General features: G+C 39.1%; 1 protein-coding gene across 2 annotated transcripts; it reads left to right on the top strand.

Moving 5' to 3' along the window:
• The first annotated feature begins 10,102 nt into the window (after positions 1-10,102).
• Positions 10,103-46,300, top strand: nat16 (N-acetyltransferase 16). Of its 2 annotated transcripts, XM_044020956.1 has the most exons (6): positions 10,103-10,301; positions 30,055-30,244; positions 40,083-40,308; positions 41,432-41,656; positions 41,747-42,090; positions 43,586-46,300. In XM_044020956.1, exons 3-6 carry the CDS (start codon positions 40,093-40,095, stop codon positions 43,812-43,814), a joined length of 1,014 nt encoding a protein of 337 aa, XP_043876891.1. In that variant the 5' UTR covers positions 10,103-10,301; positions 30,055-30,244; positions 40,083-40,092; the 3' UTR covers positions 43,815-46,300. The 2 variants fall into 2 exon arrangements, with proteins under 2 accessions (XP_043876891.1, XP_043876890.1); XM_044020955.1 differs by lacking the exon at positions 30,055-30,244.
• Positions 46,301-67,730: the final 21,430 nt, after the last annotated feature.

A 67,730-nucleotide genomic window follows, 5' to 3' on the forward strand; every position in this document is an offset into this window, starting at 1 on the left:
TTTCACTCCATTATAAATAGAATGAGATGGACCAAACGATGTCTGTATTATTATTGGTATACTATTAAAATGTTGTCATTTGAAAACTTCATTTAAACCAAGACTTTTGACATGGGCGCTAGAAATCCCACTATTTCTGGTAGGACGTTCAGGCGACTCAAAAATATAGCATAATAGTGGGATGATAATGGTCTATGGTCCATTATGTCCTGGAGGAACAGCATAATAACACCTGTGTGCTTGAAGAATCACTGTTGGATATGTTAAGAATAACCTAAGTTGGCAAAATGTGAAACACAAGTCCTGTAAACTCTATATCATTCCATATCAAAACAAAAATGTTTTGTTGGAATTCTGAGAAATATCATCACAATTGTCATTATTTTATTGCAAGCTCAAAGTGCACACCCCCACTCCTCCTGACCAGACTGGACACTCACTGGCCCCCAGGTCATTTGAGCTTAACCCTTATGTGGTGTTCACATTTGTATTACTCAGCCAGTGTATTTTTGGATTTTTAATTCAACACGATCAAACAATTTTGTTAAAATGTTAAAAATACCAAACAGAGGTTTAATTCATCCCAAATACAAGCAAAATAAACAGAATACATGGTTAATATTGGCCCTTTACCTTTGTTAGATCACATTTATGATTTTTTTTTTATTATTGTAATGTCATAAAAATCAAGATATGAGTTGGGGGAATCAACACATTTACAAGTTAAGCAAGGTTTTTCACAACTATTGATTTTTAATTCAGATCAGTTTACACAGCATGAGCTGACACAGTCCAGACAACATGAGGGGCAGAGATGTGTGTTGCTTCTTGTATATTGTTTTTCTGTCCATCTTGGGTCCACACCTGCTTCTTTTGCTGCTGCTTGGGTGGATAGAGCACTAGCATTCACCACCTGAATTCTCCTCATAATGGATGCAGAGGTCTTTGGAACATGTCTTCTCTGGATTTGAGGTTGGTCCAGTGCCTCTCCCACTTCCTTGAGAAAGAGACATCTCATCTGGAGCTCTATTCCACTCTGGGTTCAGTTCCCTCCAGATGACAAATTTGTTGTATGCCGAGATGTCCAATATGTCATAGAACGAGGACAGTGGCTCCACCGTCAGGCTGGGGCTGGCTGCTGATGGGCCGTAGAATCTTGTGGCCATCTTGATCAGTTGTGATAAATGTGTAGGGGGGTGCTCAGATATATGTTCTTCACAGAAAATGAGCCAAGGCCAATGAGTCTGAGTTTGAAAAAATTAAAATGGGTTCCACAGACCCGAACACCATACAAGGGTTAAGACCCCTGCCTCAAACCCAGGGGACAGACTCAATACATGAGTGAGGAAAGGATAATCAAACACAGGTGAATCACATTAGGGCGGGGCAGACAATCAAGAGGGAAGACAAAAGGAAGTAAAAATGAACAATGTACAGACAAGACAAAACAACTACACAAACAGGAAACAAGGAACATAAAACCTGACACACAACTAAAAACCCAAAGTTAAAGAAAACAGAAATAAAAACAGAATATTGTCCAATAAAAAAACACAAAATCACTCCCAATAAAGAAAAATGGGAAATTTCCACTTTTACTCAAGTGAGAGAACGAAAATTTGAATTTCTTCTTCTTCTGTGGGGTTTAACCAGCTTGCATCCATGATGTAGCATCACTGCCATCTACTGGAGTTAGAAGACTCAACCCATTCCATCATAACTCTAGAGCAGTGTTTCCCTAACTTTTTAAAAATGGCAAACAATCATGAATCACAACACAAATTGGGACAAAATGAATTTGGGACAAGAGCAAATCAGTGCATAATGTAGAGACACATATAGCAAACACTTGATATCATTTAGAATTTTGAACAAAGCTTCATTGAAACTTAATTAATGTTTGGGAATCACTTTTCAGGAGTGACATTTATAGAGGCATTTTTCACATACAATAGTGAGGTCCTTTTGATGACCTTTTAAAGTTATTAAAGTAATCAATCATGCCATTATCAGCAAAAGTAAAATCAATAATACTTGAACTACAAATGAAATAAAAGGTTAATAACACGTCAAACAACATTGCAGTTACTACTAAAATAATGACCAGACTGCTCTGACCCAATGAAAAGTCCTCACCACAGTCTTCAAATACTATAATGCATTCACTGTGGTTTCCAAACACTGGGTTGGGACCCACAGACATTTTGATTTGTACAACTCTCCCAATCTTTTTGATAAGATTTACTGTATGTGAATGTGTTTTAAGAAATTAAGTTTTCATTAATAAAAATTTATTGAATTAAATGAAATCATTTGCTTACCAATTCAAAGTGATATTTGATGTTACAGATTATCATTCCAGTCCCACCCTCCCAGTTTCTTCTGATTATAGGGCGCATTCACACCAACCCAACCAGAAACTCCGGTTCATTTGGGTAGGTGTGAGTGAACTCTGAGATGCACCAAAGAAGCGAACTCTGGTCCACCTTGAAAAGTAGGTCTCGGTTCGCTTCAAGTGAACTAAATGCAGGAAGCGGACTACAACGCAAGGTAAAACCAAATGATATGCATGTGTAGAAAAATAGCCGGTAGAAAATTGTGTGAGCCCATTGTTGCAGCGTATCCATCTACCCACAGCTAAGCTTCACTTTTGTTCCAGTTCACCCAAGCTGCAGATAGAATGTTAAAAGATTTTGTTCAATTAGTTAAAATGTCAACGTCCCTTTGTTTTTTAATTAAAACAATGACATAATCTGCATAACCAGATAAAACAATGTTTTCATTAAAACCAGGTAAAATCAGGCCATCAATGATTGTGTGAATTTTACATAGAACTGGTTCTGGGGAGAGTGCATCTATGCTCCCTGAAAGGAGCACACAGTCTACCATTGGACTTCAGCATACTCTCAATGTCACTGTACAACACCTGGACCTTGTCAATAAAACTAGTGCTGAACCCAAACTTCTCCATTGTTTTCCAGAGGAACACGGTCAAATGCCCTTTCCTGATCTAGCAAAATGTGACCAGTATCGACACCTAATGACCTGCTCCATAGCTTCCCTCAGCCTGGTAGGCAAAGCCTTGGACAGAATCTTGCAGGTTACCTTTTTTGGGGAGAAGGGCAACAACAGCCCTGTGGCAGGACAGTGGCAGAGAACCTGAGGCCAAACTTTCATTAAAAACATCTAAAAGGTCAGGTGCTAAAATATTCCAGAATGCTTTAACAAACTCAACACTTAGGCCATCAATGGCAGGAGACCTCTGGACTGATTAATTCAGCTACTTGATGTTTATATTGTGGTCATTAGGTTGCCCTAGTTAGAGCCACGTACGTCATATTTCACAATAACACCACATTGAGTTAATTTACTCAGCCTTAATAGAGGCGTCTAACGTGAGCTAGCTAAGTGAAGTTAACTTTTTCACCAGCTAGGTAGCCACATGCTATTCATTGTGAGATTGACGATTGTTAACCAAAAGTTAACGTACTGTTGCTGTTGGGGACAAAGTCCCTTCTGTTAATATTTTTGATCCACGTCGTGGCGAACATCGTGCTCCTCTGCACACCCAGGGAATCAATATAGAGTGTACGGCTGCAGACAGGGGCACTCTTCATGAGGTAAAGGTTTGAATTTCCCATCGCTGTTGGAGCAGCCAAGAATTGCACAGGTTCTTCCTGACTTCCTAGACATCGTTGTCAAAATGAATGCTAGATAAAAAGTACAGGTGAAAGTAGAAATGCACATTTCTTATGACAGCTCCCATTCAATTGCGCATAGACTGGAGAGAGACACCACCGCAGCTATGGCAGCTTATTTACTTCCATTTTTTGCCGGATTCATCTATAATTAAACTCTTATGTCTTGTTGTTGAGAATCATAAAGGGCAGTGGGGACTTACAGCCTGACAGTATTTTTTAATCGGCAACAGCACCTTTCCGTGTCTTGACAACTCTTTGATCAGAAAATCCTCACTGGCACATTTGAGAGAATCAGCGGCAGCAACTGCTCAAACAGCCCAGTCAGGCTGATGCCTGTCTCTACCATGTTCACCTGTTCTATTTTCTCCACAAACAGCAGACTTCACAGAGCTGTGGCCAATGATCTCCCCCACATCAAACGCCACCTCCTCCACGCTGCACGGAGTGAACAGTCTTCGATCTCCGATCTTAAAGCCGTGCTTCCGTGACAGTTTGGAGAAGCCACTGGAAGCCATGACGGCGACTGAGTGGGCGACCAACTACACAAAAGGCAAACCTCCAAACCCAAACAACTAACCCAACTATACAATCAGTTTGACAAAGAATAAGGGGCAGAAAAATGAAAGAAAATACAGAGAAAACTCTCGCTCCTGCCAGAAGAAGAAGGGGGCTGTCTAAGGCCAAGAGAAAGCAGCACAAATATTCTTCAGACATCAAAGACAAAGAAGATGAGCCCTTTGTTATGTGGTTTATATCTGTTGTTCTTGTGTCCCTGGCGGCAGCCATGTTTTCTCTAAGACTAAACATCTGTGTGTATCAAGCTAGTTCTCATAACCCTGGCCCTCTTACAAACCAGTCAGACATAATGCATTCCCTAGCCACTTACCCTAAATTTATCACATCTGAAGGCCTAACCCTTAACTTTTAACCTTTAACCTAACCCTGACCCAAACCACATTTTAACTCTAACCCTAATATCAAGACGTAACCCTCAAATAGCACTTTTAAGTTGTGAGGACCAGACAAAATGTACTCAATCAAAAATTACAGCCTACTAAACTTAACTCAGGCTTACTCTCATACTTAACCACAGCCAATGAATGCCTTCATTCACATCTTACCTCAACCAGAGCCTCAGTAATGAGGTTCTGCCTCATTACACTGCATATACTGATTTAGAAGAAAGTAAAATGAGTTTTAGGGAAAATTTCCCAAAACATTTTGCGATGGTAGCTCAGTGGTAGAGCGAGTCATCTTTCAACTCAAAGGTTGTGGGTTCGATTCCCAGCTTCACTACAGTAGTCTATATGCTGTTGTGTCCTTGGGCAAGATACTACCCCACGTTGCTCCTGTGTAAATGGGTATTAAAGATTGGTGATAGAAAATGTGCTGCACATACTGTAGATGCGCTGTGTGAAAGTGTGAGTGAATGGCAAAACTGTAGTGTACACCAGCGTTGAGTGGTCATCAAGACTAGAGAAGTACTATATCAATAACAGTGGGGAACCTTCAGGGCCTTCTATGCCTTATGTATATACATATGTATATATATACATATATATATATATATATATATATATATATATATATATATATATATATATATATATATATATATATATATATTTTAAAAAATCTATGTCATTTAATTTAATACAATACATTTAATACATTTTCTCTAATCTATGTTCTAAAGTTCAGTTTACTGTCAATTTCCCATCAGCAATGAAAGGGTTACTGTCCTGAAATATGTTATCCAATCAGAATCGTCTTTCTCTATTAGGCCCGGTTAGCTGGCTCATTCATTGGAGAAGGCCCTTTCTGACACTTAAAGAGCTGACTGAGAGCATGCCACAGCTGTATCCCCTCACCTGCCTGGTGCTGACCATCCCCATGTCCACCTCCCCCATTGAGTAGTCTTGCTCGGCTCTGTAGCTAATCAAGACACACGGCAGAACCAGTACTGGACAGGATCGCCTGGGATCTTTTGTACTGATGTCTATAGAGAAAGGACTTCTTTTGGAGCTCAAGTCAAACTTGGACAAACTTTACTACGCTGACATCGCCCACTTCATAAGGAAAGACCGACAAATGGATTTCATTTTCATGTAAGGTAGGCCTATGGTGTAAGCCACTTCAATGGTGTCACTTTGTTTATAAAAGTGCCAGGGACAATAACCATAACTTAAGTGTGGTTTGAAAAGTGCTGGGTACTTACAGTGTATTGAGTGGCTCTGACACTCCTATTAGAGAAAAGGAAAAATAACACATACACATACAAAAATCTGAGAATGTGCGGAAGGATCCCGTCGCGGGTCCTCTCCCCGGCCGCCGGTGGGAATGTATCTTGTTGCCGGGAATGTTATTGATGTTATGGTCTATTTGTTTACATCCTTGTCACTGTTAAGTAAAGAATTGCAGTTGTTTAACGCTTTCAATTCATATTACTGTTGCTTTTTTTCTGCGATTATTTATTTTCTCAGCAATGATGCCTGAGGTGAAGGCCCAGCTGTGCTCACTGTTCGCCACTGATAAATACAGACCATTTGCCATTTCAAGAAATTTTTTTTTTTTAAGTCTTTTTAACTGATCTACATTTTGGCATTGTACAGTTTGATATTTCCCTTTAAGAGTAGAATTACTGGTGCAAAATTATGATTTTATGTATGTCACTAATTTGTAATTGTAAAGGTCTGTGGATTCATGTGGATAGCCTAAACCAGGGGTCTCAAACTCAAATGGCCTGGGAGCCAATGACACCAAAACCTGGTCCTCATGAAACAGACCCTCATTTTTGAGGAATGGGTCAAGATGAGGGCTATGGTATTGTCAATGAAATGTTGCAAATGAATCACAGAGTGTAGCTCACAGCAATGAGAATGAAGGCTGTGTGTCTGGGGTGAGGTCCTGTCTCATTAGGACCAAGATTTTGGTCTCCATGAGCTACTGGTCCTCAGTGTTCATGTCAGAAAATGGTGGTAACAAAGCAAGCTGTAGTGAGCTGAGCCTATTCTAACTGTGACGTTGACAGACTGCCGACCACTGATTTCCAGTGTTGACACCGAACAATAGATCTTTTAAAAAAGCATTGACATACGTTAATCTCCAACATTTAGCAAGGAAGTCTCTAAAATGTCAACGTTTAACAGAGTATGGTGTATTTAGCGAAACCACTGCCGAAAGCTAGCGATCGCGAGTGGCAACGCATATTACAACCCATTCTACCTTATTTCATTTCAGTGACTGTGTCAGACAGAGTCTGTGCTGCGGTCATGCAGGAAGCCTGAACTAATCTATTTTATTAACTGAGTCATTAACAATATCCCTAATCTTGACCAGTTCCTCAAAAATTCAGTTCTGTTCCATGAGGACCAGATTTTGGTCTCCTTGAGGAAAACTGGTCCTGACAAGGTCAGTGTTTATGCCAGAAAAGGTCCTAAAGGGGTAACACACACACACACACACACACACTTTGCAGTTGTTCATTACAAGTGAACAGTAAATCTGCTCAGAGACACATTAGACACATCACCTCCACACCATCCCCTTGACCACCTCTTCTTAGCCTCCTTCTATTTTAATCCTAGGCCTTCTTCTTAATTTCCTTGTTCACCCTCATTCAACTCCCACAACCCTCCTCTTCCCAGCATCTACCATCCCCCTCCCTCCTGCTCTTCTCCTCCGCTCCTAAATCTGTCCCTCCCTCCCTCCTCCCTCCCTTTTGTCCTCCTCTCCTAGCCTCCGCTCTGCAATGCAGCACCTATACAGTCATTAATCTCCAAGGTCCATTTACTGCTACACACACTGTGTATGTGTGTGTGTGTGTGTGTGTGTGTAGGTGTACCACAATGTCACGCTGAATGCAACCCTCAAAAGTCACATGTCCTACTAAAGGTGGATTTATGCTTCACAGGTCACGTGTCTGCAGGATGTAAATGTTTGGTTCATGCAGTTAAAAATTCTCCAATCCGACAAATATGCAACATGCTTTCCAGTGTAGCGCTGCAACAATGAATGTATTATTAATCATATATTTAGGGGTCGGTCAAAAAATCCATTTGGTGATAATGTTGGTGTTCTTCCTCTTGCAATATGACACTTGATATGCCAAATATTATTATATTTTAATGAATAAATGAAGGCTCTTGCCAGTTTCACTCGCTGGGCGATCATCGGGTCATTCTGGTACTTGACACTTTGAAAGATGAGTCCATCGTGTCTTTCCAAACTAATGATGAATCATGAAATGCTCAAGACTGCTTTCAACTCCAGGTTGCTATTGAGACGTGGTACTACACTAACTATCTGAGCTCTGATCTGTGTTCAGCTCTAAGTATGACTCTTCACACCTGGCATATCAAATGTGTCCTGCATGGGCCTCACGTCTGCCTGACCACATGTGTCAGTATGCTGGTGCAAGTGACAGAGAGAAGAGTGTTGGGAGGACTGGAACCTGCTAAAACAAAGCAATATTCCAGTTTACATTTGAATGAACAGATGTCCTGGATTGTTTTCTCCAAGCCTGACCCGCACCCTCTTTATGTATTCTTTGTCAGAGCCAGAGAGATGGTGTTAGACTAAAGCCCTAATCGGACAGGATTAGTTTCACATGGAGAGGTGGGGTAAAGTAGATATTATCAGAGCTTCTCAGGGATTTTAGTTCCGTCTGAATGTGTCATGTTGGTGATTATTACCGGACGATGTCAGGAAAGATTACAACGACGTTTACCTTGGGTAAAAAGGACTGGAAAAATTACCCCAGGTAATACTAATCCTGTGCGAATCGACCAGCAGTAGATATGTGTGTAAATGTTCCATTATATCTTATTTAAAAGTAGTTTTTCTGCAGATTTTCAAGCATGAAGGCACTTGAAAAAAGCATTCTGCTTTGCACAGAAAAGAGAAGAGAACAGAAACCAAAATTAACACAACATTTCTTCTCTTGTCCAATTTTGTGGTCCACTTTTTGTCGATGCTATGTTGATGTATGTCAACTATTGTGATCTCAGGAAGCAGTGTAGTACGCACAGGAAGCAACGTCATGGGCACATGATGTCAGGAGGGGACAGCAGTGCTTGAAACGATTTCTTATCCCGAGTGAATTGACTATTAATATTATAGATGTCCTATGGTAAAATGACATTGATCCTACTCATGTAAAAATAATCCCGTCCCAACAGTGCTTAAGGTGAAGTCTACTCTGACTGTCACACATAGAGTAGTGATGTTCACGAAAGAACTGAGTCTATTGACCGGCTCTTTAACAAGTATGGTGGGAACCGAGTGGCAGTTGCGAGCGGTTCTTTTGTTTTTTTGCCATGTTTCACACAGATGCCCACACAAGCTCCTCCTTTGCTACTGAGTGTGACAGAGAACAGGGGAGGAGTGCAGCAGAGTACACGTGCACTGCTACTTTTATATGCAAACATCACATGACATCATCTGAGTCAAGGTAGCTTTATTTAAACACACATTTTATACAAAGGGTAAAGTAGTGATCTCACTGTCAGTGCTGAAACTTTCAGTATTCAAGGGGGATCACCAACACACAAACCAGGAACAGTTGGGATTTCAAGCAGAATGTTGTTTAAGCTTGTTACTAAGTAAAGCTTAAAGTAAGCTGTTGAATGTCAGTTAAGTTAAATTTGTTCCTGAAATAAGATTATTTTTCATTTTAGGCAAAAAGTGAGAAACAAGTTCCCAGAAATCAGGCTTATTTTACTTTCTTTTTGCACATTTTTTGGATGGCATACGTAGGTGACAAAATGATTAAGGCCATTGAGATTCAAACTCAAATGGCCTGGGAGCGATATGATTTAAAAATGAGGACATTTGTGATGACCATTCAAAGCTGCTTTACACTAAAGCTTTTCTATTCACCCATTCATACAGTGCATCTACTGTATGTGAAAGATGTGTGTTTTTCAATCCCACATCTTTCATAGCCATTCACACACTGTCCTGACACTGACATGAACTGTACTGAAGGGCTGCAGGTTTCACACCTTAAAACAGAGGTGTCAAAAGTGCCCACTTGATTACATGCGGCCCCCCCATTTAATTTTTTGTTCTAATGGAAACATGACCTCCTCTTCCTTTGAACACAGTGAGGTGATAGAATACAGACAGAATATAATACTAAATCTATTTTTTCATTGTCTAACCAATACTGAACAACTCCATTCTGGCTTGACACCTCTGCCTTAAAATGTAATCATTTATGTTATGGGGACTTGATATTTGTCCCCATAAGAAAGACAAGTCCTTATGTGTGACTGTGTAGACAGGTTTAGGTCCCGCACACACACACAGAGAGAGAGCGAGAGAGAGAGAGAGAGAGAGAGGGAGGGAGGGCTGCAGTGATGCTGAGCCGCTCCAGTGAGTCCAGCACGACAGGCTTGACGTTGAACTGGGAGAGGCGGGGCTTGTGGCTTGCCTTAAGTCTGCCGTGCATCACACAGAGAGCCTGTCCGTCTTTCTTCCATTCATCACCGGAACCGTGGAGCTCGTGCACCCGCACCATCCTGTTCTCCTCTCCTCCTCCGATCACCGGCACCGACCCCAAGGACACAACAGCCGAGCCTCCGGCCATCACCCTCGGTAAGAACCGCAGCCTGAGTCCCGCGTTACATAACGGTTCCCGGGAAGGAAAATCACCAGCAGCCCGCTGTGACATATAGCGAAGGAGAGAGAGAGATAGAGTGTGTGTGTGTCTGTGTGTGTGTGTGTGTGTGTGCGTGTGTGTGCGTGATAGAGAGAGAGGCTGTGAGGGCCCGCTCTCTTTATTACCGTCTCCATCAGACTGTGTGATTCATTTATTTTTCGGGCTGGATGTTGTGTTATGCAACGTGATGTGAAGTGTGTTGGAGGCTCGGATGCTGACCTTCTTAGATTCTTCCATATCATCCTGTGTGCTCCGCTATCACGGCGATGACGTCACACACATCATCAGGCCTCCGTCCAGCGCGATAACTGTCTGAACACATTGATATAAATATACACAACATCAGGACACTGCAAGGTCATTATGCTCATCTTCACGTTACACACACACACACACACACACAGGATGTGCGGTGGAAAGTGTGACCACAGCCGTGTGACCATCTGAGACATTTCAATCCGGGCTCATCGTGACCTAAAGATCGAATATTATTTGTGAATATATGTTTTAAAAAGGGGTTTAATGGGTCTCTGTCTGTATTCTATCTCTATTTGGTTTATATACATAAGCTTAGAGAAGATGTTCCTACACACGGGTCAATCTCTGTATTAAACTATGTTGCCATTTTTCATTTTGTTTTACACGTTACAACAATATTGTCTGCAAAAACGCTCCAGTACACAGGAAACAAACTGCTAATGTCACTAATCTTTCTTGGCCAGGACACACCTGAAACAGATTTTTAATCTCAGTGTGTTTTGTCCTGGTTGAATAAAGGTTAATTTCTTTTTACTTTTCAATATGCAGGACCAAGGTGAATTAATGTCACTTACAGTTATTTCACAAAAAAAAAATATCACATGCGTTCCAAATTGTGCTAATGTTGCAAACAAATGGTCATAATGTTTGTGAACGTCCTCTCGTCACTGCACCTGAGTGTGGTCGACAAGAGTTTGACTCCCTAACTATACCACCTTTTTATTTTTACTGCCTAACCCGGTCTTTTTTGCCCTAACCCTAACCTCAGTAACACCTGTGCGTATTCGTGTTGATAAAATACTGCACCAGTGTAGTAAAAACATATATTCAGGGGTTGGAAAACACGACCCATAGTTACAGTTGGAGGACACAATGGAAACAGATGAACTCATGTAACTAACATTACAAAAAAGATAGCTGAACTTATGCAATATTAAAACAAACGTGTCTGTATTTGTGAACACTTTCTAAAAGCGTGTACTAAGCTTAGCAGGATACATTATTGGTTTTACTTGGACTGGTAGAAGATCACTTTTTTTTACAAGAATCTCTCTCTATTTTCACTGAAATAAAAGATTGACAAACTGAAAAATATTACTTAAGTTGGTACCACATAAATTGATTAAGTGAATTCAAACTAACGTTATCTTTATTATTATTTGGTAAATTTAGTTTGGATTAACTTAATACGTTTAGGCATTAATAGTGAAGTAATATTTTTGAAGTCTAAAACATTAGAGCTCTATTCCCAACAAGAGCTCACTTGTGATACACAACTCTAATCTGACGACATGTGTGTCTACATCTTTGCAGTAAAACAACAAGAAATTGTAAATCGTGAGATGTTGGAATGGAGTGGACAGATGTAGGCTCCCCTTTGTGGCTCTTGAAAACAAATCAATAGGACTGTGCGCTCAACAGCAGTGACATTTGAATGATTTTCCTCCTTCGCGATTATTCCAATTATAGAAATTGTCCCGTCCCTTGGAGTGACTGAGCTGGAAATGCAGTATTTTATTAACATTCAAAATACTACTATCAAGAGGAATTCATTCATAATTATGCTGATTGTGTCAAAGAAGTGTCTTCTATTTTGTGCTTGTAAGTTTTGACAACAGGGAAGAATTAATACTACTACTGATTAGGGATGAAAATCAACTATTTAGAAATAATTTTTAAGCGACAATGGTGACCGATACAACCAGATTGTTAAATATAATTTCTGTTTTATGTTTAATATAGGGCCACACGGTTGGTGTAGTGGTTAGTACTCTGGCCTTTGCAGCAACAAGACCTGGGTTTGAAACCCAGTTGGAACAAGGGCCTAGAGTGAGTGGTTGTTTGTCTTTATATGTGTCCCTGTGATGGACTGGTGATCTGTCCAGAGTGTGACCCTGCCTTTCGCCCCATGTCAGCTGAGATTGGCACAGTACAGCGCGAACCTCATGTAGGGGATAAAGCGGTAGAAGGTGGATGGATGGATGTTTGATAGAATAAGAAAATATCTATTTGGGGTTTCGGACTGTTGATAGGACTGAGAGGCTCATCCAGACTGTGGACTGCAAACTTGTGATTTAATCTAATTTCTTTACGTGGCTCTAGTCAGCATTGTGTGTGTGCACTGCACCAAGAACCAGCCTGACTCATGGATACTTGCTCTTAGGGCACTTTCACACAAGAGCTGTTTGATCCACTTTAAACGGACCAGAGTTTGTTTCCTTGTATAGTCCTCTTTGTTTGGGCAGGTGTAAAAGCTTATACTGAACTCTGGTGCGGACCAAACAGGGGAACAAGGTTCTGCCTGAGAACGGGAGTCTTGGTTCCCTTACAAGTGAACCCTGGGCAGCTTATTCTGCTCGTTTCGGGCAAGCAGGTGTTGTAAATGCATGATGTTGTCTTGGTGGTTTTGGTCCACTTACAAAGTGTAGCATGAAAGTGAACCAAACTAAATGAAGGTGTGACACATTTCATAATTCCCGTTCAATCAAACCAAGTCCCCAGTTTTCAGGTGTTTCACCAACAGCACCACCTAAGGACTTGGATGACCATTTCGTATGTACAATACAGCGCGTGAGTTTATCTACAGCAATTGGTTCAATGTTTATTAAAACTCGCAATTATTGCACATATTGAACCAATACCAATAACACAGCCTATATTGCACTTAACATTAATCATTAAATTAAGCAAAACATAAATAAAATCTTTCAGTAACAAATTGATAACTTTTTTTCTTCTTCTTTTTTTTAACAGGTAAACAGCAAAATGTAATTTTCTTTCAAAGCACAATGGCAAGATAAATGCAAAAAGGAAACAGCATGCATTAAAAACAAATCAGTGTGCAGCTCTGATCCTCACCAATGTCTTTTATAATAAAATTAGAAAGGTTAGTGCAAACTTGAAAAAAAAAATAATTCCCTTCAAAGAAATATCAAGTGCAAGTCCTTTCTGCTCACTTGTCTGAGGCTGAGCTCGATACTTGGTGTCTCATCTTGAATACAAGTTCATTAATGTTTGGCGTCAGGCTCTGAGCTGAGGAAATCCTCAGGATTGAGTTCAGGTGTTCATCAGTAAGACGACTCCTATGTGATTTAGAACATAGACAGTGTGCGCGCAACTTGGGTGCGCAGCTCAGGCATTGTGTCGGGGGTGAAACGTACAAACTCAGCAGCGCTCACGTGACTGTGCTGCTGCTCATGAAGAGAAGACGCGGGACCACGCCCGCTTGCGGGCAGTCGGTACACACCAATGCACTCACAGTGCATCTTGGGATTTGTAGTATTATGGTGCTGCGGGCACATAATACTGCGGGCCGGTTTTAATAGTTTTAAAAACATTGAAAAAAGACAAAGAAAACAAAAAACATATACAAAAATAACCCAAATTATGAAAAGGAATCAATAATTTATATAAAATTTGCGATTACGAGATCTCAACTAGATACTTAAACGGAGAGAGGCATATAATATAATATATAATCATGACTTAAGCACTCCAAATGATTTTGACTCACACACCGAAACAAACATGTACTAGACCATGTAAAAGAACTGAAACAAATATGTAATAGCAGTGAAACAAACAAATAATACGCCATGTAATAGAAGTGAAAGAAATATGTAATAGACCATGTAATTGAAGTGAAACAAACATGTAATAGACCATGTAATAGAAGTGAAACAAACATGTAATAGACCATGTAATAGAAGTGAAACAAACATGTAATAGACCATGTAATAGAAGTGAAACAAACAAGTAATAGATCATGTAATAGAAGTGAAACAAACAAGTAATAGATCATGTAATAGAAGTGAAACAAACATGTAATACACTATGTAATAGAAGTGAAACGAACATGTAATAGACCATGTAATAGAAGTGTAAACAAACATGTAATAGCCATGTAATAGAAGTGAAACAAACAAGTAATAGATCATGTAATAGAGTGAAACAAGCATGTAATACTATGTAATAGAAGTGAAAGAAATATGTAATAGACCATGTAATTGAAGTGAAACAAACATGTAATAGACCATGTAATAGAAGTGAAACAAACATGTAATAGACCATGTAATAGAAGTGAAACAAACATGTAATAGACCATGTAATAGAAGTGAAACAAACAAGTAATAGATCATGTAATAGAAGTGAAACAAACAAGTAATAGATCATGTAATAGAAGTGAAAAAAACATGTAATACACTATGTAATAGAAGTGAAACGAACATGTAATAGACCATGTAATAGAAATGAAACAAAAATGTAATACACCATGAAAAATAACTGAAACAAACATGTGATAGCCCATGTAATAGAAGTGAAACAAACAAGTAATAGAAGTGAAACAAACAAGTAATAGATCATGTAATAGAAGTGAAACAAACATATAATACACCATGTAATAGAAGTGAAACAAGCATGTAATAGAAGTGAAACAAACATGTAATAGACCATGTAATAGAAGTGAAACGAACATGTAATAAACCATGTAATAGAAGTGAAACAAACATGTAATACACCATGTAATAGAAGTGAAACAAACATGTAATAGCCCATGTAATAGAAGTGAAACAAACATGTAATACACCATGTAATTGAAGTGTAACAAACATGTAATAGCCCATGTAATAGAAGTGAAACAAGCATGTAATAGAAGTGAAACAAACAGGTAATATAACATGTAATAGAAGTGAAACAAACATGTAATAGAGCATGTAATAGAAGTGAAACAAACATGTAATAGACTATAAAAGAACAGAAACAAACATGTAATCGCCCATGTAATAGAACTGAAACAAACATGTAAAATAACTGAAACAAATGTGTAATAGACCTTGGGTCTGGCAATAAAACTGAAAATAACAAACACTGATGATTTACTCCCCACAGCAGCTGTAGAATTTAGAAGGTGAGGTTTCTGTTCATTGGTTAAATTCTGTCAGTATCACTTCAGAAATGTTTCTTCCCCGTCTTGAACAGCCGCTCTTCAGTTGAAGGTTTGCACCACTGCTGTCAAATCTACTGTTGAAATGTAAGTAATGCTCATTGTACAATGTTAGGAGAAAGGATTAGAGTCTGCTCTCACTCTTGGAGTTTTGTGAAATGAAGTAAATTTATTTATCTACTATTTTATTTCTATCGTAATCACCAAGTAATAGCATGGTCGTAACATCAGAAAAAGTGTGTAAGACATAAGGGAATTTTAACATTATAATATGATAAATACTAATTCTGATTCCCAAATATTGTATTGTGAGGGTATTTCTCTTATAGTAGTCTATATTTATACCTAGATCTTACTTTGGAAACGATGGTTTTATTTTAATATTATCTCTTTATTACCGTTGTCATCACCAAACTGGAAGTTTCATTATATTATCATAATCCTACCACCATATTAAAACATTGTTACCATAATATGACCGTGTTGTTACATTACTGTATATTAACTGTCAACTACTAAAAAAGTCAACTACCGTAATTGATAACAGATACTTTCCTGTTGTAAAGAATAATTGTGAATTGTGGTTAAAAAACGCCTGCTGATGTGCCTCTTGTTTTTGGTAGCATGATGTCTACAAAAGAGAAAACGAGTAGGCATGGACAAAATGACGTGTGTGTGTTAAGTAGTGTAGGCCAGAGAGAAAAGGGAAATCCATTGCTCCCTGGGCGCTGCTCAGTGGCTACTTGTTGCGACAAATTCTAGGAAGGTTTCTAGTAGAGGATGGGTTAAATGCAAAGAAGGGGATTAATGAAAAAGTACAGAAAAAGTGTGCTTTAGTTATGACCTGAAACACTCGCTGACGCTGTTGTCAGAACAGCACATCACCTGCGCCGTCTCTCTCTCTCGTCTCTGTGACGATATTTCTGCTCAGCTGTGATGCGTTCACTGATGCTTGTAAAATCCGTTCACTCTTGCTCTCTTTTCACAGCATTCGCCCTATATGTCAAAAACAATTCCCCCCAGAATTAATGTTGTAGTAAAGTAGTAAAGTATTTCTGATTCTGAAAAAATGTAAATGAAATGGACAAGCATGAATGTGTCTCTCACTGAATATAGTGTGACATCACTGAATCTATAGAAAGTAAAATACGATCTGCTGAAGTGTGGCCAATGATAGCACCTGCATGGACTCTCAGTGATGATCATACCTGCCATTGTATTGGTTGAGGACGTTGATGTTGAAGATCCCAAAGGGAGAGCAGAGGATTGACGTGTCCACAGATGCAGCCTGTGCACAAGCAGAAGCAGTCGCACTGAGGCAGAGAGAGACGTGCAGCTGAGTCAAGTCGCTTGTGAGCAGCTGCACAGAAAACCTGCATGTGAGCCAGACGACAGGGATTTGTTAGAGAAAGCTGTTCAAAAATGAAAGCTTGTGTAAAGATATTAAATATGTAGAAATATAGAAGAGAAAAAATGCACTCGCAGATATGGTCAATTGTATTTCTATTGTTTTCTAGCGCAATCAAAGCTGCTATACACTACAGGTTTTGCCATTCACTCCCATTTACAGCACATCTTCTCACAGTGTCTTGCTAATGACATATCACCATGTGTCATTGGGGTTACAGTCCTGGAGCCGAGAGTCAAACCCACAACCTTTTATTTGAAAGACAACTGGCTGCTCCACTGAGCAGACCCGTCGCCAGACCTTAGTCTTAAGGGGGGCATATGAAATGCATGGGAGGGCACAATTATTAGCCTACAGTACGTATATTTTTTATTATCCTATACTCTATTCGCGCAGCATGTGGTCATCACGTGAAACATAACCAACAGCTATAGGACCAGGTATTTGGTCCTATAATATATAAATTACATTACATTACATGTCATTTAGCAGACACTTTTATCCAAAGCGACTTACAAGGGAATTGAGCACAACCTGATTCCGGTCTTAACCACTGAGCCACTCCACCCTCGTAAGGTGTCGGAACCCAAAGTATACATATGACAGCGCAGGGATGAGGAGACGGGCACAGGTCCCGGAGCGCATACAGAAACCGGTGCTGAACAACAACACGCACATGCTCACTTACAATGCTGTGGGTGACTTATAAACCTCAATTTAAAATAATATCCATGGTATGAGTGTTACGACAATAACTTACATTACATTACATTACATTACATGTCATTTAGCAGACGCTTTTATCCAAAGCGACTTACAATAAGTGCATTTAAACATTTGGGTACAAATAAACTCAATTTTGTCAACAATTTTGTCCCAACCACTTTTACATTTTTATCAATTTATCATTAACACTCAAACTAGCAGAAATAATGTACCTACTAGAAATACCATAGCGGTCATTTTGACTGCATTTCATTATTCATTTGCATATAATTTCAATAATCAAAGTACAAAGTGAAAATAAATAGATGTGTAATGTGAATACAGGTGACATTGAATCCCCTCTTGAAATCACAGATAAAAGCCCCTTTTATTTTTTTTCATTCATAACTCACTAAAAATGAATTATTTCTTAAAACTTAAAACTGTTTAATTCATTAATGCATTAACATATGCATATCAAATGCTCCTGTAGGGGCTCGTGTCGGGCTTTTGCGCTCATGTGGACAGAGCGCAATTCAGTTGCGAGGCGCACGAAGAAGTTTCTTTGTGTCATCAACGCATTTTTTTCATAAAGAACTGAGCATTTATTACAGCAGGTCGAGGATATTACAGAACACACTGGTCATCTGCATGTGTTCTGTCCTGGGAGACAGTGAGTGATGCGTTGTCACTTTTCAGCTCCTGTGTGGTGAACAGCGGCTCTTCTGATTTTATTGACTATGCCAACCAGGCACATATTTTTAATGTTTTTAAACATTAGTATTTATCAAGTAATTTATTTATTTATATATATAATACTAATATGATAATATACAATACAAATAAAAATCTGTGCCTCGTTTGGGCCACAACCATCTTCGGGGGCGGGCCTGGTCCCCTATGGCCCACCCATAGTGACGGGTATGCCACTGACCACTGTCCGTTAATGACTAACATGCTCATCAGTTTTCCTGTCTGCAGTCCAGAGTAAATCTATAGATATTCAGATTACAGTGATGTCATCAACAACAACAACAAATCATCACTTTACTCTAGTGGTAGGGTAATATCGATGTGGTGATATATCTACTTCCTTCCTCGTGCAATATGATAATCGATATGCCAGGGAAATATGGGTATTTTAATGAATAAATGAAGGCACTCAATAGTCCCTGCCAGTTGCACCCACAGGGCATTGTTACCTGAAATCTTTTTGCGAGGGAAAATTGCACTTTGTTCTCACTCATTCATCTAACACCACTTTGTCCTTCACATGAGGGTGGTGGGGGGCGCTGGTGGCAAGCTCAGCTGACAGGGTGAAAGGTTGGGTACGCCCTGGACAGGTTGCCAGTTCATTACAGGGACACATATAGAGACGAACAACCACCCACTCTCACACTCACACCGATGGTCAGTTTAGAGTGTTTGCGAAGCGTGGGAGGAAACCGGAGAACCCGGAGAACCCGGAGAATACACACACATGCAAGCTTCATGCAGAATGGCTCTTGTGTAATGTGATATTACTGGTATCGTGGATCATAGATTACATATAGCATCATATCGTGAGGTACCCTGTAATTTCTACCACTACTTTACACAGCCTATTACTTATAAGGTGAATTATGGATTCATTTCTTCTTGAATGCTGAACATTGTCCAATTTAAGTGTTTCCCCTAGAATGTGTTGGGCTGTGTCACTACCTTGTCATAACAGATTTCTTTGTTATGTGGAGCAAAGAAGAAAACTTCTTTTAATTCTTATTCTTTAAAGTACCAAAAAAATAGAAAAATAAAACAATGAATCAACTACCAAAATAGTTGACAATTCATTTAGGAATCAAGTACTTGTTTCAGCCCTACTCTATATAGCAGTATCTCTACAGTTTCTCCCTCTAAAACTAGTTTGAGACAACAAAGCTAAAACTTCCAGATTGGGACTGTCGCTTACTAAGCTGGATTTGACACTTACTTATATGAAAAGGTAGTTTTACATGCAAAATGATAAAACTGCAAAAAGAGACCAGTTTCAACTGGCCCGTAGCTCACATTTAGAGATGTATTGCAATGGATTGTAGTCATCATTTGAAAAAAAAGATATATATACTGTAGAATATAGCAAGCTATATTTTTTAGGTACTTCTCTTTGCTGACATGACCATTAAGCTACTCATCTGCCCATAGGTAAAACGGGATGAAAGCCAAATTTGCTGTATGGATTAAAAATAGAAGGACGGAGTTTCTATTCTCAGACTGATGCCATTAGTGGAGCCAGTAAGCAGAATCATTACATGCCCTCAGATCACTGTGGAAACATTAGCAGGAGAGGGACCTCATTAGGATATCTACTATATGTAGCTGTACATTAGAATGACATAAAACATGTTTTAATGAAATGTATATATATCGTTGGGCAGTCTTGTGTTTTACTAAGAATGTAAATCGATATGTGACACTCGTGTGGAATGAACACACATGAGTCCACTCCTATTACTGCTCCTGCCACTCAGCTGTCAGCTGTCTCAAAGTTCCCTTAGCTGGAAGAGCTGCCAGGTCCACGGAGGTCAATCCACAACTATGAATGGGATGCCAGTTGCTGTAGTGGAAACTATCGAGAGGCTGTTGTCACATCTTCAGTGGCAGACTGTTATCCAGTGCAAGTGTAATTTATTCATTTTGAATAATGAAGATCTTTGGGCTACGTTTCAAACGCAAACCCAGTGATTATGCATTATGCAGACTCTTCTTGGGTGGTGGCTGTGGTAGGACGTCCAGACCGTGGGTCATTTTCAAGGCTGTCCCTCCCCCTCTGACATTCAGCTGCACACTATTGATCACAAAGTCCTTAATTAGCTATTAAATGTGTTTATGTGCTCTGGCATCATTCCTTCTTATGGTTCTCTACTTGCCTCTGCTCAACTCGACTACAGTTGCTATGGTGTCGGACACGTCATTTTCCGTTCCATTTTTACCTAATGGAAAAGCAAAAACACAGAGTAGAGTTGAGTTGAGTTGAGCCGAGTCGTGCTAGAAGTGTAGAATGGAAAAGCACCCTTCGTCAGCCTGTGAACGTTTCTGTCCACCTTCATAAGATAAACACTTCTGTCCAGATGAATGGGAGTTCATCCTGAATGGGAATGAGACACATTCTACTACAGAAGAGTGGAGGAAATTAATAATTACATCCATGGACTGTCCTCCATCTGTTTTTCCAAGTGTCAATAATACATAATCACAAGCGTGGCTAATGAATTATATATTGATTAATAGCACCAGTAGCTGGCTGGGGTGGATGATTTAATGCTGCTTTCCATTTATATTGGAACTCAGAAGTTGGAGCTGGGAGTTACGTCACCGTGTTCCAGGGAGAAGTATTTAAGATGTATCATGGGCTAGCAAACTAACAAAGAGTGTAACAACATGTCCATGGATAAAAGTCAAATAGTACCGTTTGTGTGACTGATTTACTGTGGAAGTGTGCTGATAACAGTAAAATAATTAGTGTTTGTATTGTGGCAGCCATCTTGGGTTCCTAACTCATGGTATGCAAGGTTGCGCTGATTTGTATGCAGCGTCCTTCATCTGAAAACAGGCTATGTCAAGCAAAACTATCAGACTTGATTGAAGGAGCATTTGTGTGTATGCAGCGGCAGAGCAAGGGTGGGCGGGGATAAGTGTTTATTGAGCGGGTTTTTTAGAGCAGTAGAATTCACTTCTCCAACCTTTTGTTGGTGCTTCTTTGTGTTTTCAATCATTGCAATTTGAAGCTATTCTTTTTGTGAATCAAGTGGCATCACTTCTGCCTAAACTAAAGAACTACACCAAACACAGAGCAAGTTAACACTTTTGACTTTTCATTTTTTTAAGCTTTTTAAAGCTCATTAAAGCTTTTAAGTTACCAGGTAGTACAACCTCCTTAGATACATTCTGTCCTCTCACCCGCTTGACTTGCAAACCAACTATCTTCCATTTCTGCTTCAGCATTGGTAAATTGAAGAGTCTCAATGCTGATGGCTTTCATGATGTTTGAATCGTGTATGGCAATACGACAGAGGTGACATTTGTGCTGCGTCTTTACATTGACTCTGTATGTAATGTGATCACTGGAGATGTCGTGTTGCATTCGGTGTGAACCCACCATATGAAGTAAATAATAACATAGTCAGAGACATTAGTGATATTCAATATCTACGTAAACTCTCATGATTGACTAGTGGTACACAGTTATATATGTAGTCTCATAACAAAGTACTAAACCCTCAGATCGCCTGTGCTTGATAAGTTAAATTAATCTTATTATTAGTTCATGCAGAGTCTTTTCCAACTGACAACTGCTATGTGACCTGCTCACGCTCCCGTGCCAAAGTCCATGGTTGGAGCTGTTGATCCACTGCATGTTTGCGATCCAGTCCATGCTCGATCTAATTAGTATCACGATTAACGTAATGCAGGTACGAAACATACTGAACCACAGCATGATCCATCTCACCAAAGTCAAAGTTTACTGATTCAATACATACTAGTTTACAGAGAGATACAGATTCCAAATTGTATGATCATCAATTGTGTTTTCACTGATCTTGTGTTCTTCAACTGAGAAGATCAGAGTGATTTATTTTTAAATATTTATTATGTTGAGCTTCTAATGATATTTTTATGTCTCGTGTTATAAAAGTTTTTCATTGTGAAGTATGTTGCAACAGTTATTAGATAAGGCGCTATTCTAATCAAATGCATTCTTCTTATTTGTCTTCTTCTTATTATTATTATTTTATTTTATTTTTACTACCAACCCTGTCTTTTTTTGCCCTATTCGAGTTGAAAAATACTAGTAAAAACATACCTTTACGTCGTATTCGGGGGTTGGAAAAAAAACGACCCATAGTTACGTTTCAGGGGTTGGAGGACAGGTTGATAAACTAAACATCTTTTCTGACTATGGTCAAGTATGGGTGTTACCTGGAGCCCGCAAAAGCTGTGCCACATCAAGTTGATTTTGAGTGTTTGATTTGTTCCCATGGTCAGGGCCCATTCCTGTCTAAGGAACCTTTATTTCCAACTCAGAGCAACCTCACCAACCCTTACATGGGATTCAAAAATAGCTGCCACCATACAAAGACTGCTACCTTTACCATTAATAGCACTTCTGTTGTAGTTTTCCAGTAGTATAGTACTGTTACATTTTTAACTGAAGGCATACTGTGCTGTGTGTGTGTGCAAAATACCATGTAGAGGTCATAGTTAATGGTTAATGTTAGTCTCCAGGAAATGCATGTAAGTCAACGTAATGTCTTCTGAAGTCATGGAAACCAGACTGTGTGTGTGATCTTGTATTTGTTACCCCTGTGTGACCTTTTCTGGCACAACCACTGACCTTGTCAAGACCAGTAGTTAGGTTAGATTTAGGAATATAAGATTTGAATTGTCCAAATGAAAGTCAATGCAGAGTCATGAGAAGAATATCTCACACACACACACATGTTGGACAAGCATGACTTGAGGGGACATTGCATTGACTTACATTCATTTTCTGGAGACTTACTCTAACCTTAACCACAATTACTACTGGCCTAATCCTAACCCTAACCTCAACCTAACCTTAAAACCTTAAAATGTTGTCATTTACGTTGTGGGGACTTGATTTTTGTCCCCACAAGGAAGACAAGTCCCCATAATGTGACTGTGTAAACAGTTTTAGGTCCCCACAACAGTAGTAATACCCACACACACCCACACACACACACACACACTTGCTCAGCCTCCATCTGGAAACTGCACAAAGGGAGACACAGATACAAAGCTCTCATTTTCTGCTGTCTACTTATCTCTCATTCTGACTGTTTCATCTTACATTTCCCACCTACAGATGTCTGTGCACGTCAAACGCATTATCCTGACCCATCCCCCAACTACTGTGACTACTTCCTGTCCAAGCAATGGCTGGTGCACGTTATTTTGCCTTTTTAGTAGTTATTCTTACAAAATAAAATACACATTTTACATGACGTTTTTGTACTATATTTCATTTTAGTAGTGCAAAGTTGTGTTGCAGCTAAATACAAAAGTGATGCAGAGGCTCCTTTCATGAACCAGCTGGGCACTACTTACTTTTGTTTTTTTTTTGCAATGTCTTTCATTCTGTTAGTTAATAAAAAAAGTTTTTATTGTTATGTATAGCTTTAGTAGTCATTCCACACCTGTTGTAATACATTAGATAACAGGAAGTAGTCACACTTTTTATTTTTTTCACCTAAATATGGAAAGAGTCCAAAAGAGAGTCAGACCAAAAAAAGAAAAGAAAGAAAACACAAACTCAATATACAGTATGTGTTACACTGGCAGAGTGTGTGTGTGTGTGTGTGTCTGAACACAAAAATACATTTTCACAATTTTTTGAATTTTTTTGGAAGTTCTCTGATTTCAGCTTCGTAAAGCTGTAGTACGGAATTTTTACATTTAAAAAAATGACAATTGAGTTCATGCAATGCTGATTTAGCCTGTCAGCGCCACAGGATTCCCTCTGTGTTTCTCAGTATAGCGGCATTTAGATCTCAGGTCACCCAGGGATATTCCCACTCTGCACACAGGAAGTGACTTTTATTATGTTACGCAACATTGTGCTACTAAAGTGAGACAATTGTAAACAATTTGTAGTATCAGAAGTTGATTCTACGGCTCAAAAAAACCCAGTCGTTCAGTTTGACATGATCTTTTCCCTGCTCTGCTACTCTGCTATAGACATGGATGCTCCCTCAGGTCAGGTCTGTTCAGATGAAGGACGCAGCAAACAAATAACATTATGTCATTTCTGTTCACAGAGACCAAACAGAGGCAGAAAAACAACAATAACAAAAGCTCACTGGAAGTTACACACTGTAGCTTTAAATGTGCAGATGTTCTGCTTTCTTTGCTCCATTGCAGTGAACTGAATATCTTCGTCTTGTGGACAAAACAAAATTATATGAATCAAATGACTTAACTATTATTAAAGAAAATAACCATTAGTTGCAGCCCTGGTTCAGACTTGGTATTAATTAAGCTGTAAACTCACTCAGAAGCAGATCATTCATGAGTGGAGTGAAAGATGAACGATAGAAAATGCAGCGCACATGGATGAAAGTATGAAAGTGTGAGTGAATGGGTGTGAATGGCAAAACTGTAGTGTCAGGCAGCTTTGAGAGGTCATCCAAAATAGAAAAGTGCTGTGTAAATACAAACCATTTAACATTTACATGGTCATACACTGTTTAGCTCATGACCTCTGACCTGCCACACTTACAAAAAATTTTATTAAAAGTACTTGTATAAGCATTTACAAACATTAAGTGACTGTTTGTAAATGCTTATACAAGTACTTTTAATAACTAAACATGTATGAATGTTATTGAGGATAATTAGGTTGTTAATTTATATTATATTATTATTCAAATGTCTAAAGCTACTATTACTGTTTCATTTAAAAATGACATTAAAAACGGTGACTTCATAAATGTATGGGAGTAACAGAATAAGCATTATTAAAGGGATGGGCATTTCTAGCAAAAATTATATTTAAATATTTAGTGGTATTATTTACAGAATATTCTAAACTCCAGTGCATGAGAGCTAGTGGTTCACAGCATGTTAATCTAACAGGAGCAGCCTTTAAAGACTCTGGTAAATAAAAACACAGTTGCACCACAAATGAGGTAAAAAGATGTTGCTTTTATAAATCATTGAGAAAATATTTGTATCTTTTTAATATTTTACGAATAGTCACTCGTTGACTTTTTACGATCAAGCAAATAATCAAATACTCATAATTTAGCATTAATTAACAACTAGTACCCTTTAATAATGTTTCTTGCTACTCTTATTGTAAAGTGGGAAACATGTTCCACAAATGTTTAGGATCCATGTGGTAGTTTCAGGCTCACATTATTAATATTATTGTGTTAACCAACGTTACCAGTGGCTTTATAAACCCTTAGATAATTAACCTGAATAACATTATTAAATGCTTAGACTAAACAATCATTTACAGTTAATAAACATATCAATAATCTGTGGTTTACCTTTTTTTTTTTACAAACTCTCACTCTTAGAATCATGTTGATCGTCGTGGGGGAAAGTGAGATCTCATGTGTCTCTAACAGCAGGTGTGACGTGCCACATTCCTCACATGATCAGATCATGCACGATGCATGCTAATGCACCACTGTTGCATTGGCTGCCATCTTCCCTCAGCACCATGAACACACTGTAGTTTACTGAGTCTCAATCAAACACACACGCACGCACACACACACACACCATCCTGATGCCCCAAATACAAATTGGAGCACCAAATGTGGATTAATATGCCACTGAAACTAATTCATACAAACTTCCTTTGTGACTGTCATCTAATTTGATAGATTTCAATAATGCTGATATTTGAAAGTTTAAATGTCTGATGTTGCCTTTCATCAATATATATACATATGTATATATGTATAAAATCTTTACCTGAAATTGCTCCCCATGACCAGAACTCTGAAATAAAATATTTGTTTATTTCAGACTCATCGCAGATTTGATTATGCTCTAAATGTAACTGAAAAAAGCAACTTTATATTTGTAAACTAAACAACTAGACTAAAGAAAAAGAAGCTCATTAGGGGAATTAACCGTATGAGAAAAGAGAAAACAGTTGGTAACCCTACACCTGGCCGATCTTATTGTCTGAATTAAACATACGGCCTCAGTTAATGCGTTATTCATGACCAAAGAGCTGCATGGTACAGGTGGTGTTCGGAAACCATTAAGAACTCTTGCTGAAGCGGTTCAGTTAGTACAAGAAAAATAATGCTTCTCTGGAGGGGGTGACCGCTTCATGTGATGACAGGTGATTGACCTCGGAGTTCTTTCAAAGGTAAGGGCCACTTGAGGAGGGATGCACCGAAATGAAAATTGTTGTCTGAAATGGAAAAATCAGGAAAAACTTGGCTGAAAACAGAAACTCCGAAAGAAATTATTATGCCAATTCTGTAATCTATGAAAATATTTAGGTGGATCTTATCAGACGGGCCTTTTTTTCTGTGCATCGCTCCTGTGCTGTGGCTTCTCCGTCTCCAAGCGGGCTCTTCGTATCCAACGCAGCCTGGTTCATTTCTCTACGTGCAGCTTTATGACGAGGATCGAATACAGTCACGACGAAGTGCAGGGGATTCGAGTAGATCTTAGTAAAACGTGTTGACAGACTCTTAATGGTTTTCACTCTGTGGTCCGTCTCAACCTCTTTGTGTAGAAGACACTTTAATGCTGCAATTAAGGGAATAACAGATGCATCAGATGAGCTGATCTCTTTAGTTAACTGCTCAAAGGGGGCCAGAAAAGAGAGAGTGTTCTGCCTTAAGAACCACTGTGTGAAGTGAATGTCGCGGGGAGTTCATAATCTGCGCTGTAGGCAAGTTTCGCTTTTGCATCTCTCATGAATGATTGTTTTCTGGTTTAATATTTCACAAATCCTTTTGGTCTTTTCATTTGCAAGAAAATGCTCACTTGTCTTAATTATTTAATCATAATCATCTTAATCATCAACAATGAATGAAGTGATACTGATGCAGTGCCACTGTTAAACTGACGTTGCTGCAGAGAAATGTCATATCCATCATCATAATCAGTTGATGAATATTTGCTTGGCGCTCCACTTTGCTTGGATGTTTCAGTAGAACCAGGAGTTTTTGAGTTGACTAACAGCCCTAATATAAGTTTCATTCTATTATCTGTCACATTCTGCACATCTGCTGTTCTGTGTCTTCTTGGCAATTAAAGCCAATTTCATGCTACATGACTTTAGGATTGCTGTACATTCACAGGTACAAAACATACTGTACTGAATGACATATTCTCACAAGATTTCATGTCCTTAGGAACCTAGAATGCCACCTTTTCACCTCACGTCCATGCCGTCAGTGTTGTCCTCATACTCTTTTATTTTTCTGGAAAAACCCCTGAGTTAACAGTTAACATCAACTGTTAACTATGTGTTCGTATCTGCTGTACTGTACATGTTACTGGTGAAAAGTCCAAATGTAGGTCTTCTCCATAACGTTCACTCTTTATATGTCGTCTCCGTCATCGTGCGGGTCAAAGACTGGGGAGGAAATGAAGTCCGACTACAGTCCGACTAAGTGTAACAAGCAGAGCGTGTGAAAACAACTTCTATCTAAAGTCGTCAGGAAGCTAAGATCGAGTCTCGACTACACGGCACATTTCAATCTTCTCCTATTCTGCGTGACTTGAATTAAAGGGGCCACATGGTTGATATAGTGGTTAGCACTCTTGCCTTTGCAGCAAGAAGACCATGGTTCGAGGCCAGGTCGGAACAAGGGCCTTTCTGCATGGAGTTTATGTGTGCGTGGGTTTTCTCAGGATTCTCTAGCTTCCTCCCACAGTCCAAGAACATGAAATATGGGGATTAGGTAAACTGGACACTCTAAATTGACCGTAGGTGTGAGAGTGAGGTGAATGGTTGATGATGGTCCAGGGTGTACCCCACCTGTCACCCTATGTCAGCTCCCCCTGCAACACTGATGAATTAAAGGGGAGTAAAGGGGTCCTCCAATGTCACAGATCACATAAAGAAGGGGGTGTAGTCTGGGGTGTAACATGCTGGAACTAAACGACACCTCACTGTTCCCTTATCCCTCCCCAGCACCTATAGGATGAGACTGCCCCTATTATGGAGAAACAACTTAAACTGGCTAACTAAATACAGCGACAGCTCTTAACACACAACAAAATATGTATTACACTGGAATATTAAACAAAATAATTGAAATAAAATACAACAAAAAAAAGTATTGAAACTGTAGTGTAACGCCTGACATTACTACAGTTCAATGTCAGTTCACAGTGTAGTTTTCTGTGTGGTCACAGCATCAGCAACATGACTTACTCAGGACCTCCTGTGGAGGGATGGAGCTGCATATAGTGACCGGTGAGATAAAACATGATTCAGGGATGTTATTCATAAGAAAACAATCTATATTGTGTCTTAAATTCAAGCCCAAAATGTTTGTCTTAGCAGTTTCTCCATAACAAACATCATTCTTTATTGATACTTTTTTGGAAAATGACTTAAAATTCAATACCAAAGCTTGGTGAATAATGAACAAGGTGCAGCAATATAACATGCTACACTGATTTATTTTGTTTAAACATTTCTGTGGCTTTTCAATGACATTTGTCAATGAGATTTAGGGATATATATATATTTTTTTGTGACTTCATTGCAGCAGCAAGGCCTCATCACACTGTGACCTATAAAAGTGCTGCAGAATCAGAGCAAGTATTGGCTGGCCTGCTTCTTTCAACATCATAGACATTGATTTTTAGATGCTGCATGAAGGTCATTTTTATTAAGATTTAAATATAATTTACAGTATGTTGTTAAATCTAAACCTTGGTAAGGAAATAAAATATTACGTTAATGTATGGTTAGGTTTACTGGAATCTATTTGTGAAGTTTTGGCAGCCATTTTGTGCTACTAACAACACAGACATTTGTTAGGATTTTAAGTGAACACCTTAACTCTTATTTGTTTTCTCAAAAAAGTCCTGTCAATTTTGTTCTATTTTAGACTAAAAAACTAAATCAAAAACTTTTACGGAAATATCATGTGGTAGATTACCCAGAGGAGAGGGAGAATCTTTTTTAATTCCAGTAAATCCAGTAAATTTCAGTAATAATTCCAGTAAATCCACTTAATAACACTAATAATAATAATCCAAAAGCTGCTGTTAACTAATTTGTTTTTGGATTTAATCCAATTTTAAAATAATCATATTATAAGTTCTCATCCTTGCATTAGAATGTCATACACAGTCTGTGTACTGTCACAGAATGACAGTACACAGTCTGTTTTGTGTGTGAAAGGTCATTGCATAAATCAACTAATACTGTGAATATTGAACAAATCAAATTACAATATTTGTCACAAAAATTGCAATGAGACATTTTTCTGAAATTGTTAAAATCCTCAAAGAGTTGGTGCTAATCTTTGAAGTTAAGGAGTTACACATACCAACATATTTGTACAGCTTAGAGTCTAGTGTTCGTTGATTAAATAAAAGTTGGACTTGGTTTTTTTGACACTATATTTTGGCTAATGCCCCGTCCATTAACATGGAGGCTGTCATGTCATCTGTGACCAGTATTAAACCAGTAATGCATTCAATAGCATGACATATCAAGACATTGGTAATCTCCTTAACAAGTTATTCACAACAGTGTCGGTCACAATGTTGTACATCCCTATTTACACGACAACAAGCACAGAGTGATGATTAACGTATTTACCAACTAATCATTTTCTGGTGCCTGTGTGTCACTGGTTTGTTTCATGTATAGGCCGGGCTGCGTTGGATAAATGACATGGAGCCTGCTATCGCACAACAGGGTGATATGCTTATGTGTTTGCGTCAGCATGGAGTCCACTGGCATGAAGCACTGGAGCCAAGGATCTTCCCTGGAGACATGAATGATTTTGATGTCCATGTTCTCATCACTTGACCAACAGGAAAATCTTCCCGAAGACATGGTGTGTTCCTTTGAGTTTTGTATTATTCTGGTGCTCAAGAGACGATGATGATGGTCTTATTTATCTGTGCTGTGTGGAGATTAGTGGTGGCAGTAGACTCCAAATCAATCAGAGTTGGCATGTTCTTCTTCTTCTTCTAATGATATGTGACAGGCTGTACACTGAGAGGTGTAACGCTGCCCTCCACAGTTAATTGAGGCTTAACATGTGAGGCATGGATGTCACATTTGGCTTTGATTTTGATTTGGGCATTTTTTGAATGGATTAAACAGTCTTTAAAAGTGTTTAATTCCTGAAATGCTTCTCACAATTTGTAGCGCAGTTTTAATATTACTAAAAATCAACCGTAGACCTTCAGGCCTTCGCACAATAACGGTGACACAAATAAAAAGCACAAAATTGTGAAAATTGCAAATCAGCAAGTTAACAACAGTTTTTAGTCAAAAGCAAAGCATTAATTCTTTGCTTGGAGGAGGAAAAAGTTATAACGCTTCAAAATTGCTATCTTGCTTGCGGGCAATTACGAAAACGTTACCATTCCATTTAAGTCTCGTCTTAAACCAACCACGGTACGTATATGTTTGGTTTCCATTAGGAGTAGTACAAAAATAACCAGCCCCAACTGTTCCATTCTTTGGAACCCTTCCATTGGGGTACCAGCATAAGCTCCACCCATGACAGTCATCTGATTGGGCTGCCAAAAAACATCACTCTCTTGTAATCAAATATCTCATGGAAGTCGAGGCAAACGCCCACAGTCTCTTAGAAAAGGTAGGGAAAAAGGAGCTGCTGGATGGAGAGGGGTCTAGCTGCAGACCTGCACTGTCAGGACCCTTCGTTGAAGACCTGCACTGTGAGGTCTCCTGCACTGTCAGGACCGGAAGTTGATTCGAAGCCTTTCAAAATAAAGGCGACCATACCGGAAGCAGATATTCAAAATAAAAGCTAGCATACTTGAAGCACGTATTTTTCGTTCCCCATGTGAAGTGTGAAGACGACGAGGTGGGTAACAGTCAAGTGACAACAACTTTGCGTCATACGAAGAAACAGAAACAGTCTTTATTCACTAGAACGTTATGTTGCACACTATATATTGTCCTGTAAAGTTATATTAATTTGAAAGAATCGGGTTTTGGACTTTTGGGTAGTTTTTAGCGTTGTTATCGTATGATAGTGCTCACTGCAGAGATGCATATTTCGATCTTAACTACCGGCACTACGCCGAAAGTTGAACGCTGCAGCGGAATGGGTGCAGGCGAATCAACACTTGTTTGCAGCCAGAGTGAAGATGCCTTAGATTTGAACATGAACAGCACCCAAACTGATGAGACTGCGCAGGAAATGTGAAAGCTGTTTGACACAATGGATCCGAATGAGGAAGAGAGAGAATTAATTCTTGAGCCTATTAAATTTATTTTTTTACCAGATTGAAGATATGTGGCTCTTCTGTGAAGAGATTATGGACAAACGAGGGTACTTGGCGTACTCTGATTACAAAGAGTAGAAAGAAAAATATTGTGGAAAAAGTTGTTGTTGTTGTTAAAACACTAATAATTAAAATCATTAAAAAAACTGCTTAGAAGATATTGGTTATCTGGGTCATGTAACTAGGTATTCAGTAATTCACTTTGAATACACAAAGCTAAGTTCATTTAAAATCATCAACCCTCACACCCTCCATGTGGTTCAACAGCACAAGGTAAGAACGTAGCACAAACAATATTAAGCAATTATTAAATGAATTATGAGGTGTTATAATTGCAAACAAACATAAGATATGCCTATATAAAAAAAACAAGTAAATCAATATGTAAATGGATCCAGCAGTGCAGGGGGCTACATTTTCAATGATAAATAATGGTATAAAAGAACAGTCAGCAATAGGTTGGAGTGTAGATGCATTATGCCATCACACATTAAGGTGTATTTACAGAGATGTATTGTTTCAATATGAATTTGTAGTGCAGACTAAACTAACAGCTGTCCTTTTTGTGAATTATATTAAATTAATATATTGCATGTTTTGAGTAGGCTAATAATGTTTATAGGGGATCATAACAATAGCTGTACATCTAGTTTGCACTGATTATCTGTAGAATAACCCAAGAAGTGGTCATAACGTTTTGTATTTTCTTTATATATAGATATATCTATATATCTATATATATATATATATATATATATATATATATATATGGAAAGATATACAGGTTTTTTTTTTTAAATCTCTTTCATTAAACACATTGATACACATAAACATATTGACATTGTAAACATAAAATAAAGATCCAAGAAACATTGGGAACGAAAAATACGTGCTTCCGGTATGGTCGCTTTTATTTTGAAAGGCTTCGAATCAACTTCCGGTCCTGACAGTGCAGGAGACCTCACAGTGCAGGTCTGCAACGAAGGGTCCTGACAGTGCAGGTCTGCAGCTAGACTGTCTTGGCTGGATGTCCTCCATTGTTGTCTGTTGTGTTGTGTTTCGGTCATCAGGCCCTGCCCACAGGCCCTGCCCACAGGCCCTGCCCACACCCCGCCTACCAAAGTAATTTAAGGTCCTTGCAGCATTTCTGAACCAACGACGAAGAATGAAAAAGTGGGGGTTTATATCACAACAATGACTATGTTATCCTGCTTATTACAAATAACAAAGTATTCATTTTATTAATTGTGGAAATGTCGTATTTCTTCCTAGTTCATTGGCTTATGGAAGGAAAACACTAACATTGTTAGCAACATCCACTTTAATAAATAGTTTAATCACATTGGCAGCTGGTCAGGGATATAGATAGGTAGAACAAAAAGTCACCACAGGTAAACAATGGATTTAGAGCTAATACTGAAGCTGAGTCAGGCTAGCAGGCCTTTAAATCAGTACAGAAACATTCTTAGTGGCTAGTGGTAGCAGAGCAGCATTTGTTTGGTGTGAAGTTGAGCTAATTTGTCTACAAATTAATTGTGTTTTGGGATGTTTTCACCGTCCAGATTTTTCCAGATATATTTAATTAGAAGAAATATTCCATTGTGGCTAAGGATTAGATGTCGTCCCAACATTATCAATGTTAAATTCTGAATAAACAGAAATAACCATGACTAATTATCTAATTGAAAAAAAGAATCCACTACCAGTCGTCAGCTGGACAACATAAACAACTCCCATTTCAACATAGCAAACATTATTTATTTATTATGATAGCACACAAACAAAGAAGGAGTTTGCCGTCACATCTGTACTCTGCTATAGAGGTTTATTTAGTATTATTTGTCACAGGTTTTCATCTAAAGCTGAATTAGGTATGTCACATTCTTTTGTATATATATATATATATATATATATATATATATATATATATATATATATATGGACAGTTATTAAACTAACTAAATTGTTCGTCATCCAAAACTTAATAAATGCTCCCGTCACTAAAACTGTAATTTCTGCATCTAAAGGATTATATGTTTCATATACTTATATTATGATTTATTATACTTATTTTATGTATTATTTTTTATTTAAAATGTATAAGTGACTTAGAAGCAATCATACAGATCAGAGAGATAGACAATATTTCGGGTTCTATAAATGTTCATTTATGTTACACAATTGTATGTATCATTTGTGATTATAAAACTGTTACATTTTATCAGCTAGAGGAAGAAAAAAATATTGCCATTATACAGTATATGCACGGCACTGATTTATATTAGTTGGTATCAGCAAACACACTTATTACAAATATGAATTCATATTTATTCATTTACTGATATGATGTCTATGACATTTTAATCACGTTAATAGACAGGCAGGAAAATGAAGTTTTTGTTGTTTTGTAAAGCAATCACTTCCCCACACCAGTGTCCATTATCAGAAAGTTGAATTATGTTAAATTAATGTCCTGTTTGGATCTGCCCACTTGACAAAAACAGCTACGGTGTCCCAGGAGCATTATGACTTCATTACATCAGTGCATCAACACACCACCAGCTACAGTATATAGTTTATATTGTAATAAGGCAAACATTTGTACCGTATTGTTGTATATGATCAAATATGGCCCTACCAGATATAGGTTAGAAAAGAAAAGTGTCTCACTAAAAGGCCTTTAGTGATCTGGTATCATTCTTGCCTCAGTCGAAACCCCTTCACTCCAAAGCTCCTCCATGTGGCCAGACCCCAACACAGAGAGAGTGCTGGCATGTGCTCACAGTAGCGTATTTAAAGGCTCCTCAACAGTCTATACAACCATGCCAAATTCCACTTTGTTTGGAGTTTACTGCCAGATAAAGAGAGGGAGAGAATTTGAGTGTGTTGGGTAAGAATGAATCAATGTGTGTGTGCGTGTGCGTGTGTGTGAGTGAGAGCGAGAGAGACGGTCACACAAATACAAAACAACATTGCTCGCTTTGGCAGGGCTGGACTGTCCAGCCAAGCCTGACAGCTCATCTAAGCATGATGGAAAAATACCAGTGGTGTGTACCACGTGTGTGTGTCTGCTGTGACCAGACAGTGTTTTCATTACAAATACCCTTACAGCTCACATGGCTGATTGATAGATCATTGGAACATGTCTAGCATTTCTGTGTTAGCTTCTAAAAACCCTGTACACTCACTAGAGACAGCTTAGACAAACATACTGATTTGTATGATTATCATTATTTTGCTTCCCTGTGAGGAGTGCAGCTAGAGAGAGTTGTCCATACGAGATTCAGCCATTACTTTGAGATGCTTTTCTCAGGCAAGACTGATACAGTAGATCAGTGCTTCTGTTCGATTCTACACCGTTAACATATATTTGTGCCTGTGCAGACCGTATGCATCAACTATGAAGGCTCGGAGAAGATGTTGGAATAGAATGTTGGGTCAGGGATGGCAAACCAACACTTATTTTAGTAGGAATGGATGCATTAAGACATGGAATGGAGAGGCTTTCAAACTGTACTTTCTGGTGTGTATTTACTGTCTGCCACACTTGCAAAAAGCACTCCTGGAAGTGTCCGGAGTTTATGGGGAGAAATTAAACACAGCATCATTACATCATCCATGTTGATTACGACATCCACAATCTTAATAAGTAATGGGATTTCATCTGTAGTCTGCCAAGGTGTACAATTGTAACGTGTTATACTAGAGACACACCATAATAATCGCCAAAAGACAAGGTCAGTCTGTTGGCTGTAAAATGCTTTGCAGCAACACTCTAATGCCTGGATAATAGTTTCTGCATTCCATGTCCACAGAGATCCACAACAAATGACTGTGGTTCCATTCACACAAAAATGAGGGTCCGAGTTAGTCTAGCGTTTTCCGACATGTGTACTCAAACTCACATTCCATCCCATTAGCAGTGATTTCTCACGAGGAGTTTACCTTTGGATTGTATGTCCTTGTATTCTTTGAGCCCTGAGTTGTACCTGTGTTGTATTTGTGGATTTCCTCAAACAAATGTCCATTTCTCTCTTCTGTATTGTGTAATTTGACACAATAATGGAAGAGTCCCGCCAAGTGGACTGGAAACTGTGCTACAGGAAGCATTCAGAAAATGTGGAGGCGCTCGTGTTGGTCCGAAAAGGCTTACGGCCTGTATGTGTTTGATGTGTTTGCAAATGACAGGTGAAAGGTGTGCGTTGATTTGTACAGGATATTAGATCTTGCAGTATATGCCATCTTCAAACCCGTCCATTACTTTGTCACTTGTCATTATATAATTCCAATTTCCTCTGTGGCTTCTGAGAGTGTGTCTCTCTGTGATGTTTATGGCTCGAGGGGAAACAGGAGTCCCATTTCTATCAATGTTGTTTTGGTAGGTTTTTATGGATTGGGTTTTTGGTTTTGGGTGAGAGTTCAGAGAACTTTCAAGACCCATATCCACTTTTTGTTTGAAAAAATAAAATCAGTAAATATTAAACATCTGATTGAATTCAAATAACAAACATATTTGGAGGTTCTCAGTCATCCAGGTCAAAGTCATTTTCAGGAGTTAGCTGTAGGCCACTGGACTTAAGACATTTCACCTCTTGGTGAATACATTTTCTGGTAGAAAATAGAGGTATTTGGGAGTCGTACACACAAACAAATTTAAGGAAATCTGCAAAAATGTTGCACAGTTTTGCTTTTATATCCACACAGAACAGGCATTTTGGGTGCCCAAATCTTTTTTTGGGGAAAATGGGTCCCTGAGTCGGAAAATGTCATAACACCATCCTTGTGTTTTTGACAGCCAGTAGCCCCACCCCTATCTAGCTCTTGTATTTGCTGTTGCTATCTTTGTCATCATTGTATTCTTTTAGTGTTTGAAGATTGTTTGGTTTTTAAACTGTATGCTAACTTTCATTTTCTGTCCTGACTTGGTTCATTCCATGTCCGTTTCTGTTATTGTACACAATGTAATACTTGTTCAAATAAAGCTTTGTTGAAAAATCACTTTTTTTTTGGTGTTTTTCTGTGGCAGCGTTACAGCGCCACGTACAGCCCTGGAATATGTACTACAGCAGAAATCTTTTCTAGAGCAAAGTAGAACAATATTCAATTGGGAAAGTTGTGTTTCTGTGAGGATACGGCTTGAGGCCGGCCCCTCTGTTGAGTGATGGTTTCTCCAGGTTAACATCAATGGCTTCTTTCACTCTTTCAAACCATCTGTCTTCCCTGACCATCACCAAAAGAGTGTTCTTTGTCCTTTTTATGTCCCAACTCATGTCTACATGTCCTGTCCATTTACATTATTTTCTTTTTGTTTGTCTTTTCTTGGATGGCGACATAAAGAAAGGTGTCTTGGTTCAGGACACTAACATTTAATGTCACTTAATCCTGGCCGGGCTCCTTCTGGGATTGCAATGACTTTACCTTGTATTGCGTTACCTGAGGGATCACAGGTCATAGAATTTGCTGTTTCCCTGTATAAACAGCTCTATGTTTATTTTTATTTTATATTTTGATGATATTATGATAATTATTTATATTAAAGTACAGTTGAAATTCCCCCTTTGAAAACTGCCCCCACTTGATTGTGAAGCTTTTCAAAATACCGCCTCCTCCTGAGTCTTTGTGACCATCTGTTATTTTAACCCCTTCAGTTTCACGAATCCTCTTTGTACAAAACCATTATTGATCCCCAACAGTGGATATGTGGGCCACAGAGAGCAGCATCAATAATAAAGGTCAAAGGTCTTTTTGTCTCGGGACCAACTGATGGTGTCCAGAGAGAGACAGGCATCACACAAAAGCTGAGTGCAGAAAAGAGACACTTTTTTGAATTGTACACATTTTGAACAGAGACGACAGATGGATTGAAAGAGGAGTGAAGGAAACCATCTATGTCAAAATGTGTCTTTTATATCTTTGTCGTCTTCTTCTTGTATTTAGAGATAGTTTGGTCTATTCACTTTATAATAACTCCTATTTTCTTTCCTTATGCTGCAAATATCAGGCCAACTATATTTTATTCATGATAATACACTGTGTAATTATACAAGGCCCCTTTCAGACTTTGGTTAAATGTCTTTGTAAAGTACTTTTAATACTGGCACATACATATTTATGTTTGTGTTATTTTTGCACACACACAAATTAGTGATAGTGAATTTGACCTGGTCTGAACCTGTGCTCTTCATGGGGAGCAATAGGGGACTGGGTGCCTTGCTCACCCCAGTCCTTGACCGGTCCTGGGATTAAAACTGGTGACCTTCCTTATATTGCTTTCCTCTTGGCCATGAGCTGCCCATGACACATGTGCCAATGACTGCAATGCTAATGGACTTTTAACAGGAATGGTGCAGCAGCAGCATATTTTTGGGGGGCTGACTTACTTGCTAGTCTGCTTTGATTTACTTTTGCGTCAAGCTGGTTTTGTAACGCAGACCTGGAGAACCTCATTTATGTGGAAGCCTGTGCAACTCACAATTGCAGTGCCCATATTTATTGGAAATAAACTATGACGCTAAAGATGATGAAGATATATCCACTAAAAGGTCCAGTGTGTAAGAATAAGTGCCATCTAATGGTGTGTCTGCGTCTTTGTTTGCATACATTGTATTGCAACATAATTCAAACTGAACTCTTCACAGCAAGTGTTTTTACGTATTTAGTCACGTTGGTTTATCTGAATGAACATGGTGGGCTTCAGGATAAACTTGTTTCTATCTTTCTGCATCACATCTTGTGTGTTTAATTTGATGACTTCTTCAGCTGAATGCCCAAGCTTGTAGTGTGGATTGGGTATGACAGAGTATTAGTGTACAGATTACCGGGGTTAAAGGTTGTGGATTTACAGGATTTATGGGAAAAGACGGGGATCAAAATATGAGCCAGTCTTCCACTTCCTGTGTCTGTTGTCATTTATCTGTGTTGTCATTTCTCTCTCGCTCTCTCTCTGTCTGTCTCTCTCTCTGTCTGTCTGTCTCTCTGTCTCTCTCTCTGTGCCTCTCATGTGTGATTGGTTCCTCTGTGGTCCCAGCTTTGAGACCTTGATTGTGTCCGTGATGATGATGTATTGTCCCCGTGTGGCACACATCACATGGCACAGACTTTATTTCTGGTCACATGGCAGCAGCAGCAGCAGCATTAATCTCATCACCTTTTGTCCTGCCTCTTTTTCATCCCTTTGCTAATCCCATATCTTGTGTTTCGTGTTTTTCTTTTTCACTACCAAATACATGCTGGCATTTATTTCTGAAGCCAACAGACACTTAATGCTAAGGGACTGTTATTTGGACACCAGTCCCAAGCCTGGATAAATGGGAGGGTTGCATCAGGAAGGGCATCTGACATAAAAGAAATCTCTGCCAAATCAAATATGGAGGTCATCTGCTGTGGCGACCCATAGAGAGAGGGAATTCTTTATTATCTATCTCTATATCTACATTACACATTCAGTCGGTCCTCCTTTTTAACACACTGGTCATGTTTCCTTTTTTCTATATTAAAAGTCATTCATTAGTTGCTGTTGTCCTCTCTGTATAAAAGATGCAGCAGATTCACTTCCATTTCAGATGTATCTGAATTATTTAAACCCAGCTGCACCTCCTAATTCTGACTTGGCCTACATGACTGATGTGACAAAAGGAACCCTAGATTTCTCTGTAATCCTGGATTTCTTCATTTTGCTGTGAACAATACTCAAATCTTTCAATACTATCATCTGTCGTCCACAATACCCCAAAGTGTTATTGTTTTATGAATAGTTTGTAAAGTGATGTCTATCAACTTACAAATATACATTAGTGGCTTTACAATAGCATTAATAACACTCTTCACTGTGACCATGTCAATATCATTCCAGTCCGTACTGGTTTTGTTCTTAAAGCAATGTCATACATTTCTTTTTCTTCCACCGCTCTTAAAAACATTGTTTCTCTCAACATGATCTGCAGCATCTCTTTCTGTCCCTTATGTTCCTTATTTATTGCCTCTGCCAGTTTTGGTCCAACATTTACAAAAAACGCATTGAATCCATTGGGTACTTCATTCATGTTTTTAATTTGATTTTTATTATCTATAAAATACTGAGGATAGTTATTGCATATACCTTTTGTGTTATTTCTATTGTAGTCTATTGTTATTATTAAAATATTCTTTGTATTAGTAAGCTTATTTTTATATCTTTTACATTTGTGTTCCGCTACAATCGTTCTTTTTTTAATGACTTCTCTACATTGGGTATTCTTTGTTTACAGGTGTTAAATATCTTGACAAATGTTTCATATTTCTTCATTTTCTTCGTACATGGTATTCCAATTTTGCTTGAATTGTTCATTTTTGAAAATATTCTGCATCTTCTCTGTCATCCAGCTCTGAGCCCAAATAATCCACATTAACCTCTCCTCCTTTGTATCTCATCAGTTGATTCAAAATGAAGATTGATACCAGCCTGACTATGCCCCAGCTGCCCGAGACCCTGTCCCAGGCTGGCCTACAGTTCACTGTGGCCACTGAGGAGGACTTTGATGACATCATGGCTATGAGTCAGGACATCTACGGAGGCCTTGACTACTTGCCCACCAGATACACCAGCTGGCTGCAGGAGACGAACCGTATAGTCATACTGGCTCGCAAACATGGCAAAGTGGTAAGTTTGAAAATATTTCTATGTTTTTAAGAAAAGTCAGAACTCAGTTATCTTATGTACCTGGATAAAAGGTAAATGGTTTGTATTTATACAGTGCTTTTCTAGCCTTGATGACCTGCTTTACACTACTGTTTTGCCGTTCACCTGTTCACTCACACATTCATACTGTGCATATGTACATATGTGACTTGCAAGGCGAGGAAAATCACAAGTTAAAGATTGAAGGTGTTTCTTAAGACTCTTCTGCTCCAACAGTGTAACAATTATTCTGCTAATAATAACATAACGTAACATTTTGTCTGTGCTTAGTTACACGTTATGTAATGTTTAAGGTTTATGGATTGCATTGGATTTGAAGTTTGAAGCCATGATCACTTCTGCATTTATTTATTTCAGTTCTAGACCGAGAGTTTACTTGGTCTTTCAGCAGTAGTAGTGTCGTAGAAACAGCTTTGAGTGGTCATCAAGACCAATGTAAGTTAAATACAGCCATTTAAAGTTAAGTTAAGTTAAACAGAGCTCTGAAAATCCCGAGTCAGTTTGCCCACCGTGCCATTTTTAAGCTTAAAGAGTTCAATGCACGCTTTAAATCCACAGAGATCAAGCAATACATTTCACAACCTGACAGACTGTATATAACTGATTGCTCGGTGCTGTGGCGCCTTTTGGCACCGAGGGCAGTGGTTCAATTCCAAACTCTTTCAGATGTCTGAGCTTTTCTCTGAGGCTCACAGCATTAGCTGAGCCGTTATTCTGGCTGCTTGATTCTGCGATGACTTCAGTCATCACACATCTCCTGTCTGTCTCTCTCTCTGTCTCTAGCTCCCTGATAGGATAAGTTAAATTAAGATGATCCTTTATTTGTTTCACTCGAAGAAAAAGTGCAGCGTTACAGCAGCAGGGTAAAATAGTAGGCCATGAAATAGAAACATATAGAATGTTGAACATCAAAAAACTGTAAAAACAAAAATTAGAAAACATACAATAATATATACCTTACTATATAAACAGTAGAACGTTACTGTAAAACTAAAACATAAAATACTGCATTTAAAAAGTAACTCAATCAGTTCTAGAAAGGTCCGTCATTTGTGTCTCGTGGCTTCCTCACAACCCTCGACAGATTGCCCTGGAGTCGGTGTGTGTGATCGATGATGGGGACACCATGCTGGTGGAGGGTCTGCGTGTTGCCCCTCAGGAAAGAGGCAAAGGCGTGGCCGGGGTTCTGCTGCGCTTCTGCAACGAGCTGGTCAAGTTCAAGTACCCAGAGGTCAAAGTGTGTCGCCTGACCCGCGATGATCAGCTCGGGCCAAAGGACTTCCAGAAGTATCGCCTCATAACCAAGCAGGTTATAATAAGACACGGATCTTTGTTGTGATCTTTTTCCTTGTTTTCAGTCACTGTTGTAGTTCTTCATCAGCCTGACTTTCTCCAACAGGGTATTCTACTCGTGCGCTTCAGAGCTGAAGACCTGAAACTCCGTCTGTCTGAGCTTGGTGTGGTTGGAGATATCCAGTCCTCTTTGCCCACCTCCTCCCCTAAATGTCCCCCGGTGCGTCTGGACCACACAGCTATCCACCGGCTGTATCTGACCACTGAGCTGATGCAGGGTGTGCTACCTAATTCTACCATTATTCAAGACTGGCAGCCATTCAAACCCTTGCCCAGTAACATGGCCATTCTACTGAAGAAGGACATCGACTGGATGGTGGACGATGTGTCCAACCCTGCTGTGGCCAGTCTCTGCACCTTCCCTTTCAGGGTGCCCATCGGCGATGACTGGTAATTGTCCTTTCTTTAATTCACTTTTCAAGGGTTAGTGTGGTTGCATGAGGTATAGAGACATTCACTTATACTGCGCTGTGTGTGTTCCACCAGCACGCTACCTGCACTGAGAACCAGCTTGAGACACAGAGTTTAGTAATTCAACCATAGGTTCACCTGGACATGCTTTAATCTTATCTAATCTCACCTTTAGACAGCCTTTACTAACACAACACTGAAGTTTGTGCTGCTTTTTCAGACAACAAGGGCAGTTTATATTTGGCTTGCTTAATAACATAAAAGAGGATAATCATAGATAATAGAGATGCAATCGTCACGATCAGACGATGCGTGAGATTTTTATTGCTTTACCTCAGTCGGCTGTGTTCCTTGGCACAGCATGCAAACCCACATCTGCTGCGTATATTATCAGACCCGCTGCCAGAGTCAAATTCGTGGATGGGTGACATGTAAACAAAGTAATGGAACACATGTACTCCCACAATTAAAAGTTGAGTAAAGCGGATTCTTTGATTGCAATAAGCACAGTGTGCGCTGCTGAATGCATGTCCATTTCCTATCACCTGGAGGAAGGTCACTTTCTCTGACATGGAACTATCAGCCCAAGGTTCTCAGATTTATCAGTTAAGCTCCAGTAGAGACTTAACTGTTTCCAGCTTCCAGGTCTGATGCTCTTACTAAAACACACACACAGTTCTCTATGAACAATTCCAACCACAATCTATCTTTATTTTCTTTACCGACGGCAGCTAAACAAACACTTTTTCAGTCCATAAATGTTCATGGGTTATTTGTTCAAAATCTTCCTTTAATTGCCTGTTACTATCAGGAAACACACAGGAGTACCTTCTTCATTTCCTGCTAATCACAAGGCCCTCAGATTGACAGGCTTCTAGCATCACTGACTGTCAAGACACATTCAATGACCTCCAGGAAATCTCATTGACAATGCAAACTTCACTCTTAATTCACTTAATATGATACAGATATTAAAATATATATTTACCATTTACCGTCATTAAATATCCCGGGAAATAGTCCTGGAATTCCCAGGAATCCTGCTTCCCATGAATAAACCCTAGTGAGGACACAAGAGGTTCTTTGTTTGTGAAGTTTGTGTCACTGAGTTTAATCTGAACAAAGAACACCACATTTGAATTTACAGATGTGGGCAGCAGTGGATCCACAACTCCTGTGTGCTGTTATGTAAAATCATTGATTTTCTTTACGGACCTTAGTGCAGGAAAGTGAGTGATTCACAAACTTCAGTTTCCATCAGGAAAAGGCTGTCTAATACTGAGATAAAGAGACATATGCATTTTAAAGACATTATCCACTTAAGAAGGTATACATTAAGTGGCTAAAATCTTTCCCTCTGTCCCTGCCAACAGTCACGTTGGCTTTGATAATGTGCCAATGCTTCATACAACCACACTTAAAAAAACAAAACCTGAAATGTGTTCATTTCAACTCACACATCTTTCTGAACCAGGTATTACCTGAATATTGACATGTTCGGTAAAAACCTGGACCTGGTCCAGCAGCAGTTCCTAAGCCACCTGCAGTGCCACACTACTTCCCTGAAGGGTCACGTGATGTGCCAGATGTTCCTGGACCCACTGCTGTGGAAGCCCATGGCCGAGTTCTGCCAAAAGATCCTGAACGTGGAGCTGGTGAAGGAGTACACCGAGCAGTGTGTGGTGGAGTCAGATGTCATCTAGTTACTGGAGGTGGATGGAGAGGAGAGGAAGATGAGAAAGAAACCAGAAAGGAATTAAGACAAGGGTCTACACAACAATGAATGGACACAACTCAATTACACTTAACAGAAAAACACAGCCCTCTTTACTGAGGAGAAAGATACCAAGCAAACAAAGCGTAGTCTCTAACATCTATAACAATGCAGAGTTCACCTTAATAGTACACAACAAATACGCAGCGTGGACATAAAATCACAAACAGGTCTTGTAATCAGCAATCTATTTTTTTAATTAATACAACTTCTAATTTATTTTTAATTACCATTTTTAAGGCTGTATTTTTGACTGATCTGTCCACTCAGTAAAAAAGAGGGAGTATTCACTACAGGTAATTATCTGAAACACTTTCATTAGTCTTTAGGGGTGAGAATTTGGACCTAATAGAATCTGAATAGACCATATGGTCATGTGGTTGAGCCATAGTGTTGGGGTCAACCGAAGAAGCGTGAAAGGTCATTTGTATGTGTTTTGGTCCGAAACATCATGGACCTTAATTACAGTCTAAATTCCATTTGTTGAATTTATACACTTTTCATTTATTTGAAGTATCATTTTTAAGGCTTTAGTTTTGAGTTGAGCCCAGTAAAAAAGGAGCGGATATTCAGTACAAAGAAGTAGTAGAAACACTTTACGAAAGGTTTATGGTTGAAACAAACATAGCAGCGTGAAAGTAAATTTACTCCTGAATTCAAAACATCATCATCATCCTTCGCCAAAAATACAATTTGTTGATTTGATAGAACTTTTCATTGATTTAAAGTATATGCACCCAGTTTTGAGGTGTATTTAATATCTGTGCGCCCAGTATAAAGACAGTCTTTATACTGTCGTCTTTATGGGTGAAAACCAGAGTGTTGTGGTCAACCAGCTTGAAAGTCATTTTACTGAAGGGGACACATTTTGGTCCAAAACATCATGGACCCTATTGCACTGCAAACTGTAGCCTTAAAAATGCTCATACATTTGGATCATCATCCACACGACTTTACTTGAATTGAAGTTTAGACTCAACTGATTGCATGTGTTTTTGATTTTTTGTTCACCTCTGTACATTAATGGAATGGTATTGAGGGCGGTGAGCCTCGGGAAGCGTTCTCACACTAATGCAGAGATGAAACCTCAGAAAGAGGGAGGGAAAAAAAATAATCGAAATCTTTGAGGAAACAAACGTAGTTCTCTTACATCACCTCAACTCTTCCATCTCTGTTCTTTCTGTAAATATATAATGAAAAAAAATATGTACACAAGCTGAGTTAGCGGGTTACTAAATCTGCACACCTCTGGGGGCACTTTATTAAAACTATACACACAGGTTGTGTCAGAGTTCGAATGAGAACGAATAGTTCAGGATCAAATAGGGATCACTGACAGATCCCGTCACTCAGTTACCCAACATCAACAATAATTAAAGCTTATTAGTAAAAATGAACATGCTCATTCACAAAATGGCTTATAAATAATCCTTCCTCATGTCTTAGAGTTAGTCTTTTTTATTATCATTTTATTATTATTATTATTATTATTATTATTATTGTTGTTGTTAAGTAACTAATTCAATCTTTTTACATGAATGCTGCAAAACATAATGTTTTATGTATAATCTAGGCTTAAGTTTGTAAACGGCTGAAGCCAAACAAAATGCTAGAGCTTGGAATTGTTTAACAGACGACTGTGAGCTCTGACGACTTCAGTGAACACCAAGTTCTGTATTTAGCTGTGTGTCACACTACACTAGACATTAGAAAGACATTCGTCAAGGATGATATTCTGCACAACTGGCATCACAGTACAAAACACTGTAGTTAATGATCTAATTAACTTAATTACTAACATAATCTATTATATGTCAAAAATTGTCTAAATGGCTAACTTATAACACTTTATTGTAAAATTGATGCAGCTGCAAGTTCTTATTTTCTACCTATATAAACGTCTGAAAACATTTTCAATGCATTTTGTATTTTCAGCATTTGTATGATTGGTAACGAATGGAGCCTACTTTAAAATAAATTTGAATTTGATTTCTGACGCATTCCACTAGCCGGGAATATGACATTTACATTCATAGTTGACTGTTTGAATGATTTATAAGCATAAGTGCTTTTATGGCATGTCCTAATCCACTATTGTCTGTTGAGTTTATCATTGTTTTTAACAAATTTAACCTGATATTTATTTGCCCCGATAACCATCAATAAATACATTTGTCTGGAAAGAAAAGAAACATATCTTGTCTGTAGTTCGAGCAATATTTTAAGAAACACTAACTATAATTAAGTTCTGTCGTACCTGCGGTTCATTATGGTCATGGTCATGTGTTAGAGAGCAGACAGGAGGGGGTGGGATCAGCTGCAGTGTAGCCTGGTATTGCAACCTTTTCCAGACTCCTACTGCACCACATTGTTTTCTTTGTTTCCCAAACAACTTTATTTATTGATGGCTATCTGTGTATGAAAAGGTTTTTTTCAGAAACTAACGACTGACTTTACATTTAAATTTGAGGGGCTCTGTTTGAATGATCTGAGCATAAGTGCGTTGAGAAAGTGTCCACATCCACTTTTGTCAGTCTAACCAGTTGTGTGTAGTTTGGGTGTGACATGCTAGAAACCAATCAGACTGCCATCACCAGTTCCCTTTAAAAGCCAGGTGAGCTTGCGCTTTGGTGGATTGGAATTAAAGTTGGATAACCAGGTAGTAAGAGAGAGAACGCTGAAGAAAAATGAATGATATGTTTTTATGCAAAGTGAGAACAAGTGAGACGATCATGTGCACGCTGGGCTCTGATGTATGTACAGTAGGTGTATATTACCATCGTGATCGTGTGGTTTAGAAAGGTGCAAAACACTTCACCTGACCAAAATGTGACAATGGGCACTCTGATGAGTGCATATTTATTTTCTTAGGGTGTAGGATGGTGGAATGACAACTGCTGTAGTCTGGAACTAGCAGAGACAGTTGCATCAAGCTTTGTTTTGGCTGGAAGATAAAGTCTGATCTGTATGTGCAGGATAGTAACTTTCTTATTAGCTGCATTGATGATAAGACAAGACGGATGCTGGTGTGTTGCACATTTTTGGAAAATGAAGTGACTGAGGCCATGCTGCTTATGTAGGTGCCTGTTTTGGAGGGACAGCCATCTTGACTAATCACCACTCTTTTTTCCTGTCACTATGTGGAGCTATTGTTGAATAAAACTCAGATACACTTTGTTACTAAAATATCTTACGTATAAGAATTAAGCCCCAGTTTGCTTCATTATTATACGCAATTAAAAAAGCTAGAATGGGTACCAAATGAACCTGCCTGGCTAACACCAGACTGCGTCTCAGTCTGAGTCTGGAAAGCCTCACATGACCAACAGACGTAGATCAAAATGCCTCTGTACGTAATTGGATAGACCTACAAACAATGAGACAAATCGTCCGTATGCAGAGCGTCAGTAAATGTATTTTTTTGTAGTTTTCTAGAGATAGCGTCCAACGTCTTTTGCTTGCTCCGTGGACCAAATCGCTTGGGGGCAACAACCATATAGAAAGACATCCCATGGACTCTCTGTCGTCATCATGTTGAGCCCACTTCCAGCACACCAGGGGAAAAAAGATGTTTGTGATTGGTTACCTTTTTCAGGAGATTCTGAAGTTGGCCAAAATGGCATCCTTGTCAGACTGGGCTGGGTTCACCCAGGCAACAAATGAACAGTTGTCTAGCTCCAGTCTGTTGATTTGTCAGCAGTGAATCATCACTTGTGTCAGCGCAGATAAATGGCCGAGTTTTTTTGTTGCAGCCGGCAGCCTTTCTCTCAAATAAAGCTCAGCGTACGATGCAGTGTGTCCTCCATCGTTGTTCCTCGTTTACTTTGTCGCCTTCGTCTTCTTTGTTGAATTTATTGGCGTGCTACAGTGTGTCGTGCTAGCGTGACATAGCTAACACTTATTACATAAATAACTCCATAATTGGACTATCCCGTGGTGGAAAGTGAGGGTGTAACGTTCCTAACTAGCGAGCTTGTACCGCTTTGTGGAAATGAGGCATTAGTGACATCTAATGGTGAAACTGCAGATTCTGAGACTAAGTGACCCTGACATCATTTGAATACGAAAACCTGAAGTGATAAGCAAAATGTAGCAAAACATGTTCTCCCATTTGCTGTTTTGTCTCATACACTTGAGTCGGTGTGATGACTGTAAAGGTTATCACATGTGAGTCCAATTACTTCCCATCAAACCATTCAGTGAGGCCTTTGTGACGCCTTTGTGTCCACTTATGTATTCTCAAGTTTCCTTAGGTTTGTCATCTGTCAGTAAGTGATGCATAGATGCATCCATTATGCAAAATGATAGCTCATCCGTTTATGTATCTTACAGCTGAGGACGTTTGAAACTTTGGCTGTTTTGTTTAGCCACACTAAGTGCATGGCTTTAAGAATGGTGATGTGAATTGCTATTTTGCTCCTCCAATTTTGCCCGGACTGAAATATCTTGAAATGATTGGATAGATAGTTCAAGTGGTCCCCAAACTTGTCATAGTGCCCCCCCCAAAAAATGTGTCACACACCATTGGATATTGGAACAGAGACAATAAAAAAATGATCTGTAAACCTTAAATATCATGTACATTTCTCACTATGCAACGTGCTTTAAAGGGAGACATTCGCCACCTCCGTCATGTGACTAGAGTGTCAGCATGTCTGTCTCACAGGTGGTGACTGAATCAGCACAAATGAAACACAGCTTTCATAGTGAATAAAAAGAAGACTGTATTGACTGTATGCACAGAGCGTCACTTACAACTTCCACTGAAACATAAGCTGGCTCGGACTTTGGAAGAAAACGTTAACATTGTCTTTCAGTAGTTGTTCAGTGGTTAGCCCTGAGGGATTCAACATGGCCTAAAATTAAAAAAGGCCCTTTAATGTAAGTGTCGTGAGGGGACAGACCATTTGTAATTGAATTATCTTCACTGTTGAACATCTCTGCATCTACGGCTGACAGCTTATTGGAAATAGTCGGGCGGGCTTAATTGGAAGTAACTGCGCGTATAGTCAATTGATATCTGGAGTTACTAGTGGTTGTTATATTGTACTGGACATGAAATAATTGTCAAGCCATCCCTAGCTGTAATAACATACACCGTACGTCGTTTTAGCAAATGTTAGCATGCTACCATGGTAAAGCCCAATGATAACCGTGCTAAACGTGTGCTCGTTAGCACACTAGCATTAGTATCTAGCTCAAAGCATAGTGCCTAAGTGCAGCCTCGCAAAGTGGCTATAGCTTTGCTGTGGACCATAGAAGAAGAAATACACTGAACATGTGTCATTTACACTTGACTTTCTTTGGCCTCCACCTTCCTGTGGTCCATTATTTTCCTATACTAGGATGTACGTACCTACATATACAGCCTCTGTTAGAGGCACTTACACAATATTCACAGTTCCATTGTAGTGGTTCACACACACACACACACACACACACACACCAATGCTCCTGTTAAAGGTACAGTGTATAGGATTCTGGGGCAACTATCTTCAGAAATTGAAAACTATATTTATATCAACTCTTTCTTTTCAGGTATTATCAAGTGAAATGTAAGAATTGTTGCATTTCTGTTGCCTTATGGTCGGTTCACACCAGACCAGTTGGTTGCAATATGCAGCTTTATCCCTAGAGGCCACTTAATCCTACACACTGGTCCTTTAAATTCTTATGAGGAGCATTAGTCTGAGCCAAACATAAATACACTTCATGAAAACCTCAGCTTGTAAAGACGTACTTAATCTTTCCATTGCTGTGGCCACTTTCCCCTAGTGGTAAGCAAAGTAAAATCATTAGGCCTCATTCTGAAGAACTGTATCCGTTTTTTAAAAGGTTTAACAAAGAATTTCAGAAATGAATGTCCATTTGTTAATATAAAAACATTAAACATATTCTGAGGAGACCATTTGACCCTATTGGTTGTAACCAAAGAAAGTCACCACTCTTCATGAAGTGATGTCCTATTATTTGCTGCCTGAGTGACCATACGTGATGATATGCAAGTTTGGAGAGGCCATGGATGTAATTATTCATACAATTTGTTTTCTTGTGATCATTTTCTTTTGATAATGTATTTATTAATCAGCAACCTTTGAGTAACATGATCCAAACTGTGCCGCCATGATCCTGCCTGAATACTCCAGATGTGAACGGTTTATGTTAACACAAAAAAAAAACATATAAATCATCACCACATTTTGTTTATACATTTTAAAACTAAGAAACGATGTTGTGGTTATTGGTTAACGTGTAACTGGGGACACAAAGCTAAAGAGAGAGACAGGTTCATCTTCAGCACATTTCATTTACAGCAGAACTAAGAAGTCAGAACTGGGAGTGACCTGTGAGTACACTGTGTTCTAGTTAAGAAGTCTGAAACACCATTGGCTAGCCATTATTAGCTATTATAACAACGCATTGCATCTATTTGTTGTTGTGCCAGCCATCTTGGAATCCTATCTTGGGGTACGTGAGGTTGCTCCTAGTTCCTGAGTTCATGGAGTTCTGACCACAGATGGAACCAATGTACCAAATCCAAATCCGGTCGTTTTTGACCAACACCAAAAGTGTGACTAAGGGCGCTTTCACACCAAAGCTGTTTGGTCCACTTCAAACAGACCTGAGTTTGTTTGCCCGGATAGTCCACTTAGTTAGGGCAGGAGTGAAAGCTTATATGAATGCCGACCAAACAAGTGAACTCTGATCCGCCTGAAAATGTGGGTTTGGGTTGACTGCAAGTGATCCCTGGTGCTGTTCGCTTACAGTGGCACACGGACTATCCAGCGAACCAAAGAGAGGGAGGGATTGAGATGATCTCCATAATATATGACCTGAAAACTTCTTTGCTTGGCATAACCACAGCAGCACGTCGCAGTCTCTCACGCGCTGCCGTCTTTTTTGATAGTGCTTTATTTGTTGCATGTACAGAGCAACATGCTGAATAGCTTGCTGCCTCACCTGCTGCTCATACCGGGCAGCTTCTCTTACCCGTTTTAGGTGAGCAACTGTTGTAACTGTGTGACATTGTCCACTTACAAAAGTGCAGTGTGAAAGCAAACCAAACTAAATAAAGGTGTGGACATTTCTAGCATTCCACACCCAATAAACTGAGTCCCCCAGACTATCCTGGTGTGAAAGTGCCCTAAGTTGAATAAACCAATCAAAATTCACTTGATAGTAGTGATCAGATATTTTATTTGTTCGGATGCTTGGTGTGGATGTTATGATGAGGTCATGAGGTACCAAGATGTAAAACACGATATTCATGCCTTAGAAAAGTTGTACAAATCAGTCAGATTATTGAACGTAAATTGAATTGTAGAGGTCACATGACTTCAGTTGGAGGCTGGACCACATCAGCTAGATTCTGCTGAGTGCTGAATCCATTGTTCCATGATATACCAAGATAATGAAGTCAGTTATTTCTCACTAGAGTTCTGACTGCTGATGTGCTGATACGAATATAGTGATGGTTCCTAACTGGGCCAAGAACTGTCTCTACTTAGACGACCATTTTTGACTCAAGACTCCAAACACAAAGTATGTTAAAGTGTACAAATTTCAGTTCAGTATTTAAAGTAATAGTCCTATTATAGCTATAGATGTTACTATGGTGAGCCACATTAGTTCTGCCTGTCATAGACATTGACAGAAATAATAAGCCCACGTTAAATCCCCCGTGTATATTTTCTATCAGGATCATGAGAGGTCAGTTTGGTTTGAATTATATTTGTTTTCATAAGAAAACAAAGCTTGATCATTTCAATACTAACATAGATTTTGGTTTTAAAACAACACAATAACCCATGTGTAGCCTCTGTATGATGGTAATATCAATGCATGAAGATTAAGATTTTAAAAAGCAATGAAAAAGTACATATGCAGCCCACTCAACACACACACACACACTTACTTGTACAGCATCCTTAGTAAGGATAGCCCCTTACCCTAATCTTAACCTAAACCTTCTAACCTGAACCTTTAAACCAAGTTTTAACCAATAAGCAGCCCATTTAAGGTGTGACACAACATGAGGACCAATCATATTGTCTTCAATTTCACAAAATGTCCTCATTTCCTGTGCTTTTGGACATATTTTGGTCCTCACAAAGGTGTATGTACAAGTACACACAAACTCAGGGGGGAACATAAGAACATTGAATTGACTTATATTCATTTGGACAGACTAAACAAATTGTTATCCCTAACCTTAACCATGATTCAAATCTTAGTCAGTTCCTCAGAAATTAGGTTCTGCCTCATTAGGACCAGGTTTTGGTATCAAAGAGGACTACTGGTCCTGACAAGGTCAGAGTTAATGCCAGAAAATGTCCTTAAGAAGTAACAAATTCACGTACACACACACACACTCATTCACTATAGTAAAGTGTATCCTGCTCTTTAATCTTTTTAAATTTAGCTTCTTTTTTTAATAGAATTTCACATAACCCTGTAACACTGGAAGCAGGTGTGACCCTTGAGAGGTCATTTCACATTTTCTTACACAACCTATTCTTTGTTGTCTTGTCATGCTAATTTGTAATCCATGTAAATACTGTACATTGTGCTGAAAAGGCCCTGGAGCATGTGTGTGATACCAGAATGAAGGCTTTGTTTTCATTAATGTCAACACTAACACCATGTGATAAATATTGGCCAGTTGTGATTATAACTTTCACTCATCACTTTACCTTTTTTTAAGAGAAAAAAAAATTAATTAAACTCTCTGTTTTTCAATGTTCACATATTGTGTTCTAGTGCAGTGTTTCCAAAACGTTTTTTATAAAGGGAACTACAGTTGAAAGATGGCAAACACATTTCACAACTTGACAAGAGCAAATTTGTACAAACTAGAACATTTCTAACGTTCTCTGTAACAGCTAATGCTATTTGAAATAGGTAAAATAGTTTGGCTAATCAATCGAAACCTCATTTTATGCATGTGTGATTGAAAACATGTACATATAATTATTAGAAGAATAGCAAAAAAATATGCCGGTTGATTTGGCTACCCCAAAAATTTATCACAACCCATTTGTGGGTCCTGTTTCTGAGAATGACTATAGTGCAAGTGCATTGTCAGCATCATTTCAGCATGAAAGAAGCCGGATATTAGAATTGCAGGAAGATGTGTGTTGTTAGTCCTTTAGTCTTGTTAATTGTGTCATTTGTCAACAGGAAAATCGCCTTTTCTTAGTTTCTGATTAAATATCCCTTCTACATGCACACCTATAGAGGTCTCAGTGTGCTTTAAACAAAGGTACATCTAAAACATTGGATTTAACAACAATCCTCAGACACTTTGTTTAAGCATACTGAGATCTTTAAAGGATAGTGAAGATAGTGTGATGTGTGAGGGAGTGACACATAGTCAGCACTGACTGTGCTGTTTAGCGTCCCTGCACTCAGAAACACAGGCCTGAAACAGCATTTTCCAACAGGAAAGTGACGGAAGTTAGAAGTTGGACCTGGGAGTAACGTCATCCCAGAGTTCACCATTGAGTTTCAATTGAGAAATCAAAAAGAAAAAAAACTTTGGACACATTTGGAACATATCTCTGACTGACCATTGTTGGCCAATACCACACTCAAAAAACCCTTAACTACCAGTTTAACTTTAGTTTAAGTGTTTGTGTAGTGCGCATCTACAAACTCTCTCATACCCTTTGACCTGCTGGGTTCCTGACATTGCTCTGGTCAGTCCCAGTCATGTTAGCGCTGCCCTTCAGTTTCATTTAAACTGTGTGTGCAGATTAACAGTAATCCAATCCAATGCTGTTATTGAGCTTTATTGAGTCATAAAGACAACAAGGTTTTTCAGTGAATGACTTAGTTTTATGAAATAAAATGTCAAGACTAATGGTCTTCTTTTGTAGCACTACTGCAAAGTTGACCCAGTCATTATCACATCTGTCATCTTTAATCTTTAAAGTGAGTCAATTATTAAACATAATGTGAATTCTGCTGAGTCAGATTAAGAGCCAAGAACATCAGTTCTATATTTATTTTTGATCAGACATGTACATTCAACTCAAGGCTTATATACCTGACTTTTTCTGTATATTGAGTAAAATGGCTGTGTGTTCTTTCCACATCTCAGAAACTAGGGTTGTCACTTTAAATGCTTTCTTTTTAAATGGTCATAAATTATAACTAATGGCTTTATTAATATTGTATAAGTCATAAACACTGGTGTTTTATAATGGGTTGAGGTGAATGGGATAAAATGCTCTGACAAAATGTTAATCTTTAATACACAGACTTGGTGGCCAATTAGAAATGTGTGGAATCGACGCAGTTTCTCATTATGTAAACAACCACTACCAACCTGTACGTCTCCTAAACTCTCATCCACTCTAGTGTACAGCACTTTAGAAGTACTGAATGCACAAATATAACATTTTTATGGATTGTAGAAAAGTAAAATGGGAACATGATTTAAGTCAGCATCTTCTCTAAATCAAACAGCATTGCCTTAAAGCTGGAATAGCCACATTTTGGTACTAAATTACTAAAAATTGAAAAGTGGGTATCACTTTATCTTGATAGTCTTTTTTAGTATCATGTCGATAATAAGTTCTGCATATCAAAATAAAATGTTACCAGAAAGTAAAATAGTGACAGAAAAAAAGGAAAAAGATTGATTAACAGCACAAAGTAAATGTGTTATCGATTTGTGTATCTTTCATTAATTTGCTGTATAATCTCTTTTCATTTTGTGCCAAAATGTGGATGTAGATATTTAATTTCTAGCGTGAATTGGAAGTCATCCACTAGCTCAATTTAGATTTGTATGGAAGTGTAGAACTGCCTCGTTATAACAAGAAAATCTCCCCCAGTGGCAGTTGTTAGTTTCCTCAAGTCTTTCCTTCAGTCTCACAGTCAACACTTGTGCTCATCAATGGAGAGTTTCATCTTATTCAGGAGGAATAAGCGCATAGCTCTGAAGGAAGACGACAACTGATAAATAGCAGTGAGATCTGCTGTAGCATGGCTGAAATTGTTGTTCAAAATAACTCTGTAACTAAATTGGCACGTTATGAAACAAACAATGAACAAACAGTTTTTAATGTTTCAAATGTAGATTCTTACTGGACTATGGAAAGAACGAATGATAACCAGATTGTTATTCCATATTCAAGAAATCTGATATCAACAACTCAACACCAGCTGTGTCTTTTCACTGCTGCGTCTACAACAGTGACCAAAACATGAGTTTGATTTGATTTTCCCTGCTCTGTGCTTCATGTTTGTTCAGGTTTAGGCACTAAATGTTTACAGTTTTGTCACTGATGGAAACTTTCTGGAAGAGAATTTGCCTTTGACCTCTAAGTTTTAAAACTTAGGCCATTATTACAGCTACTGCATTAGTGCAGAGGCCCACTGCAGTTTCATTAGATGTTGCAACTCATTGATTAGTGAAATATGAAACAAGCAACTTACACCAGCTTTTCAATCCAAAGAGCCCTGGTTTATCCACCGTTAACAAAGCCATTAATTATAACTAATGAAACTTTGCATGATTGTCATTTAACATTAATAGAAAGGGTTTATATACACTGCTGATGTAGAAGATGGAGTATCTCTAGTTGATGAGTCTCAGGTGTGTTTCAGGTTTTCAGGAAGTTTCATGCCTGTGTTTATGTCAGAGTTGTGGGCTCAAATACACTGTAAAATATTTTCAGAAGAAAATACTACTTTTCTGATTTCTTTCGTAACTGGATGTGGATGCACTGTGTGCTCAAAAGGGAACCTCAAAGAAGTGCCAAACGTCATGACTCTATTTTACTGCTCTACTCTGCGCTCAATTAGTTCATGAAAAATTTGATCTTTAAACCTATAAGAGAAGCCCCTGTAGCACACAAACAAACGTCAAAGGTGATTTCATCAGTGTTTGAATGTGAAACCCAACTGAATTATTCACTTTTGTTTTTCATTTGGTTAATTGAAGCACTTGGTTTGAAAGATGTAATGATTATTTCTGTGTACGGACATTAATCAAATGCTAACACTTTGTGCTGCAGACCCTGTAAGTATTATAGGGTAAAGTGTTGTATTGTTGTATGTTTTACGAGTTACTGTACAAGCCACTGAGGTAGTGGGTACAGCAGCATGCACTTTAGTTGTCTTTGGCAATAACTGATGCGCTCCTATCTCCTGTAAAGTATTATCAATTTCAGTGAGCGACAAATGTCCTTGTCGCACATCCTGATGTCCAGAAACAATCACACAGTTTCATGTGTCTCCGTCAGTTTGAGAGTAGCTATATTTACATGGATATTTCTTCCGGCTTCAGCGGCACCAGAGCAGATGATCCACACACATGATTTGGCAGAGATTTTTATGCCGGATGCTCTTCCTGACATAACCCACCCATTTATCCATGGCTTAGCACCAGCACTAGAAGTACACTAAATGTAACTGGGGTCAGTTTAGAGTCTCCAATTAACAATCAGCAATGGGGATTGGGTACCTCCCTCCCCAGGCGGAGACTCGAACCGAAACCTTCTGGTCACATGCCAAGACCCCTTTCCACTGAGCCATGGGCTTCCCAGTATGGACACAAGTAATCAGAATAAAAGCAAAAATATGTCATGTAAACATGCCAATCCAAAGACTCTGATCCAATACAGCTTATTTTCAAACAAACAAGAGGACTGTGATTTCAGATGAGATGGTTTTGTGCCATCACGTGTCTGATCCATGTAAACATGGCGTATTTTCCTTTTGTTACTGCTGGAAAAGGATTCAAATTCCATTCCAAAAAAGAATAATGAACAAACACGCGGAAGAGATCAGATCATTTAATTTTTGTCCATGTACACCATGGAATTGTAATTTCCAATTGGAACAATGTTTTTTAGAGTGAAGAAATTTTGCACATGTAAACATAGCTAGTGTTTTGTTGAAGCTGAGACATTTCACACACACACACACACAACCTTTGTACATCAGTATAAAGTGAAACAGCTCTAACATAGGGGGAAGTTGAAAAGAGTGTTCTGAAAGAGATGCTGGATGGGCGAGTTAAGTGATAACAAAAGTAACTAAGAACATTTAGTGTACAAGTTTAAAGTAGTTGTTTTTTCTTTAAGTGAGTAATTCCATTTTGTGAGACCTCATACTTTCACATTTCAGAGGGAAATATTGTCCTCTTTTTCATGAACCTCACAGCTGTAGTCATTTTTGATGATTAACATTGTTACGTGCAAAATAAGATGCACCGCTAGAAAATAAAACTAACAAGTGTGATGATAGATATGTGTAGGCTTCAAAGATAAAATTTTATTTTGATATGCACTAAGTGATGCAAACCTTTATCTCTGTACATTAAACCTTTCTCTGTGCTTGATTTGTAGTGACTGCTTTATCATGGCTTGATAGATTTTGCTTGACAGATTTGCCTTGAACCTCCACAAGGAGGAACATGGAAAAAACCCTCATTTGTTGTATTTTAAGTAAAGACAAGCAACAAGTCTCTGTTTTTTTCTTTCATGTTATTTTCCTCCCTTTAGAGGAGGGGTGTCAAACTCAAATGACCTAGGGGCCAATCAGCCCCTAGTCTGGTCAAAAGGGAGCCGGTCTCAAGAAAAAAAAACAGAAAAAACAGTTTAAGAACACAGTTACTTCTAATCTTCTACTTCTAACAATTGCACTAAATCCACCATATCCAAACTCCACAGTTTCTCCATATCCATTGATAACTCTTCCATATTCCCCTCCTCTCAGGTAAAGAGAATCCTCTTGGATTACCGTTACTCACTTCTGTCTGTTCTCCCTCAAAAAAACCCTCCATAAACTCCAGCTGGTTCAGAATTCAACCACTCGTATCATTTCGTATCAACGCCCTCCACCCGTCACATCACACCCATCCTACAGCAGCTCCACTGCCTCCCCATCACACGACGCATCAGTTACAAAATACTGCACCTCACTTTCAAAGCCATCCACAACCTTGCACCTCCACACCCTCAGATTCTCCTCCTCCCTCCTGACCTCCACAACACTGACTATCTCATTTAAATGTTCATTTAAACATAATACTGTTTAATTTGTAATTGTGGACATGTTGCTACACAGATTGTGTGCACAATATACCATGTAGAGTGTTGTTATCGACTGGTATTGCTAACAGTGGTTAACAATGGCTATAGCTCAAGATACGGGGTGAGTTCTGATGTAAATAGAACGCAACATTACACCATGAAACTAAATGGAACAATGGCTTAGATTAGGTGAGAACATTAATTTCACTTTTTTATCATGTATAAACAGAAAATATTGGGAAAGGTTGCTAAAGTCAGCTATCTTAGCTTAACGTAAAGACTTGGGAAAATGGGATTTTATTGTTATTATTATTATTATAATAACAATACTATTACAAAAAAGATACAAATAAGACACATGACAACAGAAAAGAAAGATAAAAAGAAAATTCGCCCCCAAAAATCTATTTACATACACATGCACACATACATGCAAACATTTACATTAACATAGATTTGTGCAATATGTTTGTGTGTGAGTGTAAGCAAACTTCAGCATTGTTTACATTTTATTCAAGGCTATAAGAGAGGTCATTGAGTCAGTAAACCTGTACCCCTTATACGTATTTAAATCAATTTAATAATATTTAGCTCATTCCTAGTGGGGCTGTTGATTGACAGCTGTAATCATCCAGGAGAAGCCTTGTTGCAGGTGACGTCTGTGAATTAACAGTTTCAAAAACTAACATGCAACCAGTCATATCGCAAAACATGAAGCTTCAATACAGGGGTTCATTTTGGAGGGAAGATTACATCCACTTTATGAACAGTCTATTGTTAAAAACATTTTACAGCAGTGGTTCCCAAAGTCTGGGTTGGGACCCACAGATGGGTCAAGATGGGTCTAATAATTAGTAGAATTTTTGCAACCTTATAGTGAAGATTTAAGGGTTTTATGAAGATTTTATGTTTTAAATAACATGCAAATTACATTTGAATCAATTTACCAAAGAGCTCATGTAAATGATTTGTAAAATTATATAAGGCATTACAAATATGGCTGTAAATGAGTCACTACATTATGCAGATGTGCTCAGATAGGCTCACTAAAGTTTGTACACATTGTATGAGGAAGTCATGCAATGTATACATTGTCTATTTGAACTGTAACTACAAGAAAGACTGAACGAACGAACAAATGAACAAATGAACAAGAGAGAGAGAGAGAAAGAAAGAAAGGCATTTTGCTGGAGATGTTGAGATGATGCTGTAGTCTATATGCTGTATGTAGGTGTCTTTCAATTCTGTGAAGGCTATTAATAAAGTAAAGTTTGCTGAATAGGAAAATAACCCCTTATATCGTATGATTTAAACATATGATATAAGAGGTTGGTTAACGTTAACCAAAGTTTAAACAACTTTTGTTATAGCATAATAATAATGACAATAATACTACTGCTAGTGATAATAATAAGAATAGCCTTGAAACTGGATCTGGATCCTGCAGCCTGCAACATGAGGACCAAGAGGAAGGAAAGGCACAAACTAGCGAGAGAAAGAACAAGGTTAATGACATGAAAAAAAGTCATATTCATGTCCTGAGTGTGAGAGAGAGCGTGTGAGTGCACCACAGTATTTCCTCCAGCAGACTAGGTCTACATCAGCATAACTAAGTGATGGTCCAGGTTTCACTGAGCGAGATCTATAGCTTTTTTTTTTTAAGGTTTTAAGTCTAACTTTTATTACAGAGAGGGTGTCTACCTCACAACCCAACAGCCTAACTTAAGGCTCTGCCTCCGTTTTTCCACTCTGACTACAGACTCTGGGAAGTAAGCCTGGATTTTGGGACCAAAGTGATCTGTTAGGCAGCAGTTTCAGATCAGACTCTTTGTTGCCTGATCTTGACCCAATGAAAACACTTAACTGCGGTCTGTGGAACCACTTTTTTCACATTTCTTAACCCTCGTGCCTACCTTGGGCATTTTTGTAAATATTTCTCAAATTTTTTTTGGCTGTGTTACAGCTTATGGTATGACTTTTTGCAAGAACTATTCTTTTTAGTAACATTTTTTGAAACCCAATGTATTTTACAGTGTCTTTAAGCAGAAAGAAATATTGATGATTCAATTTGATATACGTACATTTTTGCCAGTAAGGTGTCCAGAGGGTATACTGTAAAGGAGGCAGAGGAATAGCTCCTGGTGTTACAAAGACCATTCCTCTACAAACAAAGAAAAACACCAAGCACAAGATAGCAGGAGAGAGTGAAGCCATCGCTGCTGAGCTAACTGTTAAGCTAGGAAAACCACCATGTGTGAATCTACATGAAAGAGTGTTTAGCAAAGGTGTCATCAACAAAAAGGGAAAGCAATAATTGATTTACAAAATGAGTGCTTGTTCAGTCAATTCATTGTAACAATAGATAAATAATAGCAGGGATTGTCTGACAGTAGAGAGTAGCCATACTTAAAATGATGCTTTGGTCATCACATTGTATGAAATTAGACAGATTTGTATATGAAGAGTATGAAGAGTGAACATTTATGAACTGGAAAGCAACTTGAAGAGAATGTTGAACAACTATGTTATTCACTCTCGATCTGAACCTACACACCAATGTAACATTATGAGTGGCCATGAAGTCGCTTGTTTTGGGCTTGTTTTCATCGGCCCGTTTGCTTGTTTCTCTTGCAAGATCTGGCAACACTGCTGAGCACTTCCATCCCACCTCACAGTTGTGGCATATCAAGATGCTGATTAGACAGCATGAATATTGCACAGGGGTGCCTTAGGCTGGCCACAATAAAAGGCCACTGAAATGTACAGTTTTATCACACAGCCACAGATGTCGCAAGTTTTGAGAGAGCGTGCAATTGGCATGCTGACTGCAGGAATGTCCACCAGAGCTGTTACCCGTGAATTGAATGTTCATTTCTCAACCAAAAGCCCCCTCCAAAGACGTTTCAGACAATTTGGCAGTACATGCAACCGGCCGGTGGTTAAACTGCAGACCACATTTAACCACACCAGCCCAGGACCTCCACATCCAGCATGTTCACCGCCGAGATCGTCTGACACCAGCCACCCAGACAGCTGCTGCAACAATCACTTTGCAAAATCAAAGAATTTCTGCAAAACCATCTCAGGGAAGCTCATCTGCATGTTTGTCGTCCTCATCTGGGTCTCGACCTGACTGCAGTTCGTCGTCGTAACCAACTTCTGTGCAAATGTGCACATTTGATGCCGTCTGGCACGTTGGAGAGGTGTTCTCTTCACGGATGAATCCCGATTTTCACTGTTCAGGGCAGATGGAACATTGTGGATCAAGTGGCCCATGGTGGCGGTGGGGTTATGGTATGGTCAGGCGTATGTTATGGACAACGAACACAGGTGCATTTTATTGATGGCATTTTGAATGCACAGAGATACCGTGATGAGAGGCTCATTGTTGTGCCATTCATCCACGACCATCACCTCATGTTGGAGCATGATAATGCACGGCCCCATGTTGCAAGGATCTGTACCCATGTCCTGGAAACTAAAAACATCCGTTCTTGCATGGCCGGCATACTCACTGGACATGTCACCCATTGAGCATGTTTGGGAGGCTCTGGATCGGTGTCTTGATATGCCATGCCTGTGAGGTGGGATGGATTATCTTGGCAAAGGAGAAGTGCTCACTAACACAGATTTAGACAGATTTGTGAACAATATTTGAGAGAAATGGTGATTTTGTGTATATAGAAAATGTTTTAGATCTTTGAGTTCAGCTCATGAAAAATGGGAGCAAAAACAAAAGTGTTGCATTTATATTTTTGTTCAGTGTACTTACAATGTTTATCATCAAGTGTCTTTATTATTTTTTAGAAGGTGTAGAGAACTTTGGTTTGCCCTTATGGGCCAGATGTGGTCATAGTATGGTGAGCCTGATCATGGCATCTGAGAATTTGGGTCATAGGATACCCTCTGGAAGCCCTGCATATATCTGTTATAAAATCTGTTGAGCCGGGACATTTTCTTCACTGCAAAGAAAAAATGAGATTTTGTACAGTCTGTGGGGGTAGGGGCAGAGCTATGGGGGCTACAGAGAGTTCAGGAGTCTGCCAGCTTCAGGATAGAAGCTGTTCTTCAGTCTAGTTGTCTTGCTCTTGATGCTCCGTAGCCTCCTGCCTGAGGGTGTGTGTGCTGGGTGGGCGGGATCTCTCATGATGCAGGTGGCCCTTTTCCTGCATCTGGAGGTGAATATGTCTGTGGTGGTGGGAAGACTGCTGCCCACAGTTCTCTGGGCAGCTTTCACCACTCTCTGCAGAGCCTTCTTCTCTGCTGCAGAGCAGCTGCCGTGCCACACAGTGATACAGGAACACAGGACGCTCTCCACCACACATCTGTTGAAGTTGATAAGGACTGACCTCCCAAGTCCAGCGCGTCTCAGCCTCCTAAGAAAGCAGGTGCTGGTGTGCCTTCCAGACCAGGCTGGAAGTGTTGCTGCTCCAGGTGAGGTCGTCCTTGAGGTGCACGCCCAGCTGGAGACCACGTCCACCGCTGTTCCTCCAATGTGCAGGGGAGAATGAGGGGGATGTCTGCCCCTCCTGAAATCCATGATCATCTCCTTTGTTTTCTTTGTGTTGATGCAGAGGTTGTTTTCCCTGCACCAACCCTCCAGGTGTTCCACTTCCTGCTCGTAGCCGGACTCATCGTTGTTGCTGATGCATCCAACCACTGCTGTGTCAACAGCAAACTTCACAATATGACAACTCGGATGTTTAGGTGAGCAGTCATGTGTGAACAGGCTGAACAGGAGAGGGCTCAGCATGCAGCCCTGGGCGGAGCCAGTGCTGAGGGTGATGGAGGTGGAGGAGATGTCGAGTTTGTGGATCAGGGTCTGTGGTATGATAGTGTTGAAGGCTGATGTGAAGTCGAGGACGAGTAGACGGACATAGGAGTCTTTGCTCTCCAGGAGTGAGGGCTGTGTGGACCACAGAAGAGATGGCGTCCTCTGTGGATCTGTTTTCCCCGTATGCATAATGATGGGGGTCCACAGGGATGTCGATACTGTCCTTGATGTGAGTCCTGACCAGGAGCACATCGGGGTAAGCTCTACTGGCCAATCACTGTGGAGCCTTTGGGAATGGGGATGATGGTGGCAGTCTTCAGACAGGTGGGCCACCTGAGGGAAGTGTTGAAGATGTATGTGAACACCTCCAACAGTTGGTCAGCACAGCCTTTCAGCGCCCGCCCAGGGATGTTATCAGGACCGGCATCTTTGACTATACTGACTATACCTCGTCTGGAGTTGCAGCTCTATCTGGAGCCCAGGTAATTAAACTCATCAAGACTGAACTGACAGTCCCAACTGACCATTCTGTGATACTAACATGGCTTTACTCTGAGTATTGCAGGTATAAAGCCATTGTTGCCAACATAATTGTGGAGCTACTCGAACTAACCTCAACTAGCCTCAATGGAGGTATGTGGGTACAAAGAGAAATCCTGCAGAAGATATCACCAGAGGTAAGCTTCTCAAGGACCTGACTAACACACACAGATGGCCTACTGGTCCTGTATTTCTTCACCTGCCACTTGAGCCATGTTTCCACTACATGGTCCTAGCTCGCCTCCACAAGGTTTGATTGTGTTTCCATTATGATAAAGTACCTCCTCAACATGGGCTGAGTCATCACTGCATGGCTGCATTAAACTGTCGTGACTTTGTTTTACACATGACACACACAAACTAGTGTTGTACGAGCAGTTGTTTTAGTGTACTGAATCCATCCATCAATCCATTTTTTACCGCTTTATCCTCCAGGGATAAAGGAGGGTAGCGGGGGATGCTGTGCCAATCCCAGCAGACATAGGAGTTCACCCTGGACAGTTCGCCAGTCCATCGCAGGGCCACAGAGAAACAAACAATCATTCAAACCTTCACTCTCACTCTCACACCTACGGTCAATTTAGAGTAACCAATTTACCTAATACCCATATTGCATGTTTTTGGACTGTGGACTCCATGCAGAACCAACCGGGGCTCGAACCCGGGTCTTCTTGCTGGCAAGAGTGCTAACCGCAACACCAACTGTGTGGCCCGTGTACTGAATCATTAGAATCAATTGTCAAATCAATTGTTAATTTGATTTCATCTGGAGGAATGTACCAAGTGCTAATGAGGGTGCTTTCAGAGCACCCCTGTTCCACAGATTACAGCGTGGTTTCAGAGAACACCCCCCTTGTTTTCAGTATTTGGATTAGCCCAACCCAAAGGAGACAGAAAGACTACAGAATGTCCGGTGGTTTTATTTAATGTTGAGTTACAGTCAGTCCTCTGACATCCTTGTCAAAGACATCGGCAGTGTGGCAGCATTTTAGAGGTGCAGTGCATTCATCATTCTATGGTGCGGGTTAGGATTAGGCAGTGGGACATTTCTAAAACACGCAATAAAAACTTAAAACACACTGGTGAATAAAACTCTTAAAATATACAATAAGAATCAATAAAACGAGTCCCAACTGCCATGTGACATAAGACAAAGCAAAGACCTTGAAATTGGTACTATCTACCCCATAGTTAAACAGCTGCTGAAGATTACGACGAGCGACATCTTCATCCAGGAACTGAGAGTGTTTGCAGAGATAGCCGTAACCGTGCCTACTAGATACTCAGGGGATGCAGAGTAGAAAAAGAGGAAATACTCTTCAAGTTTATGACCACCAGATGCACTCCTATCGAACACAGCCTGGATTCTGACAGTTTCCTTATGTCCCTCAGGTGTTTGTTTCATGGTCGTAGAGGACGTCCCTATGAGCTACTCTTGGACTGTGGCACCAACTTCAAAGGAGGAAACAGAGAGCTAAAGGATGACTTTGAAGCCATGAATCTCCACCTGAGAGAACAGCTAAGTAAACACCAAATACAGCTTGACGTTAATCATCCAAATGCCCCTCACTTTGGCCAAATGTGGGAAAGAGAAATAAGGTCCATTGCTATCAGGGTGGTGGTGGGCAGTCATACTACTGCTGAGGAAGTGCTAAACACGGTCCTTGTTGTAATAGAAGGGATTTTAAATTCCAAACAAATTCAAATCCTCTACTATAGCAAATGGTTTTCCTATTACACCAAATGTCCTTGTCATTGCTGGCTGAATATCTTAACCAACATTGAGGGGAATAGCTCCACGCAGTGTGTAGGAATGTGTTAACTGGCTCTGCATCAATCCATTATGTGGAATGGATTTGCCTTGTCTTGATGTGCAGGGTAACCAATCAGGTGTTAGAAATTAACCCACTGACTTTGATGGCCGAGTTTGACGGATAAAATAAATTCATGACGCACTGCAACGGACCATGAAATAATTAATTAAATTGTGAAATAATGATATGTTTTTTACATAAAATGTATTGGTATTTTAATTAAATTAAATTAAAAGTATTTAATTCCAATTTTAATTATTTAAGTAATTATTTAATGGTGCATTTATTTATTTAATTTTGGCACTTTCCATCCTCCATCGTTTGCATTGGCTCTGTGTCCATAAATATGATGAGCTACCACCAAAGAACTTCAATGACATCTGCTCTTACTTTTGATAAAGGTGATGGACTTGGGTCTTGTGGTATAAAACGTGCAAGCAGAACCATCAGCATGTGATTTTCATTTTCTTATTCACATTCATTATATTACAGTCAGTTACCAGATAGTTTTATCCAAAGATTACAATAAGTAATCAGTAGTATAACGACACCCCCTTTGCACCTGTGTGTGTGTGTGTGTGTGTGTGTGCGTGTGTGTGTACCCAGGTATTACTAATGTTGTGGGGACCTAAACCTGTTTACACAGTCACATTATGGGGACTTGTCCTCCTTGTGGGGACAAAAAGCAAGTCCCCATAACGTAAATTACTACATTTTAAGGTGAAGGTATGTTTTAATGTTAGGTTAGGGTTAGGTTAGGGTTAGGATTAGGATTAGGCCAGTAGTAATTGTGGTTAAGGTTAGAGTAAGTCTCCAAGAAATGAATGTAAGTCAATGCAATGTCCCTCAAGTCATGAATGTAACATGTCGTGTGTGTGTGTGTGTGTGTGTGTGTGTGTGTGTGGGTGGGTGTGTGTGTGTGCATGTGTGTGTGTGTGCATGTGTGTGTGTGTGTGAGTGTGTGTGTGTGTGTTTGTCACAAATATTAAATGATGGTATATTCTTTTTTCCAGAATGCATAGACAATATGCAGTTTGGGGACCCTTCACATATCTCAGTAACCGTGGTTGGTTTTCCTATACCCTGTACAGTATCCTGTATTATTATATTGTATTTTATTTTATTTTATTTTATTTTTATGTTTGCATTTGTATGTATTTGTAGTATTATTATTGTTGTTGTTGTTGTTGTTATTCTTATTCTTATTATACTGTATATTACCCTTTTATTTTGAATAGCATCCTCCTCCCTTAGTTCATCGTGTTCTTTGGTGTTGTGGAACATTTAGATTTACCTCCTCATTAAGATAATGTTGAATTTTTGAACTCCCTTTCTACATTTGGTTATTTATGTTGCTTCCCCCTCCCTAACAAGCCGGGGTCGTAAGATAATTGGGTGCTGATATCTCCACCTTCTTCACCTGGACCATCTCTGCTGATTAGGTCACCTTCTACATCACCTCAAGATGCCAAAGCTTAAACATGCTAGACGAAGCTCATCAAGAGGCCTGGAAGGAAGATTGTTATGGATGTGCAATCAGACACTCCAGTAAGGAACAATACTGTCTGTGGCTATAAATTCGGAAGACTACTTTCCACCTAAATTTGATCGAATCATAGGAAAACTGGGGACGGCACGGTTCATTCCGGCTATCCAGGTTTTCTTAAGCTCAATCGATGTTCACGTATGTGATGACATCACAACCCAAGATCATAGAAAAAAATTACGAAATATACAAAAATGGCATGGTCAACCAATACTGGAAAGAGGTAGATCAGTAAAGTGTGTATAAAAATATCATTGTATTTCCCTTAAAAATGTGTGCGTGAATTTGTTTTGAATGTTTGCCATATTTTCTATGTTCAAATAAAAGTGGTTGTATTGTATATATAACGTGTTCATTTCTTGTCAAAGCTCATTATGGATAACACATCGCAAAAGATATGACCCCACTCATCCTGGCGCACTAGGAAGCATGCATAAGCGTCACAATGCGGTACTGCACAGGTGTGATGCCATCTTTACCTGCAGTTCAACGTTTATTGTTTGGGCAAGATGTGCATGTATATGTATTTACGTGACAGTGCAGCTTTGCGTTTCCACAGGAACAGGGTTTTGGTCAGTGGTATTGACCTTGTTTATATGAGTGGATATTCTGCAGAAAACAACGCCATGCGTTACATGTTGACGTGTGTTGATGATGATTGAAGTCTTATCTGTTACAAAGGCATTCAAGGAAAGGAGTGCATAGCCAGAGACCCAACCGTATACAAGCGTACTGACTGCACTGGTGAGGATCTAAAGGGTACATTTTATGAGCCAAGTAATAACTGACAAAAACTTTAAAATAGAAAAATACTCTCTAAGAAAAAATCTGGAGGAAAAAATGTACAAGATATGGAACTATAGGAAAAAGTTGTCAAAACCACTTGTTTTTAACGAGCCATAGGAGTTTGAATTATCGAGTTTCAATTCCCAAGGGCTAATTTTACTGAAGATGATGCAAAGGTGGTTATATATGACTCTAAAACAATACTACAACTATAATGCTATCTGTTAGTTTTTACCGTTCTATATCAAGAATTGTAAAGGAGATTAATGCAAAATGCATTATTAACCAGTTTATCACTCGCATAAACATGCATTACATTAACAGTGTTACAGAGGGA

The sequence above is a fragment of the Solea senegalensis genome, linkage group LG3 (assembly GCF_019176455.1).
Source record: "Solea senegalensis isolate Sse05_10M linkage group LG3, IFAPA_SoseM_1, whole genome shotgun sequence".
NCBI classification, from domain to species: Eukaryota; Metazoa; Chordata; class Actinopteri; order Pleuronectiformes; family Soleidae; genus Solea; species Solea senegalensis.

What these genes read in the sequence shown, in the direction of transcription:
- nat16 (XM_044020956.1), top strand. Translation starts at nt 40,093, where the DNA reads ATGAAGATTGATACCAGCCTGACTATGCCCCAGCTGCCCGAGACCCTG. An exon ending in CTCGCAAACATGGCAAAGTG is followed by an intron (nt 40,309 to 41,431) that starts GTAAGTTTGAAA and finishes AACCCTCGACAG; the next exon opens with ATTGCCCTGGAGTCGGTGTG. An exon ending in GTGCCCATCGGCGATGACTG is followed by an intron (nt 42,091 to 43,585) that starts GTAATTGTCCTT and finishes TTTCTGAACCAG; the next exon opens with GTATTACCTGAATATTGACA.